The sequence below is a fragment of the Andrographis paniculata genome, unplaced genomic scaffold, assembly GCF_009805555.1.
Source record: "Andrographis paniculata isolate CXL003 unplaced genomic scaffold, ASM980555v1 Contig21END, whole genome shotgun sequence".
Classification (NCBI taxonomy): Eukaryota; Viridiplantae; Streptophyta; class Magnoliopsida; order Lamiales; family Acanthaceae; genus Andrographis; species Andrographis paniculata.
In genome coordinates, this window is record NW_026137502.1 from 727,461 (window position 1) to 798,154 (window position 70,694).

Genomic DNA, 70,694 nt, shown 5'->3' on the forward strand with positions numbered 1-70,694 from the left:
GTTTTTAGTTTGTCTTATTTAAAAATATTATTTTTTTTCTAATATTGTAAAAGTATTTTATATACAAATACCAAATTATTTTTATTTTTACATAAATTACAAAAATATTATTATTTATCTGTACTTTATAAGATAAAAAATATCAAATTATTTTACACACTTTCACTAACTAATAAAATATTACTTCATATTTCCCCGTTTAAGGATTATATTTATTTTTGTCTTATTATACTTAACATTAAATATATTTTTATATTTATATAATTATCGTTATATCAATATTACAAGATACTAATAGAAATATTTGTCATTTTTCTTTAATTTGTATTTATGTTTTGATATAATAATTAAATATTAAAAAATCAACACGTACAAAATAAATATGATATTTAATGCCGGAGGATGAGAGTATTATTTATTAATGAAGTGAGAAAGAGAGTATATATATTAAAAATTATATATATATATATATAATTCGTGCACAAACAAACACTTTATTTGATATTCTCTCAATTTTATAAAATTGTTCATATTATTATAGGCATGAGATTTCAGCAGAAGTATAATAATTGAATAAGTAAAAAATTTGTATTAATAAAAATAATTATTATATAACATAAATAATTAAATAATTTAATTAAAATTTAAAATATAATTAAAATATATAATTATTTATTTTAATTAAAAGAGAAGACATGAATTATATAGGACGAGAGAGAACTACGAAAATTGACATTTTACTTAGGATGAAGAAAATAAAATGATAACACACTTTTTTTTTAATTTATTTTATTTTATTTTATTAATTTTTTGGAAAAGCCATCGACTTCAACCCAACGACTGTTTTTAACTCTCACTGGATCATCACTGATCACTCTCACACATCACCATTCTGTCTTTCACTGTGCAAAAAGAAGTCAGTCATGTGACTGCAACAGCACCCCACTGTTCAGCCACGGATAGATACATATAGAGAGACGACCGGACGACAAAAAGGAAAGAAAGAAAGAGTATCACAAACACGAAACAAACATCCCAACTACAATCCTGAATAATCCAACAAATCCCAATCCCAATCCCACCCAGTTCTTGACAGAAACCCCCACCCAAAAATAAAAATATCATCTCTCACGTCATTCCATTGCACCACCTGTTCATGTTTTTTCCGAAATCGAACCGAATTAAGGGCCTGCTCTGCTCTGCTCTGCCTTGTCGGCAAACTATTTCAACACCATATGGCCGGTGAGTTCCACCAGCATCAACACCCTCTATTCTACCAATCAAGCGGCGATGGCCCCTCCGGAGGGTTTGGGAATTTCTACAACGCCGCCGCTGGAGGAACCCTTAATGAGGGGCCGGCTCAGATGTTGTCCTCCCCTTCCCAGTCCCAGGTTAAGATTTCTCCGGGGGGCCCTTCTTCCTCGACGCTCTTATTGGATTCGGTTCCCGGCCTGAAGCATGACACCGGTCTTGCAGTCGAATGGTCCGTGGAGGAACAGTATAAGCTCGAGGAAGGCCTTGCCAAGTAGGTGGTACTTTTTCCGAGCAACAAGTACCTTTTGTTTTTAGTTTATCTATGGCTGTGGATTGAATGTGTTATTTTGAGGGTACTACTTCTGCTGCATGAGGTGCAACCGATGCATTGTGAAAGGGCTTGTTGGTTTGGTTTATAGGAATTGAGTAGTTGTCTTGATTCAAATTTTGATTTTTAGTCCGCCATCGAATGTGATTTGGCCATTTCTACATCCCGGTTTTTTTACTGTGTTCCGCCAAACCAATTGTCATAAGATATTGGTGGTAGTGAAGCAAGAATCAAGAATCTAGACCTGCTCGTCTTTTTCCAGGAGGCCTCAAAGCATTTGCTAATGCATGGTTTCATGATAGTTTTTTCGTTCGAAATAGTGGCAATTGTATGTTTTTTAATGTAGATTTTACAATTTTAGAGGATTAGTATGGTGTGTTTGCATGATGTCTTTTCTTAAAGTGTGATTGGTTTGTGTATGTGTTTAATATGTAGTTGAATGTGATATTTTCGGAGATTAAATTGCTTGTCTTTACAGGGGGAGTTTTGCTATAGTAAAAAAATCTTAATAAGAGAACAGAGCCTTAGGGTACAAGTTTACCAGAGGTTTACTACTTTAGCTTCTTCTTAATGTATTGATCAGACGTATGCCATGCTAGTAGATGCAAAGACAAAATATCGGGGATTGTATACAAGTTTGTGCATTTTCTTCTTTTACTCGAGTTGAAATGAATACCAACATCCCTATACATCAGTAGTGAATGACAGGAGAACTTTGCCTCGTCTACTTTGTACTGGTAATGCTTCTTGATATATTTCTATTAGGTAGTTTGTCGTTCTGTGCTAGTGGTTTGCAGAAATCCCTTAATTCCAATGTACTGATTATCGAACAGGCATGTGTGGTATTTTAGTTTTTCCTTTTGTGTGTCATGTCTACATAACACATTTGTTTTTCTGAATGGGATTTGTGGAATGATCTGGACTGATGAATGTGGACTTTTATTTTGTTTCTATTTGCCTTTTGTTAGTTTCTAATGTACCATTCCTGATTTGGCTGGCCGATTCCTACTTTGATTTTTGCAGATTTGCGAGTGAACCCCAAATTATGCAGTATATAAAGATAGCAGCTTTGCTAAATGACAAAACCGTGCGTGATGTTGCTCTACGGTGTCAGTGGATGGCGGTAAGTTAAGTACTTATCAGTGATTGATAACTTCTGTTTTTCGAAATACTTCATAGTACTCTGTTTTTATTCATCATGCCTAATTCATGGTCTTTGATAGAGGAAGCGAAGGAAACAGGACGATCAAAGCATCAGAAAGAAATTCAAGGAACAGAAGGTAATACTTTCAGTATTGCATATTATTGGCTTCAAGACCTGCTATGGTGTTCTTTTCGGAATTCAGAACAATTTATTATTTTAGTCCATTTCACTTAATGATGATAGATTTAGGTGGGTTAGGAGTTAGAACCTTCTAGCGTCACAGTAAAGTGGAGAATTATTCAATCAAGAAACATATGGAACCTCTGTTACCTGCGCTTTAATTTAAGAATGATTGACATGAAAATAACATGTGATGGCACACCTCTCTGCTCAATCCACAATTAAATTCAGCAAGATAAGCTTTCAAAATTTTGGTTGTTTTTGTAGTGTTTTTTCTCATTAGCCAGAAAATGACGTAAATGAAGGATTTTAAGTCTGAGATACCCATGTAATCACTTCCACTGCTGATGTGAACGACATGAATAAATGGCAAAAGAAGAATGCCTATCGAAAAGTGGGGGACTTACACTTTTCAACTATTATCTGGGGACCCTCAAAGATTAGAAAAGTATTCCATGATGATTATTCAAATACCTACTCAATCCCTATTCTTGCAATCTTCTAGTCCTGATTATATTAAAGCATAATAGCCATTTCGATACCAACACTAAAGGGTAATCCTAAGTGGGATATGTTGTTTTGGGCTTATAATTGATGTTTGTTTTGAAATTCCATCTCTACTTCCAAACTAGAAATGAGTAGGGAATTATTTTTCCTAAGCTCTTGTCTCTTCTAAACGTCTTTTTTATAAAATGTGTCCCGTGCAGGCATATAACGTCTCTTTCCACTTTAAAATGATATTTGGACGACGATCCTTTGTATTTGTCTTATTCTCATGAGCACAAGAACATAATTTCTTTTTTCTGCTGAAAACAAATAAATATTTAAATGTTACCATTTTCAGGATAAATTGAAGGAAATGTCTTTGAAGAATAACATAACTGCACCTTCTTCAGTGAGTGTGCCATCGTATTTGTCAGCCACAAAGCTTCATAATCTGAGTGATTGCATGCATTCAGGAGGTAAGTCTCAATAGCTAATGTATTAGCCAAATCTATGTTCTTTAAGTATCATTTTTAATTGTTTGATTTAAATGGCTTATATTTGCCTTCTTTTCAACTAATTGTAATTCCACAAGATTTCGTCCCTTGTCAAATTTAATGATTTTATTGTGATCTAATTCCTATTCTTTGTTTCGGTGATGTGAAATTTTAGCACTGGCCTAGCATTGGATGCTGGTACGACAAAGTGTATATTACCATAAGGGTCTTCACTATTTATTGTAGATAAAGTTAAGAATTACAAAGATACGCACTAAAATAGTTTGTCTGCGATAACATAGGCAAAATGGAAACAAAGAAGGAAATTGTTGATGCATGACTGAAAAGTTGAAATGCAAAATCGGAAGCAGGTGTGAATAATTGACCGAAAGGCATTGCTGGCATAATAACCTCTTAAATGCCATCTAGTGTGTCAAAAAAAATAACATTAATATATCTCTAATAAATCATCCAACTCTATATTCGATAAATGAGTGATGGAAAAAGAAGAACGCCATTAAAAAGTTATGCAAATCCTATGATTTATTCATTAATGAATTACGATAACACATTCCTAGAAGCACCAATCTTGCTAAAGTGGAACACTAGGTAGGAGAGAGCTCTTGATTTGGCTATAGCTTTTAAGCATAGTGTTGCAATTTACTCTCATCCTTTTCGGGAAAGAACCAGAATGATCCTATGTACAGTTCTGCTCCTCGATAATTACAATAATGTGTTTTGTTGCTTCAAAAAGAATAACTCATCTTCAGAGGTGGCCTCCATTTATCCATGTAATGAGGTGGGATAATTAATGGTTAGGTTATTTTTTTAAGATGGATCTGCCAGATATGTTGGACAAATATGTGATAATGATATATTACATCTAAAAAGCTGTCGTTAGTTACTCAACTAATTCATGTGCTAAGCTTTGCAAAAGAGTAGTGTCTGTTTTCAAAGGTGAGAGAAACTAAGGTTTGTTTACATGTGATATTTGCCGAAAATCATTGCCATGTGCTTTTGATTGTTGATTGAAACTTTTGGATGCTTTCTTTCTAGTTTTGTTATTCTATTTTATTTTTTCAACTTTCAGTACTGAGTCACATGTTCAGACATCTCTTGGAAGAAAACAATCAAGCTTTTTTGCAAATATCTGCAAATCTTTCAACTCTCAAGGTAATAATACTTGAACCTTAAGGTCATACATAGGTTATTAGATTAATTTATTTGATTATTTATCATTGTACAAGCTGAAGGAGAACACTTGTGTTATTAAAGGAAGCATGAATAAATCCAGCAACAGGATTTCATTATATCTTTGGAAGTGACGAACATGGGATGACTCTACCATATTTTGTTATAGTTGCATGTTGGCCAGGTCGATTAGATATTTAGATGTGTTGCAGATCTGGGAGTGTTTTATTTGTGATTTCAACCTTGTTTTTGCACTATTCCTTCTTCACTAAAATATATTTTCCCCTTAAAAAGATCGTGTTCAAAACGTGTTTCCCATTCCAAAACACAACCGAGCATGCTAATTGTTTCCCTTAACCAAGAGCCATAAATAGAAAGAAACTTTGCTAATAAGTGTTGTTTTTGTTTGTATTTTTCTATGTCGTATCAACTGGTGATAAATCTCTTTAACAGTATGCATATGGTGTTTTTCTTTTCATGCCAATATTCCCCGAAATTATTTGGTTTATTTTGTACCTCTTCTAATTTTGACTTCCATGTATCAGTTGCAGGATAATATTGAGCTCTTTTCACGCACAAAGAACAATTTAACTACCATTTTGAATGAGTATGCTTTTTACTGGCCTGTCAACCTCGACTTCCATATATATTGCGTTAGTAGTAGTAAAATATTTTACCGAATTTTGGTTACAGCATGAGAAATATGCCTGGGGTTATGGGCCAAATGCCACCTCTTCCAGTGCTCTTAAATGAGGAACTTGCAAGTAGCATTTTTCCGAATTCATCTCAGGTATCCATGGCTGCCACTCTTGAATGATTAATTGGTGGATATATATATATATATGTATATATATCCGTTTCCAGAGAAATATAAGCATCATTCTGTTGAATAATTTTATCGGTAGAAGAAATATATTTAGATACATATGATTAGCCTGTCGAATAATCTTTGTTCAAAATCTAATTTTAGTGCATATTTCTCAACTATTTATTGCTTCCTATTACATTATTATATAAGTAGGTAGTTTCGATCTTTACTATAAGACGTAGATAATATTATAATTTGATCATTACATGGAGATAGGTGTAAATATAGTGACCAAATCAAATAAAAGTTGTCGCTCGTGCCAATTCTCCCTTAAATATTCCATTTCAATCCTCCTATGTTATGAAGGTTCTTGATGAAACTCCACAAAAGTTTTTGAATTCATCTGAACCTGTGTAGGTGACGAGAGAGAGAGAGAAAACAATTTTATACTCCCTCCGTCTCATATAAAGAGTAACGTTTGTTTTTTGCACGTAGATTTTTTAATATTAGTATTATATTGAGTTGTAGTAAAAAAGACGAAAATATCTTCATTAATATTGTATAATATAAAGGTGGTGGCATTTGTATAATATATTGTAAGTTGGAAGGGTATTTATTATGTTTGGTAGGTAATACAATTACTAAATTAGGAAATGGTACCCTTATTTTGGGATGGACGAAAATGGAAAATATAACCCTTCTTATGGGACCGGAGGGAGTATTTTTTTATTTTATTTTTAGTTATAGTTGAATACTTTTGAGGCACTGAGGATATCTTTTTTTTGGTACAAAGTTTACTCAGGAGGCTTCTCTATATATAATTCCGTTTATTACCCTGCCTGTTTATATGTTCAATTTTCCGAATTAAATTTTTGAATGGTTTTTGATCAGCAGGACTCATGTTTGCTAATGAACCATGAATCTTTGTCATTTTGAAATTTTCTGTTGTGAAATGCAATCCTCGAACCCCTTCAGCCCTGGTGTGTAATATAAAACACAAACCCGTTTGTTCAAATGTTTTCAGTTTAGCGTTCCAGGTCCGATACTTCTAAAGCCAGAGCCGGGATGCTGATCGATGTCGTGATCTCACAAGTTAGTGTTATGTAAGTAGGGATTTCTGGAACAAGCTTTTTGTACACAATGAGTGAGTCATGTGTTATTGTTGGGAATATGAAAATTGTCTGGTATATATATATATATATATATATTTATATATCGATTCCGGTATATGTTTTTTTTTATTGCTCAACTTTTGGTTCAATAGTTTATCATGGATAAATATATTTGATTGTGTTCATACCCTATTTTCGATCCATTTTCGGTGAAGTATTAACTGTTTTTCTTCCTTCAAAATCATTGTCTCAAATACCTTTAAAAATAAATAAATTAATAATCATTCAAAACATCAATTTGAAATTGCCTGTGCACCTGAAGCCTTTATTTTGCCGTTTGTAGTATGGCTTAGTTTATACGGTTACGTTTTTAATCATTTTGGCAATGGCAGGTACATGCATAACATCCAAAATTAAAATCTTACAAGAAAATTCATTAGCATTTGGACATACAGCTTGTCCATTTTCCAAAAACAAATAGAAAAATTATTGCAACATTGTTGAAGGAACAACGTAAACCTGCTGCAGGCTATTTTATGAATTAGTAGACGACAGCTTAGCTAAAATTAGTATTGTATTTGTGATGGAAATTGAAATAACATCTTTTGGTCCTAATTCATAATCTCATTTAATTTGTAAACTTCTGACATACTTACCTACCAACTACTTTAACTAGAACACAAGTTTTGATCAATATATGCTTATGAGAATGAATTGCAACTTATGAAAATGGTTAGGGTGATTGATCGAAGCTAATCAATATATATATATATATAGCACTAGTAATGATTAGCTCTAATCAACACGTACAAATAGAACATATATTAAATATATGTTGTATAAATTGTTAGTACCTAATTGTTATATTTTACAACGGATGATATAGGTGTTATTTCTCTCTTTAAACAATTCTTGCATGATAGATCCAAAATTAAGGATCTTGGTTTAGTTTAATACTTTCTAAGAATAGAGGCGATTGAGTGTAATATTGGCCTCGTGTTTAGTCAGAGAAAATACACCCTTGAATTGCTTGCAGAATATGGTGTTTTGGAGTGCAAATCAGCCCTTGTTCCAATGGAACAAAATTTGAAACTTCATAATACTGTGACTGAAAGTGATAATCTTCTGTTTGACCCCGCTGTGTATCAACAACTTGTTGAAAAATTGATATATCTCACTATGACTCGTCCTGACATAGCATTTTCTGTTCAAGTTTTAAGTCAATTCATGCATAAACCTAAACGATCCCACCTTGCTGCTGCTCTTAAAGTTCTAAAATACTTCAAGGTTCCCCATGTCAAGGTTTTTTTTTTTCAAATTCTAAAAATTGCATGTCTCTGTCTACTGGATTCTGATTGGGCTTCATGTCCCATTTCAAGAAAGTCTCTGACAGATTTATGCATATTCCTTGGAGATTCCTTGATTTCTTTCAAAAGCAAGAAGCAATCGACTGTAAGTCGCTCGTCAGCTAAAGCTAACTATCGTGTCATGGCTACTTGTTCTGAAATTGTTTGGATCCTTGGTATTGATACACCTACTGATTTATTTTGTGACAATACAGATGCACTCATGATTGTCACGGCGTCCTTTTGCGGCACGGCGCCAGGGGACCGCCGTACCGCCATGGCGATAAAATGGCAAACACGGCTATAAAATTAAATATATATAATTATAAATCTTTAAAAATTATACATTATCAACTTCTATTAATCTTCAAAACTTCATATGCCTTATATCATAAAAAGAAATATAATACCATAAAAAATATAATTTCAATCATCAAACAAAACAAAATACTATTCATAAATCTCTAAACCATTAATTTTATCATCTCAAATTTCAACAATCAAAGAGCTCAAGTCCACCACTACCACTAGGAATATTTTCCAAATCATCATCGTCAAGTCATCATCTAATGATACATCTTCATCGTCTAGTTCTTGCTTCATCAATGCCGAAGCTGACGCTTTCTTAGGACGTCTAGAGTATAATTGTATTGATGAACCCGATGTGTCGCCGATATTTCCCCTTCCAGGAATATTGTGCCCATAGCTTGATCAATATGACTCCATCTAAGATCCTCTCCCGAATGAACTACATCATTGGTGTCGAGAACCCACTCATTATCTCATTCAAATTCCTCCAACACCAAATGATTGAAGTTCTTTCCTTTCTCGCGCCTCTTTTGGAATCTATTCGCAATTTTTCGATTGTATTGAACGAAAACTAAATCGTTCAATCTCTTTTACTCCAATCTATTTCGTTTTTTCGTATGAATCTAAAAAAAAATTATAATATATTAGTATGACTACAATAGGAATAATGTTTAATATATTAATTATATAAGTAATTAAACACTCATAAATTCGAATGAGTTTCAATTGTGTTCGGACTCCGAGGACGAACAACAAAGACTAATTATACAGAAAGCAAGTGATTGGAGCTCGAAATGAAGGCCTCCAAAAGCATTCCACCAATCAACTAAAATTGTAAAACATTAAAAAAAATATATTTAGTTCGAACTTTAATGAAAATTGGAAAAATAAATAAATACATAAAATATTATAAAAATTAAGCACTTACGAGGAATTTTTGTCTTTTGTTGCTTAATGGCCAATTGTTTTCCAAAGCTTCCCCGCATATTATCATAATCATCGACTTGATCACAAATCTTTGTTTGCAATTCATCATCTGTGATCATTTTTTCAAGAACATCATTAAACATAGCTCGTGCCTTACGAGCATATGCATTATCATTCACCTTGAGATCAAAGTACTTGGAAGGATTAAGAAATAATGCAGCCTCATACAGCTCCACTTCCATTTGATCCTCCCACCGACAATCGATAATATGCATAACTTCTTTCAAAAAATTTGGTTTTTTCTCAAAATCTTCCTTGATTTTCCTTTTAGCTTCATTCATCACCACTGCAAGCTCAGGCATCATTGGCTTCTCATCCCCGTCAACGATCCTCAAAACAATTAGAAGTGGATGCGATGCTTTTATACAATACTACACGTCAGTCCAAAAAATGAGAAGACAATACCGTGTTTGCTACTAATCTCCCGGCATTTGTATTAACCAATTTCGATGTAGTCCAAAGCATCCCTATGCTTATATAAGCTCTGCAAAGTAAAAAATGAAGTAGCAAACCGGGTAGGCCCAGGCCTCACAAGATCACTCTCGTATGTCTTCTCCCGCATCGCATTAAGAAGTTTTATGTGCTTATAGATATAGGTAGTAACTCTTCTTGCATTGTCAATCTTTGCCTGGAAAACTGACAATTTCCCGATATCTTCCAACATAAGATCAAGACAATGAGCTGCACAATGAGTCTAATATAAAGTGGGTATGCGCTACTCCAATATTTAACCCGTTGCCTTGAAATTAGCACCATTGTCCATTACTACCTGAACCACATATTCCTTTCCAATTTCTTCAATTTTCGCCTGAAGTAAATCCGCCAATAATGATGCAACTTGAGATTGACTTGATGCATCAATCGACTCTAAAAAAAATGTACCTTCTGGGCTATTGACGAAAAAATTAATCAAATGTCGCCCTTTTTTATCCGTCCACCCGTCAGCCATAAGTAAACAACCGTATTGCTTCCAAGCAATATTATGTCTTTCCTTCAGTGTTAGTGTCTTTTTCACCGTCTCCTCCAAAAGTAGAACTCGTAATTCATGATAACTTGGACCTTTTACACCCAGTCCCATCTGCCCCGCCGACTCAATCATTATTTCAAAACTTCGAGACTTTGCCACATTGAATGGTATGTCATTTTCACAAAAAAAATCGGCAATATGTCCATGAAATGTTTCGATCTCCTCTTTGCTCTTTGTACTTCTAGTACTCGTTTTGCTATGCCTTTCCTCAATGACTTCTTTTCCTAAGCATTGAGGCAACTGACTTGCTCTCTTTTCCACCTTGTGACGGCACTGATGGAAAATTTAAGATAGATTGCGAACGTTTCCTCTTGCTCAAAATACCTGAACTAGGATAAGAAACATAGTCGTGCAATACCCCCTGCCCTACTTCTTGAACATTCACATCAACATCGTCGTCAACGTCGTTGTCGTCATCTAACTCAACACGATTGGGCTGTTTTCCTATCGTCTTTTTCTTTAGGAACTCTCGCATCTCATTTCGGATTTCTTCAGTAGTCTTTAGACACTTCTCCGCGTCTCCAGAATTTCCAAGCAAGTGTTGTTTCAATCGTTTTATTCTCGATCGTACTTGCTTGTGGCAGAGCGAACATTCTACCAAATCTCTATTTCTCAACTCCGGCCAAAAAGCATATTTCCAACCCGGATCATTTGACTTAGCTTTTCTTTTGGGATCCTTCGATGAGTCTATCGTTGATGCTTCACTTTCGGCCATAGAAAATTAAATCCTATAAATATTTTTATATCAATATGTTAAAATAATACAAAAAAACAACAAAATTTGCTCAATAAAATGAAAAAATATAAAAAATATGATACAAAATAAAATAAATAATATTAAAAAAATAAAATATATATATATAAATAATATAATAGTAATATAATGTATACAACAGGTAATGATAGAATAATAATATAAAAAATAAATAGAAAATAAAGCATATATTTCACACCGCACGCACGCACTTCATTTTCAATCTGTGATCAAGATTCAAACTCCCAAAAAACTCACCCAACTATAATGGCGGATTGGAGCGTGATCCAAGGCGGACTGGAGTGAAGAACTGGCGGATTGAGGCGGACTGGAGCGGGCAAGCATAGAGATTAAAAAGTAGCAGCAACAGGGGACAAAAACTACTGGAATAACGATTGGAATGGTTTTAAGAAGGGTTTTAGATCTAGACCGTTCAAGTCCGATTCAGAGATTTAGAGCGGTTTAAATCCGATCCAGGCTTTGATTCAGGTTAGGGCTTGATTGGGATGACGCGCCGCAGCGTCACCGTGGCGTCGCCACGGCGGGCGCCATGACGTTGCCGCACCGCCTTATGCCACAAGGCGGGGCAATCAAGCCTGGCGCTCATCTACAATGTTTGTTCCTTCTGGGAATCAACGTGCGGATATGTTAACTAAGAGTTTAGGAAGTCATTCTATTACTCACCTATGCAAACTTAACAATCTATTTGACTTGTTTCAGGTGGCTAAGGATGACCCTTCAAGTGAAGGAGGGTGTTAAAAATTGGTAATTGGGCCGTTAACTTTTTGGGCCTTGTGTGTGTTAGTTTTTGGGCCCGTCCATTGTGAGAATATATATATATGCTTAGCCCCTTAAGGCATATACATATATCATCTCCTTCATTCTCACTTCACACCGTTGCATCCGCTGCTTTCTTCATTCATACACTGCTGCACAGTGCACTCGTTGCCGACGCCATCATCCTCTTCCATACACTCGCCATCACACACAGAGCACCTTACATCCATAGCTCTTCACTTCTAATCCATACACTGTCTTCACATGTGCACAATCTACACGCTATTACTCGAATCACTTTAATATGCATCCATCTCTCGTTCATACTCTAATCGATCTCCGCATCGATCTTCCTTCACTTCATTTTTGCTAATACATCATCAATGCATATTATTGTTATTTTTTCTATCACTTCTCTTCCCTTCGCAGGTTACTAATCTGGTTCAGTGAGTTCATGTGGTGTACTTTGAAGTTCTGGTGTAGAAGGCTTATGGAAAGCAATTGATGTGATCTATATCTCTGATTCACTACAGCTCTGGTTATCGTTCCTTATTTATTTGATTTTCGTTGGTTTATGACTGATTGTGAACTATTGAAGGTGTTCCTGTGAGAAGACGTTGTTTTTCTTGTTGATTCGTGTATTGATTTGCTTAGTTTGTGGTCATTTGAGACCTTAGCGATTACTCTTTCATTATCGTTGCCTATGTAAAATGATGTGTTTTTCTCTAATATAATAGAGATTGAAGTGTACGTGTTCCTCACTCTTGTTGAGAGATATCTGTTAAATTGTTTTATAATTTGTTAACAGTGTTATTATAAAAATTAGTAGGAGTTTTGTTGGGCAGTACCATAACCGTTAATTTTTATCTTGTGCCGTTACACAGTTGCATGTCTAACAGCAAAAAAAAAAAAATAATAAATCAATAAATATTTATATTGTAAGTTATAGTGTAGATAAATGATACTCCCTTATGCTTTCCATCCCTTCCATCAAATTTGGTTTATATTTCTTTTTTATATTGTGGTACAAAGTTAGTTTGCTTTTTTAATATAATAATAATTAATTAATAATCATTTAAATTAAAATTTAAGTTATATTTAATTAAATTACTAATATTTATATATTTATTGTTTATTTGATTGTAAATTTGAAAATTAGACTATAATTTTGAACAATAAAAATTAAAATAAATATTTAATTTAATATAAATAAATATTTAGGTAATGTAAAATTTTAATTTAATTTTAATATTTAATTTGATACTTTATGATTAAAAAAATTAGTTAATAGTAAAATTTGATTTTGAAATTTTTTTTCTTATTAAAAAAAATAAAAAATACATTTATCACATACAATTATAAAATTACGTTGTATAATTTGAGCGTAAAATATTATATTTAGATATCGTATATGCAATAATAATACAATATTTTTCTAATATACGTGTCTAAAAAAAATAAAGACCAATTTCATAAAACGGAGTAGATTAATTGAAAGGCAAAAAAAAATCATTAGTAATAAGTATCTGGTATAAAAATTAAATAAAAGAATAATATATGTACAAAGAAACAAATTAGACCCAATTTTCTTGCGCATGGAAGGCAGAGGGAAGCATTCAGCAATTGTGACATGGCGGGGCAATGGCAATGGCAATGGCAATGGCAATGGCGTGTGCACACCATCGTATGATCTGGCTAGAATACGCCGTTCGATGCAAACCTACACCTCCACGGACGCACTGAACGCCACCGCCTTCCTGCATTTCTCCGCAACCAAGAAAGGAATCTCTCTCCCACGTTTCGGTACCTTCAACTGGGATCACTACCTTTAATTTCAACAATTCGGGCGATCTCAATTCGTACCGATCCGTCATGGACAAGGACAAGGAAAAGGACAAGGACAAGGACAAGGAAAAGGAAAGCGCGGACAAGTCGCCGAAAGCCGGGAACCTGTGGCTGATCAAGTCCATTTTCTCCAAGGGCAGTGGTGGCCGGGATGGGGAAGGGGATGGGGAGGCTAACAACGCCAATCCGCCTATTGCCTTCCTTTCTACTTTCGCTAACTCCGTCGTCTCTCGCTGCTCCAAGTAATTTATTTCAACTTCACTCCTCACCGCAGTTGCAGTTCCTTTTGATAAGTTATAGGTTTTTGTTTTATTTCCGTGGAATTAGTGTTATTAATTTTTGCTCATTTTTTAGTCTCTGCTTAAGAGCTTTCTTTCTGTCATTTTGGGAAGTTTTTATTTATTTTTCCTTGTTTTATCTGATACAGTTTGAATGTATTTTGATTGGGGAAAATGCTACTGTTCTTCTTAGGGATTGAATCCAAAAATGTTGGGAGAGCATATATAAGCCTTGTTCGTGTATGGTTGGAAATTGGAATCATTTGGGTAGGATAAAATGAGTGATTATGATGATTCCAGTTTTGCCAACACTCTACTGTTAAGGCGAAATGTTGCATAGAGTAAGACTAGCAAATAATCTCTGAATAATTGTAGGTGTTGAATTAGGAGATGCATAGAATTAATTACCTTGAAAACTTCTTGTTTTGTTTATTCATATTGAGTTTGTGGGAAAAGTAATTGTGTGCTTTCGTTGGAAAAAAAAAAAAAACATAAGTGCATCTCCTGATGGCCAGACGCACTTAATTGTTAATCTTGTTGCCTTTTTTAGTAGCATATGTTTCCCTGCATTTTTATGATACCACATTTCTTTATATCTAATTCTCACTATGTGAAATCAATATTTGATTGCATACATGTGAATGGTTAAGGGTTTTGGTTGTTTTTTCCTAGAATATTTTAGCAACATTGAATTTACTAGTGAAGTTATCAGACCTTGAAGATTGAAGTTGTGAAGCAGTACGAGGTTTTGTTCATTTTCTGAACTAAAATATCAAATTGACTGGTCTCATTCTTTTTTGCTTGTAGAATATTATGTTTTGCTACAAATAGAACTTCTATCATAGTGAACTTTGGTTTCTAAGCTTGCACCAAACATTTTGTAGGATACTTGGCGTTTCAACGAAAGAGTTACAGGAGCAATTTGATACAGAGCTGCCCAATGATGTCAAGCAATGTTCATCCCATGCTAGGAACTTCCTGGAATTCTGCTCCTTTAAAGCGCTTCAAGTGGCCATTTCTCGACCTAAATATTTGAGTGACAAGGAATTTCGTCGCTTGACATTTGACATGATGGTTGCATGGGAGATCCCTGGTGTTGACAGTTGTCTAGTGGATAAAGTAAGATGCAACTATGTTTTTCTGTTTTTCAATATTGTTGTGGAAAATGTGGTTAACATGTGTTCTCAAAACAATGAGTAAAGAAAATAAGATATTTTGTGCTACTAGCTGCATTATTAAGTCTTTACAAGGATTAAGTCACCAGCCAAATGTCTGCCATTTAAATATTCTTTCTTGTTTCAGAAGATTGAGGCATCTTCAATGTTGTACCACTGCAGGATAGTTCTCCTAACAGCAAACGGGATGTGTTGGGTGAGGATGTTGGGTCATTGTTCTATTCCAATTCGACCAGAATGGCAGTTCAGGTGGTTTTATCATAGAAATATATTTCTGATTTCATTAAGTGGTGCAGTCCAGCAAGTGTCAGTTTCCTGTAGAGCTGTTGGTTTATCGAATCTGCTATTACTTAATTCCAAGTGTCATTTATATCTGTGTTTATCTTGTCAAAAACAAAAAAGGTTGATGATGAAAAAACTGTTGGACCAGAGGCTTTTGCTCGGATGGCTCCTGCTTGTCCTGTTATTGCGGATATAACCACAGTGCACAATCTTTTTGATGTCCTGACTTGTTCTTCTGGCTCCAGGCTTCATTTTCTGTTATACGACAAGTACCTACGTGGTCTTGAAAAGTATGTTTAACTTCTTTTCACTAATATTATATGTGAAATGTCCTTTTAGGCAGTCTTGTTTACTTAATTTGAAACAACATTCTAGTTTGTCTATTTGCGCATGTCACCCCTGCGCTCGTAGCTGTTCTCTTTGAAGTAGGAATTCAAAATGTCAAATTTGGGGTATAAAAGGCCACAAATGTACATTATTTCTTTGTTTCCATTTGTTTCCACTACAATCAACATTTTTAAGGTCTACATTGAATTGAAACAATAATTAAAACATCTGAACATTTCTGGCATGAATTAATTTCATCCCCTCAATTGCTTAATACATTATGGTTCCCTGTTTTGCTTTTGTTTTCAATAGCACACCTGCACAGGTTTTTAATATCAGTTTGAAGTGAATATATTATATATATATCAACAAAAAATTTTGAAAAATTAAAATAAAACAATAAACAGGTTTATTTTTCATTAAATTGATTCTACAATATGTGAATTGATCTTGTATTGTATATGACAGTTAAATGGCATAAGGAGATTTGAAATTCGCACTAGTTTATTCTGCATGTATAATTCAACTTTTATTTATCAAAGATGTTAAACTTGAAAGATTATACGCATGTTCGTGAACAACCTATATGCTTCTTGAGTGCAGGGTCACAAAATTTGTACAAAATGCAGGGGGGCCACAAGCCAGTTCAAATCTTTCACTTGCCGAGGAGGAAATTATTGTAGATATTGATGGAACTGTTCCCACACAACCAGTTTTGCAGCATGTTGGGATGTCAGCATGGCCAGGTAATTGGCAGTTTCCCCTTCTGGAGCAAGCTTGGTATGTCAAAGCTGACAAATTGTTTTGGCAGCTACAAAATAATCTCGAGTTTGAATAACTTGAAAGATTGGACCACCGCAGGCAGTCAAATTATTAGCCTGCTATTGTCACCAGATTTATGTAATATTCACCATGCATGTTTTAACTTGTTATGATCATCTTAATGTTTACCATGCTGCCACTACCATTTCAGGGCGGCTGACATTGACGAATTATGCCCTTTACTTTGAGTCGGGGGTTGGACTATATGACAAAGCTGTAAAATATGATCTAGCAACAGAAGTGAAGCAAGTCATAAAGCCTGAATTAACAGGGCCCCTTGGTGCTCGTATCTTTGATAAAGCTGTGATGTACAAGTCTACATTAATGTACGTTCTCTTAATAACTTGGAAAATCTTTCATAAATAATATCATTAGCATCTCTTGACTTTTAGTTTTTGTGTAGAGAAGAGCCTGTTTATTTGGAATTTCCAGAATTCAAAGGTTGCTCAAGGAGGGACTATTGGTTGGATATCTGTCTTGAGATTCTTCGAGTTCACAAGTTCACTAGGAAATACAATTTAAAAGGGAATCAGAAATCAGAAGCACTTGCTCGGGCAATTCTTGGAATTTTTCGGTTCCGTGCAGTTAGAGAATCCTTCAGGATCTCTTCATCCAATTACAAAACTCTTTTGTGTTTTAACTTGGCTGAGAGTGTTCCTGGGGGAGATATGATAATGGAAACCCTATCTAGTCACTTGGCATTGATAAGTCCGAAGTTTGGACAACCTGATACTCTAGGCTCTCCAAATTCACAAAGACGGCCTGTCTTACCTGCTGCACTTATGACACTTATTAGATTCAAGATTGTTTCTTCTGATGATGTGAAATTGGACGAGGAACCAACACGCCAATATGGCAGCATATGTGTTGGTGAATTGAATCCTTTAGAAGATGTGGTGAAGCAGCTGAAACAGAATACTGGAATGGCTGAAGCTGCTCAAGCAACGGTTGATCAAGTGAAAGTTGAAGGAATTGATGCTAATTTGGCTGTGATGAAGGTTGCTTGTTGCACGATTTCTAATTATTGTGACCCCATTATTTTCTGCTCCATCCTTGTTCTGGCATTTAATGAAACTTCAATCGTCCAACTCGTATTAATAGGCTCTGTAGATGAAGATGAACATGTGATGATAACTGTATATGTTTTGCCTGTAGAATCGAAAGCCGGTAAAAGTATATTATCAGCCTTATCTCTACATGGTGGAGAATTCTGGATGCTATACTGCTTATTTTTCAGTTTCTGACTTTAGAATTCTGGATGCTATCATTTTAGTTTCCTGACTTTCTTTAGAAGATGGGCTTAGCAGACAGTAATTTTACAATGCCATTTGCGACTAATATCTCATTGTTTTAATCATTTTTAATATATATGACGATTAATCTACTGTTTTATCCCGGCATTTTTCTTGTTAAATTATTTCCTTCTTTGTTTGTAGGAATTGCTTTTGCCAATTATCAAAACGCACGACTGCCTTCAGCGCTTGGCTACCTGGGATGAACCTTTCAAGTCACTTATGTTTGTGTTATTCTCCGGCTATTTGATACTTAGGTATGAGCACAGTAATATTTAATTTTTTATATTCTGAGGCTCTTAACCTCTTTCATTTAGGTGTTCACACTATTTAAAAACCTAGACAACATATTGAATTTAGCAACAGAAGGTATTCAGAGATATATATAATGATGATTCAGAAATATTTATGTACATTTTTATGCAGAGTTCATGTATATTGATTATGAACATTTTATTGTATACTACAACTTGGTGATCATTGGTGTTAATTTTAGGCTCTATCGGTTGACAGCTTTGTTGATATACACATTTTAATATCAACTTCATAATTATCCAATGTATCTTATAGCTTAGCTAATTTCTGTACCACTTCACTTTATTCAAACTATTAACTCTGCAGTAAATCAATCTAGACTAGACAAGACAAAAATATATCTAACTGAAAAATAATTGTTGATAATTGGTTTCAGGGATTGGACCAAGTTCGTGCTGCCTGTGTTTCTCATACTGTTGGCGACGGTCATGCTATGGCGCAGGTATATTTGGCGAAGAAGACAACTGGAAGCAATGAAAATCACAGCACCCCCAAACAAGAATCCAGTGGAGCAGCTGCTAATATTACAAGAAGCAGTGACTCAAGTTGAATCCCTCATCCAAAACGGCAACGTTGTTCTGTTAAAAATTCGAGCGCTTGCTTTTGCTGTTGCGCCACAGGTTTGGCATTTCTCAGAAGTTTTAGATGAACAAAATCTGAAATGATGACATAAAATTACATTGCATTGCATTACAGGCTACTGAGAAGCTGGCTATGTTGATGGTTTTAGCGGGAGTAGGAGTGATGATTTTACCGGGTAAGTACATGATGCTGTTGGGGTGGATGGAGTGGTGCACGAGGAACTCCCCCCTCAGACGGGAAAGCAGCGAAAGAGGACTCAGACGATTGAAGGAGTGGTGGACAAGAATACCCGCAGCTCCCGTTCATCTTGTCAAGCCTGATCATAATGATAAAAAGAGGAAATGAAATCGAATTCAGTGTCGTCTTTTAACATAATAATAATAATAATAATACCTTCATTTTGCTGCTTGTTATAATTATGGTTACATCCCCACGTTTAATTAAGTTATGTTTCTCATATTATTATTTTCAGATGCACATTCTTCTTTCCAGGTAGACTTGGCCTTTTGTTTTGGTTTTGGAGCCAAGTTACCCAAAAAAGGAAAGGATTATTATGGTTGGTGTGGTGTGTTTGTCCTGTCTCTTAAGTAGAGCTGCTAAAGAAACCGAGTCGTTCGTGAACTTGATTCGGCTAGGTTAAAATTCGTTCGTGAATATTAACGAGCCAAGTCGAACAATATAAATAAACTCGTTTGATTAACAAACGAGTCCGAATTTTGTCGTTTAAATAATATATTATTATAAATATTATATATATATAATTATTTTAAATTTTCTTTTTAATTTATATATAAAAAAAAAACAAACGAGCTCGAACAAACTTAATCGAGCCGAACACAAACTCAAACAACAAAAATTTTTAACGAACACAAAAGCTTAACGAACAAACACAAGCCTTGTTCGCGAACATTAACGAACACTTAAATATGAGTCGACTCATTAACAACTCTACTCTTAAGGTAACAATGCTGTTAAAGGTAGCCATTTAGTTAGGTTGAAATAATATGAATTGTATCAAATACTCCTGGTTTGGTTTTTAAGGATATGATCTTTCGATGTCAGTCACGACCATGCACTGTAATTATTAATGTAATTGCATTCTATTGGACCTCACTATAGTATAATTAATACCTCAAAAATATTGTCTAAAAGAACAGACTGTACAATGCACAAAACATACACATAATTGAAATAAAAAATAAAAGAAAGAAAACGCAGAGACAAACACATGTAAACAAATGCGCTCAATGTTGATTAAAAAGCCAAACATTATAATATATGCTTCTGCTACAGCACCTTTCACAAGTAATTTTTATTGTTTATACTACATTAAAATAATAAGACCACCCTATTCTCATTCCAAACTCACAAACTTGACAACCAATATATAAAACAAGCAACAAACTTCACAAGTACATCAGCCTTTTAAAAATGATAATAACATCACAGAACAAGAATACAACATTTAATAATAGCTTTATTAAATAAACATAAATTAATTTTATAAAGAATTAAGTAAAACACTTCCAGACATGCCAACAAGAAATTCCTGAGTTGCTTTACCCGAAAACAGATTGGTGATGCAAGCAATTCATCAAAATAACAATATTAGAGAAAAACTTCAAATCATAAAGAATGTAAGTATAACAACGGCAAAAATATTCATTCCAACACAAAATGAAAGATACTCTAACGACATGAAACGAAAAAGTCTGTAATAAAACACAAAAAAGTGAGACACACAAGGAAAGCAGCAATGGACTGATACTAATAATTTATTCTTCCTCAGCAATTGCTCCCTTCTCGCTAACATAAATACCATCAAGGAATTTCCTTATATCCTTGTTCTTGACATGGCATTTCTGCAAAACACCAACATAATAATAACATTAGCTTCAATGGGTGGTGCCCAATTCAGTCAAAATACAAATACACAACTAAAAGAATCTATCAAGACACAACAAGATGTGTGATGCAGAATTACTTCAAAGATATTGTTATGTTACCTGGTTAATCAGAGCAGCAGATCGAGAAACAAGCTCAATGTCATTTCCATCTAAAATCAGTTCATCCTTCACCTTCTCCGACCGCACAATGGAAACCCCTTCAAGCATGTCGACCTTCCTCACCTGGGGTATCGTGGACCAAACAAAACATAATTATAAGCTCCAAGTCAAAAAAAAAAAGGAAAGAAAATATAAACCAATCAAACTACACTTGACAAGAGATTATACAAATACTACTAGAGGCAAAAACACAGCAAATGGTTATGAAGAATCAGACACAGGCCAATTAATCATTGATACTTGTTCACATTCACAAGTTTTAATTGAAGAAATCATGCAGATGTTTCATACACACTTCAAAGAAATAGCAGCATAGAAGTAAATAGAGGACAATTCATTAACACAGTTAAACGATGAAGTTGGTTTTCCTTGTTCAGTGCACATGTAAGCATTCATTGCAAAACAAATATAACAAATTCAAGCCACAGGCGGCAAATCACATCAATAATACCAAACTTGCATCGGTTTATGCTTACGCAAAAAAAAGGACGAGATATTCATTAAGAATGAAGTGTAAAACAAAATACTCCAACAATTGCACGTCTTATAAGTCAAACGCATATAAATTAAAAATCATGACAAAAATTGCAGCTGAAAATTGCAACAATAAAAAGGTAGTGTGTTTTTAATAAATATATGGAGGCAAAACCAAACGTCCGAACACATCTGCGAAAACAAAATTTCGAAATAGAAACAGAGAAATGAAATAAACAGGAAAAGATAACTAGCAAATACAAAGGCACATGGTATATAATGCATAGTAAATAATTTTAAAAAAATTAAAAAAAAATCGAGAAATAATTATTCACATACCCTTTTCTCTCCAAGGAAGTTGCGAATCTCGATAGCGGTGCCGCTGTTGGTGATGGAGGCATTAATCGGAAAATGGGCATACACAAAACGCATCTTATAACGGTAACCCTTGGTAACACCTTTAATCAAATTCGAGACATGGCTGAGGGCAGTGCGAATAGCTGCGGTGGTTTTCCGGCTGCCAAACCAGGCGTCAACCTTGAGCTTCTTCTTTCCGGTTTCCTCGTCGGTAATCAACTGAAAATCAAGATTCAGGTGCTTGAAATTGCGGGAGAGTTTCCCCCTGGGACCTTCAACCTCGATCAACTTGGCCTTGATCTTGATCTTCACTTCATCTGGAATGTCCATGGAATCGGAGGATAGAATCGTCTTCATCTTCCCCTTCTTCAACCTGTCTGCGCCGGTAGAGGGAAGGAATGGAGGAGCGACTGCAGCAGAGAAAACGGAGTGGCAGAGAAACCCTAGAAGCAGTTTATATAGTGTTAGCAAGAAACCCTAATTTTGTCTTCTGAGAAAATTTATGCACTATGTCACCTAAGCCCTAATTACTGGGCTTCTGCGATTAGGCCTTATTCTCGGCCCACTTATATAATACAATAATACTCCTATTAGATATATATCACACTGTGTCGGATGTAGAAATATATTTTTTGATTGGATAAGAGTTTTAATTAGTATAATTTTTATTTTTGTAATAAAAAATATTTAAAAAATAATAAAAATATTATACCTTTTTACTTAAAAAAATGAACATACTTTTTATAACAGACAAATAAGGAAAGTAAGTAGATTTAAATATATTGTTAAATCAATTTTTTTAAAAAAAAATCTCTCTAATGATTTACTTATTTATTTATTTGAACTTTGAAGCTTTTAGATAAATATTTTAGTATTAAAAATAAAAATAAAAAATGATCATTTTAATAATAAAAATAAGAGGAAAAAATACAAATAAACAACAGAGGTAAATGAATTAATGTATGGTAGATGAGGTGAAACTTTATTCAATCATGGGCTGGACAAAGAAAGAGTAATCCTTTTGAAGAAAAAATTAACATTATTATGTTTGTTTGGTAAAAAAACAATTAAAAAATTAATATATTATACACTTACTCCAGCTTCTAAATGTCACATTTACTTTAATTTTTTTGTAATTTTTTCTTAATTTTTACTAAATTTTGATATAATAATTAATATTTCATGTAGTATTATTTTTATATTAATTATATGATTTTTTATATTTTACATGAAAATAACCCCATCAAACTATTTCATAAAATAAACAAACCATTGCCTTCCTATCAAAGGTCATAGATAGTCCCTAAAGGATGACTAACAGTGTTGCGTGGGTTTGTTACTAGTTATGAGTTTAAACTCTTCACGCCTCTAGGTCATGTCTGTCAACCATAGTTTATTCACTGTGATCTTGTCGGACCTATTTTGCAGACCAAAGATTCGATTGTTGATTTACCGAAATTTACCCGAACACACTCATCCAAAAACATATATATCTGTAAATAATGATACTATTGAGTGATTATTAAGATGAAGTGTTTTAGAATAGTAGAAGACTAATATTGTTACTGCATTCCATGTAATTTGGTCTGCCACATGACTCACTGTCCATGCATAACAACAAAATGATCAAATTACAAAGACTGGTTTGAGCACAAACATCTTGCAACCATGGGGCTCTACTGTTGCACTCAAATTCCCTACGAGCGTCTGCTTCAAAGTCTTGTGCTGCATTATTATTCAAATTTCAATTCAGATTCAAATTCAAATTCAAATTCAACGTTAGTTAATCTATTAAGTTGGAATAAGGATAAGATAGGAGTTTGAAGACCTGCCAGAGGTCTCTGGCTTGAGCCGGAGTGGAGGGAGGCATCCCTATGTCATTCCAGTGAGCCACAATGTCCGCAACCCACCATCCCCGGTTTACCAGCAATACTATTATACGATTTCCGGACACGGCCCCTGCCCAAACCTACCAACATAGTCGTACTACCTCAGTTATTCACATTTATGCTCATTTTTCTTTTGGATTGTCATAAAAAAAGTATTATGGTTTCCTTTTAAAGTAAAAATTATTACAATTTTGTACTTTTTTTTTACTATAAAAAGAAAAAAAGTAATAATTATTACTCACTTTTATTAAAACTCATGTCCGTGTCCGGTCAAATGAGCACGCATTTGCATGATGGATAGAATACTATATTAACATTAATTAATTATAAATACTACCCAAGATATCTAATCATCCATCAAATCAATTACCTCCAAGTCACCTTCCATCCTCACTTTTTTACCTTGAACACCCACTTTATCTGCGTATTTTATTATATCATATCATATCATATCATGGAATATTATTATTTGCGACTACTAACTAACATACATATAGAATACCATTACATACCTTGGTTAACGGCGATGACCTCCTTATTCGCTAGAATTTGCATCGTTTCGTTGCTCATCTTTCTTACATCACAACCGATAAGTAGAGGAGCCTATTGTCGATCCACCAACATAAATACATACATACATTACACACAACACCATTTTTGTATATGGCAGCAATGGAGAGCTAAAGAGGGACAGACCTTAGAAATTGCCCATATACTGAAGTGAATAATGTACTCATCTCTTGTCATCCCTCCATTTCCAATCTGTAGCATATCTGGATCTGTATACAGTATAGATACATATTGTAGATTGATAGCTAGATGGATAGCGACGGGAAGAAAGCTACAAGAAATACCATTCCAGCCACCGGGTCGAGCGTATTCTGCATAAACTTCATTCTGATCTGCTCGAGACACCATGCTGCAAGCATAGCATTCCATTCCACGCATCAAAGGTAGGAACAACTCAATGTTCATCTATCGATAAGCATACCTCTCCCACGTATCAGATATATCATTTGTGGTTCTCCAGCTGTTTCCTACAGCATATCCCCAGAGGGCTGGGTGCATATCTCCCCTGCATCAAATGCATTCACACAAACAGTCCTTCAAGCTTCAGCATATATGAATCGTATCGACATAGGAAAGGGACAGTAACAGTTACCATTCACATAGGGAAAAGAAGATTGGCCTCCCAGTTTTCATAAGTGCACGGGTCATCACCGGATATCTTCATTAACAAATTACAACAGACAAGATGCTCAATATGCATATATACGATGGAGGCTCAACAAAGGCCCTTATGTGAGTAGGAATGTTATGTATTACCGAAGAGTAGGGCTTGTATGGTCGTTGTGACAGTTATCGTACTTCAAATAATCGATACCCTGTAAGAAAAACCAAGTTTCAACAATGTTTGTCGAGTATCTTGAGAATCTAATATTCTACACAGTGTTACCAAACAAACTAACATATATAAATGCATCGTTGCGTACCCATGAGGCGAAGGTTTGGGCATCTTGCTCTTCATGGCCAAGTGAACCAGGCATTGTTTTGCTGCAAGTGTAAAACCTGCAAGCAAATTCATGATATAGATTAGCAGGGCATGATGGCGATGGCGAAACTTTGTTCATCAAGATATAATACCCGGCATCAGAGTATATTCCTAGCTTAAGCCCCTTGCTATGAACATAATCAGCCAGAGCCTTAATACCAGATGGAAATGTGGATTTCTTTGGCACTAGATTACCCTGAAATTCATTTTTAAGTGATAGCTAACAAAGAATGTGGCAAACAGAAATGCAGCCAACAGTTTCACCGAGCATAAATTGAACCTTAGAGTCACGAGAACCTTCAGCCCAGCAATCATCTGATTAAGAGACATGTGAACAGATATGTTACACTTTTTGGACACATCAAATGCTCTGTAATGCTTATTAAAGAAGGGAGAAAATAGCATCCGCGAATACTGTACCTATGTTAACAAACTTGTATCCAAGCTTAGCAAGACCGGTTGAGACCAGAGTATCGGCTGCGACACCAGAGGCAATAAGAAAATTATGACTATAACTGAATATGTGTTGCAGTCGCTTTTCACTTTATTGAAAACAAGCGTGTGATCGTCTTTTTGCTTTGTTAAGAAGATCAAAATATATCAGATTAAAACAATGTCACACCTGTTTCTTTGATGATTTTTTCATCAATGTTGCAGAGAAAATGATTCCAGCTATTCCACCTGAGGCAAACGATGTACACAAGAAAATCAATGATGGTTCTTGCATTTTCATATACCCGAGTATTCAATGTTTTCTTTGAGGATTTGGTTTTACAACCTAGATCAGCTAGCTAAGATCATTTTCAAATTACCATTATACGTAAAGGCACCATGAAAACCTTAGATTGGCGAATGAACTCAGTTCGTATATATATATACATGTATATATAGTTAAGCAGAAAGTCAAGAATATAAACAGAACCAGAAGTGACGAAAGCACAACTTTCTTAGTGAAATGGAAATCAAACCAATTGCAATTTGCAAGGCATCTTAGCACCAATCGATGGTTAACTTTACGTGGTGCAACTCCTACGAACGATTTAGATTTCGGATCTCAACCAAACAAACGACTAATATGTCGCAATGCAAACCAGGGAGGGAAGGCACGAAGGAAAAACTCGCAGAGAATTGGGCAAATAACTTACAGAAATAATTAATTCACATTCACAAAAAAAAAAAAAAAAAAAATAAAATTGCCAATCATAAAGGAGGAACGAAATGGCGATGCATGTTTGCATACCCCATTGGAGGAGTAGAGGCCAAGCCATTGCCGAGCAGATGGCGCCGAATTAATAAGCTTCTAGAATCGTCGCGAGAAGAAACGGACACAGCGCCAATGAGCAGCAGCAAGCAGGCGAGCAATGAAAGTATTGGCGACTCCATACCAAGTTACCGATGCGATGGCAGGCAGGCAGGCAGACACCCGACTCGATTGAATTGAATGTATTGATGAGGCGCTGCTGCAGACATTCATACATGCGTAGATATATTGTAGAGCAATCCATCGGGGATAACGACGTCGGACAAATGGCAAGATGGATGAGGAGGCAGAAGGAATCCATGGATCCTTGTTTGGCAGGTGCAGTGGTGTGCTCAGAGCTCAGACTGAAAGTGTTTGTGTTTGTCGTCGATGGCGGATTTTCTGCAGCTCGCCTTGGCTTTACACTGCTTTACATATCTGCTTTTGCTTTTGATGGTATTTCATATATTATTACTATGTATATATATATAAAGGTGTTATATAATAATTATATAATATAATATTATTAATATTATTAAGTATATTATATTGAATATTATAAGGCAATGTGTGTATATATATATAATATAATAATATATGCAAATGTTGTAAAGCAAAGGTGAGGAAATTGAATGCGAAATTGTGTGTTCATTAAATATTAAATCGTCGTATTTATAGGCAGAAAATTTCGATATGAAGGAAAAGCAGACATATGCTACGTAGTTACTTCGTGTAGCTACGCATGTATTTTGTAATACTCCCCCTTTGTAATACTCCCCCTTGAATGCTTTTATATAAAGAATGTGCTTCGTTAAAACCTTAATATGAAAAAACCCTGTGGGAAAAAAAATCATAGGGAAGGAAAAAGAGTACATCATTCTTGTATTAATGCGTTCCCTATGTTTTGGACTTTATTTGATGTCTTTCATCCGACGCATTCCAATTCCTTGCACCAGTTTGTTGAATATTGCAGTCGGTAGCGCCTTCGTAAATAAATCTGCAAAATTTTCAGACGATCGAATTTGTTGCACATCAATTTCACCATTTTTTTTAAGATCATGAGTGAAAAAGAACTTCGGAGATATGTGCTTTGTTCGATCGCCTTTAATATATCCTCCCTTTAATTGAGCTATACAAGCTGCATTATCTTCATATAATATTGTATGAGGTAATATATCATCGGTAATCAAGCCACATTTTTTCTGAATATGGTGAGTCATGGACCTCAACCAAACGCATTCACGACTGACTTCGTGAATTGCTAAAACCTCAGCATGGTTTGAAGAAGTAGCTGTTATTGTCTATTTAGCAGATCTCCAAGAGATTGCGGTTCCACCACATGTAAATAAATAGCCAGTTTGAGATTTTGCTTTGTGTGGATCAGACAAATAACCAGCATCAGCATAACCAGTTAATTCATTTCGAGATTCACTCGAATAAAATAATCCGAGGTCATGAGTCCCCTGAAGATAACGGAAAATGTGTTTGATACCATTCCAATGGCGCTTTGTGGGGGATGCGCTGAACCTGGCCAGTAAATTTACTGGAAAAGATATATCTGGCCTGGTACAATTTGCGAGGTACATTAATGCGCCAATAGCGCTGAGATATGGTACCTCGGGGCCAAGTATTTCTTCATTTTCTTCTCTTGGCCTAAATGGATCTTTACTGGGATCAAGTGATCTGACCACCGTTGGTGTACTCAGAGAGTGAGATTTATCCATGTAAAATTGTTTTAATACCTTTTGGGTATATGTGGATTGATGGATAAATATTCCGTTGTTCACATGATCCACTTGTAATCCTAGACAATATTTTGTCTTTCCAAAATCTTTGATCTCAAATTCTTTCTTAGATATTCAACTGCAGTTTGGATCTCTTCAGGAGTTCCAATTAAATTGAGATCATCAACATATATTGCAATAATGACAAAATTTGATCCATTTTTCTTTATAAAGACGCATGGGCATATTGGATCATTAGTATAACCTTCTTTCATTAAACATTTGCTCAGACGGTTATACCACATTCGCCCTGATTATTTAAGTCCATACAATGATTTTTTCAATTTGATGGAATATGATTCCCTTGGGTTTAATTTTTATGCTTCAGGCATATTGAATCCCTCAGGAACTTTTATATAAATATCAGTATCCAATGAGCCATAAAGATATGCAGTAACTACGTCCAAAAGGCGCATATCGAGTTTTTCTCGCACTGCTAGGCTCACAAGGTATCTAAATGTTATTCCATCAACAACTAGAGAGTACGTTTCATCAAAATCTACTCCAGGCCTTTGTGAGAATCCCTGAGCTACAAGACGGGCTTTATATCTCACAATTTCATTATGCTCGTTTCTTTTTCGTACAAATACCCATTTGTATCCAACTGGTTTTATACCATCTGGTGTTTGAACAATTGGTCCGAAAACCTCTCTTTTTTTTAATGAATCAAGCTCTGATTGAATCTCCCATTTTGGCTAGTCATTTCTTTGCCGACATTCATGAACCGATTTTGGCTCTGGATCTTCGTTTTCTTCCATTATATCAAGTGCTAAATTGTATGCGAAGGCATTATCAATAATTGCCTCTTTACGGTTCCAACATTTTCTTGAAGTAACATAGTTAATTGAGTTTTCAATAATCTCATCATGTTCTTCAAGATCGTGCTCTTCTGGAGCAATTATTTCAGGGTTGACTTCCTCGTTGGATTGAGGTTTATCAATGTCATTCCTGATATTTTCATGATTTTCATCATTAATTCCTCTTTTCTTTCGAGGGTGTTTATCTTGGGAACCGAGCGGTCTACCACGCTTTAAGCATGTCGTTGATTCATTAGCACTTCCAATTTGTCCGTCAAGGACAATTATTTTAGCCGGAGCATTAGCAGCTTGGATATATGATCGAGTGACTTTGCTCGAGTCATTGAATGCATCCGGTAACTGATTTGCAATGTTTTGCAAATGTATGATGCGTTGAACTTCTAGTTCACACTACTTTGTACGAAGATCACAAAAATTCAATGGGATTTTCCAATTAATATCCCTTTTCGGTTCGTTTTTGTCTCCCCCTAATGTCGGAAAATATGATTCGTCAAAATGACAATCTGCAAATCTTGCAGTGAATAAATCAACCGTCATAGGCTCAAGATATTTTATAATTGACGGCGATTCATATCCGACATAAATGCCCAATCTACGTTGAGGACCCATTTTTGTACGTTTGGGGGGTGGAATAGGAACATAAACAGCACACCCAAAAATACGTAGATGAGATATATTTGGTTCGTGACCAAATACTAATTGCATCGGGGAGTAGCTATGATAGCTTGTCAGCCTCATTCTTATGAGTGTTCCTGCGTGTAAGATTGCATGCCCCCAAGCTGAAACGGGCAACATAAACCTCATCAGTAATGGTCTAAAAATCAATTGCAATCTTTTAATAAGTGATTCTGCCAGGCCATTTTGTGTATGAACATGAGCAACTGGGTGCTCTACATTAATTCCAATCGACGTGCAATAATCATCAAATGCATTTGATGTATATTCACCAGAATTATCCAGACGTATAGTCTTAATTGGATTATCGGGGAATTGTGCCCGTAATTTAATAATTTGGGCAAGCAATCTCGCAAATGCCATATTGCGAGTAGATAATAAACATACATGGGACCATCTCGTAGATGCATCAATAAGCACCATAAAATATTTAAATGGCCCACATGGTGGGTCAATTGGTCCACATATATCCCCGTGTATTCTTTCCAAAAATGTAGGTGATTCAATACCTACTTTAGCTGGCGATGGCCTGGTTATCAATTTTCCCTGAGTGCAGGCAAAACATGTTAACTCATTTGAGTTTAACACTTTTTGATCTTTTAATGAATGACCATGCGAATTCTCAATTATTCGCCTCATCATTATACTGCCAGGATGCCCAAGGCGATCATGCCATATTTGAAAATCGGTAGTCCTTTGATCTACCATGAGGTGTGTTTCAACACCACCTAATCTGGCATAATATAAGCCAGTAGAGAGTGATGGTAATCTCTCAATGATGCATTTCCCTTTATCAATGATATTGGTGATCAATAAAAATTCACCATCGGTATCACTCATAGTTTCAATGTGATAACCATTTTTCCGAATGTCATGAAAGCTCAGTAGATTTCTTCGACTTTAGTGGCCAACAGTGCATACTGTATCACAATTTTCGTCCCCGCGGGGAGAAATATAATGGCTTCTCCAGAGCCTTCAATTAATTTCGCACTGTCACTTATTGTATTGACATTCATTTTGTTCCTTTTCAAATAGGAGAAATATTTTTCGTGTTTCAATATAGTATGTGTCGTTGCACTGTCAATGAAACACATATTTGTATCATTTTGATTGGCATCCATTTAACGAAAAATAAAATAGGCAAAAGCTTTCGTACTGATAACGTGTTATATAATAATTATATAATATAATATTATTAAGTATATATATATCGAATATTATAAGGCAATGTGTGTGTATATATATAATATAATAATATATGCAAATGTTGTAAAGCAAAGGTGAGGAAATTGAATGCGAAATTGTGTGTTCATTAAATATTACATCGTCGTATTTATAGGTAGAAAACTTCGATATGAAGGAAAAGCAGACATATGCTACATAGTTACTTCGTGTAGCTACGTATGTATTTCGTAACAAAAGGATAATTTTTAGGCTTTATTTTATTATTCTCGGTTGAATTTAAAAAATAAAGAAAAAGAAAAAAAATTGTGTATCTTTACATTTGGTTTTTAAAATTTTTATTTGAATTTAGTATTGAAATCATGTTTATAAAATATTTTGTAAGGTAAATTATCTAGTATATATATATATATATTTTTGGATGACGTGGAAATCCGTCGTCGCTATCCGAATATGCGCACGGGGTAAATCTCTGGCCAAACTTAATACCCTGCAAACTAAGCTCGACGGAAAAATCATACTAAGCTAACCATGTGTGGCAGGTGACTTGAGGCATCGAGGATTTGAACCATGACATCACGGTCATGTTTATAAAATATTTTGTAAAGAAAATTATCTAGTATATTTTTTTATAGAATACAAATAATAGAAGTTGAAAGATTGATAAATTATTATTATTATCATTACTATTGCTATTGGAAACTTGTGCTGTTAATATTAAATATTCGCAAGATTTTAATTTATTATTTAACATTTATATACTGATAGATATATGTATTTAATATTTTTAGTATTTTTTAATTATTTTTCAACAATAATATTTTTTTTGTTTGAAACAAAGACATAAAAGAAAATCCATATTGTATTTTGATTTTTATCCTTTTTAAATTTAAGTGAAAATTAAGTGAGACTTTTAATTATAAAATTAAATCTATTTTTTTTTATAAAAAATTATACTTCTTTCGTCCCAAATTAAACGGCCTTTTGTAATTTTGTAATAAATTAAGAAATAATAAAATTTGGAACCTTTTTTAATTTTGTAGTAAATTAAAAAATCATAATATTTTACTAGTTATGAAAATGTATAAGAGTTTTGACATTTTTGTCATTTGATTTATGTATAAAGTATTGTATATATAATGGTATGGTTGTAATTCAAGTAATAATTAAAGGGTATTTTGATATTAGTGCGTGATATTTTTTTTCTAATTAGGAAAGAGATTTTGAAATTGGACGAATGAAAATAGTAAAAAATGATAGTTTGAATTGGGAGGAAAAAGTAAAACTTATTTTGAAAAATAATAAATAGATATCAAATCACCTTTTACCTAAATAAATAAAATACTTGTGTCAGAATTTATATAACGATTAAAACATACATAAATATAAATTTTAAAAAAATACTACTCTCTCCGGTCACGCCACAAATGACATCTCTTCCTTTTTGGCCGTCGAGATTTTATTTTTTGCAATAATTAACCATCTTAAATATAATAAATAAATTTAATTAGCTTTCAATTAATAGTACTATTGTACTACATTTTTATTATATTTAAAAATAAAAATACTCAAAATTAATTAAAGAAAAAAGAAATAAAAAAGAAAACAACAAATAAAAAGAACAACTTCTCAAATTTCTTTAAACCTTACAGTATCGATTCTCAAATCACTTTGTTTCTTCATCGATGAATCCTAACTTCTCCTCCAATTCAACCGATGAATCGATTGAGTAGGAAAATACTCATGTGCTTTTTTCTCTGGTTTTATGTGATTTGGGAGTAAATCCATTTATTAAATCACTCAATGTTGATGTTGAAACGTACGTGTCTGAAACACCTTTGTCGCTCTCCTTAAAGACTCAGACCTCATAATCGTTCCCTTCAGAGACTCACGTAGATGAGACTCCAGGGATGGGTAACATAAAGGAGGAATTCAACCAAAGCTACCGATCGATTTTTCTCCCAGAATCAAACGTTCGCTTCCAACGACCCGTTACACTTGTTGAGGAATTTCTACTCCTCTCCATCTCCTTTCCTATTTCTCGATGTAAGGAAGTTCCTAACCTTTTGCCTTGTTAAATATGCATTTTTATTTTTTATTTTTTGCTTTTTTACTATGTAAAATTTGTCCATTTGATAATTTGTGTAATTGTTCAAATAATTTAAATTTGAATCTGAATAAATAGCATTATTAAACTTTGTCAAATTGATGTCAGATTTCTGTAATATGTGAATGGCCTGCAATTTGAGGAGCAGTTTGAATCTCAATCTGAAATTCTTTTATCATTCTTGAACTTGTTCAACTTGTTCTCAAATTTGTATAATTCATGAAATGACCAAACAAATTGAGGGCAATACTAAGCGCAAATGCAATGAGGGCACTCTTGACGGCTTCTTCACCTGCAATCAAGCTTTTTGGGTGAGGCGGAGAAATCAAATCACACAACAAGAAAGAGATGGAAGCCATTTTGTACCTGCCTTTTCAACCTGGCCTGGAGCTATGGATGCCATGCCCAAGGTGATTTTCTCTTTCCTCTTTCTCTTTTCTCCCCCACACTGTTTTTCCCTAAAAAAACATTCAGTTTGTATCTTCATCAACACAAACCCTCACTGTTGTTGCCATAATCATCATCATCGGATCAATGTTACAGCCAATTATCTTTGTCGTCGCTAGGCCGGGCCTTTCTTCGTCGCCGTTGGTTGAAGTTAAGAAGAATTGGTATGTTTTTTACCTTTCAAGAAATCAAAAATTAGGTTAAGGAAAAAGAGAAAAGTGAGAAAAAAATAGAAAAGTGAGTAAAAATAAGCCATTTATCTTACCGAAATTCAGAATTTGACCAGTTTAATTGGCGAGGCCCTTGTTTTCCAGTGTTCGGATCTCCGTGAGAAGTATTGCACTTGGTTTCTCAAATGGAAATAAGAAACCTACTATGCAAATTTTTTTTTTCTTTCATTCCCAGTACACGTCGACATGTGGGTTAGATATGATGTTTACAGGCTTTTTTAGCTATTTATTATTGTGTTTGCTCTAATATGTTTTTAGAATGTTTTTTCTTTTTTTTGGTATGTTCTTAAATTAGATCATAATTGTAATATGTGATATATATATACAAGAATATGATCTAGGGTGTACAAAAAATAGCCTAGATCACATTTCTAACCATAACATATGTGCATAGCAACAATTGTTTTACAAAATGTAGCTTAAATTACATCTTTAACCATGTAGCATGTGTGCATAGCAACAACTCTTTCACAAAATAACCTCAACACATGGTTAATCATATAATATGTGTACATCACTAGTCTAATCCTTACTACTTTTAATTAGATCACAAAAATAAACATATAAGAAGTGATTCATCCTAGTATCATTTTTGAGAAATGAAAAATTATTGCATCTTGAACTTGTACGCCTAATGCAATTGACAGTAGCCGTGCATACACTTCTTTTCCTTGATCCATAAGGTATGTCAAGCACTTTGTGACTAGTTTGGCATCAACAATAAGCTAGTTTGGTAGTATTCCCTGTCTGATGAGTGTATCATTCTTCATATGTGGAATTTTATAACTATTATGTCCTTTACCCTTCATGATCTCCATCATACAACTTTGCAGGGTAAGAAAAACCCTATTTGGTGTATTAGCTATAACTTTTCAAACGAATTCTCAACTGCATTCACTAGTTCATCCATTGTGTAGCATGCCGATTCTGTTTTGAATACTTTGAATTACTTTAAACCATCCAAGATCATTCATATTTAGGTCTGGAGAATTTGAGGGTTGTTGAACTAGACATATGTCAAAGCCATCACTAGAAACTGCTGCTCTGAAATCCGAATCTCCATTGTTTATATGAGGCTTTGCATTATCTTATTGAGTGAAAATCTTTCTATTCTTTTCGACAGGCCATTTCTGTTTAATTGTTGGAAAAATCTAAAAGTTTTTCTTTTTTTTTTTTTACATAAATCAGTCATCATCTCAAATTATATTAATGAATGCATAAATAAAATAAAATGAGTTACATTATGCTAGTGTGAATAAAAATTAGTGCAATGTAACTGCATTGATTCTAATATTTTGAAAGTTTAACATTCAACTACATACCTGCTTGATTAGACATGTTTTTATTACTTCTTTGGTGATAGATTGAATAGGCTTCATCATGAGGGTTCCTACCTTACGCTTCTTACTTGATCTTTTAGTAGCTTTTTTGTAAGTGAATGGAAACATTCCAATCTTCCCATCAAAGATCACTAAACGATCCTCTGCAAATATAGGCCTACACACAGCACACATAAACATAACCTTGGTTATAAAATTCTTATTTTGACATATTCTATGTGGCTCGGCCTCTTTCGAGGTTAAGTAAATCCGGTGTGATCCTTTAGTTATAAAAAACTACACCTCATCAATGTGTACCACATTTTTCATGCATTTAAATTGAATTGAATTTGAGGTAGAATCATATAGAAGTTGTTCCAACGAGAACGGAAGCCTTTACAACTTGTTTAGAGCCGTCAAATCCGGTTTTATTGCACTTGTATGAGCTCGTAGCAATGCACTAGTAATCCACCTTCCAACAATGCTTTTAAAACATTGTATTGAGGCTGCCAACCTACGATCGTACATCGTTTTTTAATAGAAACACTTTCAATCAATTGCATATTCAACAATTTCTTTTGATGCTTGTATGGTGTTTTTCTCTTACTACAAATATGGATCAATTCACCTTTTTCCATTTGCCTTTTTTTTTTCCCTCCAAAATCTTCCAATTGTGTTTTTTGATAATGAAAATTTACATTGTACTTCGAACTATTTCTCATGCGCAAACTTTCCATTCTTAGGACCACTTTATTGCGATCTTTATCACTCAACTCCTTTTTTCCTGTTATTACAGACCTGAAGTGAAGAGAATGTTTATGTTTGAATGAATATGATGATTTAAGACCTAAATGAAAAAAAAAAAACAAAAAGTTAGGAGATAAATTTACTTTGCTTGTATGTAAGTTATCTTTTTAATGTAAATCTATTTTATAATATCTAAAATGAAAGAAAATGCCAACAAAGATTACGTTTTGAAATTGGATGCAAATCTGATTATGTCTGTCTTGTAGGGTGGAATTTAATCAGGGTAGTATATAATTTCCTAAATTATTGTAATCTTTTATTTATGTAATCACGTAATTTGTGGGATTTTTATTGTATAACATTATATAAGATCAATGCCAATCTTAGTCATCCAACAATTTTTGGGTGATTATTTTCTACATCGTTTCATGGTATCAGAGCAACACATCGGTTTGACTCTTTCTCCTTTTCCAATATGCTGTCTTCCTCTCATATTCTATCGTGTCTCCATTTTCTACCCAATGGTGTCATCGTTCTTTCTTCTACCGATTCCCTGCCGATTACCACAATGATTCACATGCTTACGATCAAGCTCTCCTCCAATTTTATGCTATGGATACGACAAGTGTTGCCGATGTTCACTAGCTTTGATCTTGTTGGGTTTGTGGATGGATCGTCCAAACCCCTTGTGGCCACCATTATCATTGGCGGCAATGAGTCCCCTAATGCCGTTTTCTTCGAATGGTATACAAAGGATCATAAAATATTGGGAGTTCTCTTGGCCTCTATCTCAGAAGAAGCGATGGCTGAGGTTGTTGACTGTACAACATTTCGGGATACTTGGTTTGCCCTCGAATGTGCTTTTGCTCATCCTTCTGCCGCTCTCGCAAATCAGTTACACGAGGAACTTCTGTCGCTCCGTCGTGGTGCTCTCTCTGTTCAGGAATATGGATGAAAATTCAAGGCCATCTGCGACCAGTTGTCGGCTATTGGTCGCTCAGTTGATGAGTCCAACAAGAGTCATTTCTTTTTTTGCGGACTTGGTGCCCAGTTTGCTAATTTTGCAGATGCGCATATGGCACTTGAACCAGTACCTAGATTCACAACACTTCTGCACCAAGCCGTGCAGTTCGACCTCATGTCGAAGGCTATGGATACGTCACAGTTACAGTCCCAGGTCGCCTTCACTGTTGATGCTCTCTGTTACTAGAGCTCCTTTCGGTAGTCTGGCTTTCGTCATAATGGACATCCGCAAAACCAGTATGCTGGGTATCACGGAAATCACTCCGGACAGCAGTCCGGCGGCCGCGGCCGTGACTATTCGCGCCGTCCTCCGCGATATCAGTTATGTAATGGTGAGCATTACACCAATCAGTGCCATATTTTCCTTAATAGGAATGCTTCTCCTCCAGTTGCTTATCGGGCTCCATAAACTACTGACTTGGCCCAAGCCTTCCACGCCAAGTGTACCTTCTCGTCTCAATCTAAAAATGCTACACTTGATTGGTTTGTTGATTCCGGGGCTTCGGTTTATATCACTGCTTAGCCTACGTCTCTTGATTCCGTCGAGTCCCATACCGGCCATCAATCTATTGTTGGCAACGATACATCTCTTTCCATATCTCATATTGGCTTTTGTTCCTTATCTAATGGTGTTAAATTACTTGATGTTCTTGTGGTGCCTCATATCACGAAAAGTCTACTGTCCATAAGAAAATTAGCTGCTAATTATCCCGTTGATGTGGTTTTCTCTGATAAATTTTTTACTATTCAGCACCAAATCAGCAAGGTTGTACTAGCTCAGGGCCGATGTGAGTAGATTTGCATCCAATTTCACTATTTTGTTTGATGCATTTGCAATTGCAGTCCACATCATTAATCGGCTTTATACGTCTGTCCTTGGAATAATTCTCCCTTTGAGGTTCTTTTTGGTAGACCGCCAAGCTATACGAATTTTCTCTGTTTCGGTTGTCGAGTGTTTCCAAATCTTCGTGATTATTCTCCACATAAATTGGCTCTCAGAAGTCGCCCTTGCATCTTTCTTGGCTACAACAACATGTACAAAGGGTTCTGATGCTACGATCCTTCTACGGGCGGGGTATTTTTTTCTCGTCCTGCGCACTTTGCCGAGACTATATTTTATTTTTCTAAACAGGGGTCTTCTTCTACTGCTGCTGATCTTGATATCACAACCTATGAGGACTATTTCCATCCTCCGCCTCCCATTTCTTCATGCACATCCTCTATTTCGCCACCATGTCGGCCCTATTCCTCTATGCCTATCTCAACTCCACTGGTTTCTCTTTCTATTGCTCCAACACCTACCTCTCCTCGGCCGGAATCTCCAACATCTTCTTTGGTTACTCCCAACAGCCTTTCTTCATCAGAATATCTGCCAACAGCCGTTGCTCAAGTCTCTCGGCACCCTATGATAACTCGTGCCAAAGTTGGCTTCTTCAAGCCTAAATATATCTTATTGACTTGGCTACTACTGCTTTTTTTACAACTTTATCCACTACATCCGAGCCCTGTAGTTTTAAATATGCTATGAAGTTCCCATATTAGCTTGCCGCCATGTGTGAAGAAATTGACGCTTTGCATTCTAATCACACCTGGGATTTAGTGTATCCACCAGTCGGTGTTAATATCGTTGGGTCAAAATGGGTATTTCGGACAAAATACCATTCTGATGGCTCTATTGAATGTTATAAGGCCCGTCTTGTTGCTCAGGGGTTTACACAGGTTCCGAGCGCTGATTTTCAACACACTTTTAGCCCCGTCGTCAAGGCTGCTACCGTTCATGTTATTTTGGCTCTTGCTATTCACCACAAATGGGAGCTCCATCAACTGGATGTAAAAACTGCTTTCCTCAATTGCATTCTCACTACGCCCGTGTATATGGCCCAGCCTCCAAGCTTCATCGACTCTCGTTATCCATCTCATGTTTTTCCGTTTCAACAAGGCACTTTACGGTCTATGACAGGCTCCTTTGGCATGGTTTCAACGCTTCAGCACCTTTCTCACTACCTTAGAGTTCCGACAGAGCCGATCAGATCATTCTCTCTTTTCTTTGCATATTGGTGCTTCTGTGATCTTTCTTCTGTTGTATGTTGATGACATTATCATCACAGGAAGTTCTTTTGCTTTAATTCAGAAGCTCATATGTCGCATGAATATGGAATTTGCAGTCAAAGATCTTGGAAATCCAAACTATTTCTTGGGCTTGGAAATCTCTTTCACTTTGTAGGGCCTTTTCGTTGGCCAAGCTAAGTATGCTCATGATATCCTAGAGAGAGCTCAGTTGGTGGATTCTAAGCTGTTCACCACACCTCTTGCCGCATGATGCTCATTTACTACCGATGGCCTACTATTTAATGACCCTACTCTCTATCGATCCATTGTTGGTGCATTGCAGTATCTCACCATCACTCGTCCTGATCTTTCATATGCCGTCAGTCAAGTTAGTCAGTTCCTGCATACACCTTTGGTTGCTCACTATAATGTTGTTAAGCGAATACTTCGATATGTCAAAGGTATGCTGCACTTTGACCTTTCCTTCACTGCCCAACCTGAACTGTCTATCCTAGCATATTCGGATGCAGATTGGGCACTTTGCCCCGAGACCCAACATTCCACGTACGACTACTCTATATTTCTCGGTGGTAACCTTGTTTCTTGGAGTGCAAAGAAGCAACCTACTGTCGCCCGCTCGAGCTGTGAGTCGGAGTATCGAGCTTTGGGTAATACAAATTCGGAGGTTCAATGGTTAGTCAACCTGTTATCTGAGCTTCGCATTTCTATACCACGGCCCACTCTTCTTTGCGACAACAAGAGTGCTATTTTCTCAGCCGAAATCCTGTGCTCATAAACGGGCGAAACATATTGACATTGATTGCCACTTTGTTTGGGAATTAGTGTCGTCTGGTCAGTTGTATACTTAACATGTACCATATGTTCTCCAGTTGGCCGACATCTTCACAAAGAGTCTTCCTCGCCCTGCTTTCGAGTTGTTGCGTTCCAAGCTCTGTGTTTTGCCTCACCCCGCGCCTCGCTTGACGGGGGGTAATAAGGGTAGTATATAATTTCCTAAATTATTGTAATCTTTTATTTATGTAATCACGTAATTTGTGGGATTTTATTGTATAACATTATATAAGATCAATGCCAATCTCAATCATCAAGCAATTTTTGGGTGATTATTTTCTACATCATTTCAATTTTAGCTGGCATTAATGGAAGGAGGATAGCTTCTCTGCTTGGAAATTTTGTTTTTGCAATTATCTGTGGAGGATAGCTTCACTGATTGGATATTTTGTTTTTGTAATTATCTGTGGATTTTGCAGCATTAGGAATGAAAATTAAATGACAATATATGAAATACTTGTATTCACTGCATATGCAATTATTTGAAGGGAAAAAATGGTGGGAAAATGATCCGAGCTAGTTATGAGATGGACAATCTAACGGTATGGTTATTATTGGCCTTCAATGAGAGAGGATTGCATTAAGTATGCTTAAGGATGTGAAATATGTTAGCGGTATGACCCTTTAATCCGTATTCCAGCGGAAGAAATGTATGCAGTATTAAAACCATGGCCATTCTGAGGATGAGCGATGGATATCATTGGAGAGATTCATCCGTCATCTTCCAGAAGACATTCATTCATATTGGTGGCCACCAATTATTTCACAAAATGGATTGAAGCCGTACCATTGGCCAACGTGATATATCAAGAAGTGATTAAGTTCATCAAGGAACATATTATTCACCGGTATGGAATCCCTCAAACGATTACGGCCGATCAAGGTACTGTTTTCACTCGTGACAAAGTAGCCGGTTTTCCCGCACAGTTTGGGATCAGTCTTTTGCATCCATCCCGTATTATGCGCAGGCAAACGAGCATGTTAAACTAGCCAATAAAGTCTTAATCGGAGTAATTAAAAAATCTGTAAAGGATAATCCGAGAAAGTGGCACGAAGTGTTGGGGAAAGCTTTATGGGCCTGCAGACAATACCGAAACAAAGCTACCGACTGCACTCCATTCTAGCTGGTCTACGGGCAAGAAACGGTATTACTGTTGGAAATAACAGTGTTGTCTTTGTGAGTCCTAAAGCATAATTTGCTCAGCCCTGAGCAATACGATACTACTATGCTACAAAGGTTGGATGACGTGCATGAAGATCGGATAATGGCCTTGGAGAATATCCAATCAAACAAAGTGAAAGTGGCATGTGCCTACAACAGAAAAGTACACCGACGAGTTTTCCACGAAAGGGATTTGGTGTGGAGGGCAGTTTTACCCGAAGGCTTCAAAGATAACACATTCGGTAAATGGTCTCCTACGTGGGAGGTCCATATCAAGTAACTAAGGTGTTACCAAATGGTGCTTATAGGCTGATGAATATTTACGGGGAATTAACATAGAAATATTATTAATGCTAGACACCTTAAGGGGTATATGTCGCCTCTTGAGTTATAGTGAAAAAACGAAGTAGATAAATGAAATGAGGTCTTTTCTAGACCGCTAAGTTAAGAACAAAATGAAAGCAGGTCTTTTTCAGACCGCTAAGTTCAAAATCAAATGGAAGCTATGGCCGGAAAAAATAAATACAATCCGAAAGTCCGATCCGAGCACGACAAGAAAAACTGTGCTTGGGCCTCCAAAAGTAGGCTCAAAAATTTTCGGGCCGTGAAAAAACACATAACTCACACACGTACAAGAAAAACAACTCGAATATTTTCTTACTTTCCTCTTGTCTTAGAATTGTTTTTTTATTCGTTTATATATTTTAGTTTGAATTGAGTATTTTCTGCAACTCGTTTTATCTGCTTTCCGTAAATCATTTTGGTTCATCTTGATCGATTACGTGAGATCTTAGTGACCTGACAACGGATAGATTCTTTGGAGTACTTCCAGAATCAACACCGACAAATCGGCGAATGATTTTAAAGTATCCGAATTATAGGATCCAACAAGTACATAGAAAGAAAATGTGTTTAATGTCGATACATTTAGTATTAAAAAGATAAGTTAATATGTAAAATTGTAAGTAAAAGATTTGTTAGCTTACTTCAATATTCATTCTACTCGTATATTTTAAATATTGTTATATTCTAATTTGAATGGGATTGATATTTGTTTTTCTTGTTTTTGGTGTTATTTCTTTAATATATTATTGTCTATTGATCAAAATTATTTTAAAATTCGGTATATTATTATTTTGTATGGTTCGGTGTGAAACGGTATGTATCAAGTATAATGTGCAATATACGAATATCGTTTAAATTTTGGTATTTCGGTATAATACGATATATGCCAATATCGTTTAAATTTTTGTTTTTTTTATATAATACGGTATATATTGATACGTTTAAATTTTTATATTTCGGTATAATACGATATATATTAATATCATTTAAGTTTCGATATTTCAAAATAATACGGTATATATCTATACCATATTTCGGTATAATACGATATATATTGATAATGTACGGATAATTCGGTATACCGAATAATCGGTACGGTATAATATAAAATAATATCATACATAATTTTCGATATACCAATTTCTCGATTCAATAATGGTATGGTAAATTACCATACCTAGTATTTCGGTACGATATGCGATATATGGTATAAATTTCGGTATACCGTACCGTACCGATCCATCACAATTAAAAAAACATTTGAGGATGGACATCAATAGTATTTATTGATTTAATTTGAGCTGCTAACATGTATAATTGAGACCATGCCCAAATTTAGAATAAATAAAATATTCAAACAAAAAAAATATTATTATTGAAAAAAATTGAGATGCAAATAATTTATAAAAATATATATATAACAATGTGAGGGCCACTAAGAATTTTTTTTTTTTTTTTGCTACAATAATTGGTAAACAAAGATTGTGATGTAGATAGTAGTCCGTAAGCAAGTTGTCTTGCCCCAACTATCCATTTCAAACAGGTCACTATTTTTTTTTTGGCATGACAAGTAAATAACTTTGACTCTACTACAATATGAATTTGGAGATATGCTTCACATAATAATTATTAGCATAAATTTACTTGCCCAATATTCTACTTTTTTTTTTCCATAACTGTCATTCTCGAACTAAAACTCTTCTTCAAATAATCTTTTAAAGTAGACTGTAAAACTCACCGTCCGTGATTAAAATATTCTGGATTAAGAAAAAATTGTACAAATCATACAAATCTTTAAAGATTGATTTATAGATGTGACATCATTGACAATTGGACAACTGATATATCATAACAGTAAACATCTAAAAAAGTATATATGCATATTATTTTGGGCCACATTAGATATAAATATATAATACATATAAAATAAATTTCAGGATCCTATCTGGAGCGTCATTTTGGCGTTATAAAACATCAAATTGAAATATTTTTTAAACACAATAATTTTAAAACTTAATCAGAAGCCTAAGTAGAATATATGTATATATATATATATATATATATATTAGTCCAAATAAGTCGTCAAAAGAAAATAAAGGAGAATCCCAAAAACTTACAAAACAACGTTAGCAGAAAAAGCACCAAGCAAGTCGAACATGTTAACTTCCAAGTAACTATCTATCTAACAAGCCGATTCAACAAGAGTCTGTCTGCAACTTATGTTATTCAGCATATATTTATATAAGAACATACGTACCATCATCATTTGACCATGCAGATCTTGATCACCGATGCAGATCCGATCCGGTGAAGGGCAACAACGGCGTCGCCGGGCGTGCAAAGCCCCCTATTAGTAGCGTACTTCAGGGCGCCCTCCAAAATGACCTCCGTCGATTCAGTATCCGTAGCTTTTGCTGATCCTTCGGCCAGAACGGGAATCAGGCCACGGTACACCAGACTCTGCTTCGCCGGGGCTTCATCGCTGATCGACCAGTCGAAGGAGTCAGTCGTTACGACTGGGACCACTACGGATAGAATCGGGACTGCCGGCCTGTACTTGGCAACCAACTTGGCGGTTGTCCCACCGCGCGTCATCACTACGATGAGCTTCGCTCTAGCCTTGTTTGCGGTGCGCACGGCGGAGGAGGCGAGCGACTCGAGTGGGCTCATGGGGAGCGGGGTGGACTTGATCATTCCTTTGAAGATAGCCGCGTAATCGAGGGAAGACTCCGCCTCGATACATATCCTAGCCATGATTTTTACGGCAAGTTCGGGATAGGCTCCAGCAGCACTCTCCCCGGAGAGCATCACGCAATCGGTGCCATCCAGGACCGCATTAGCCACATCCGTAGCCTCGGCGCGTGTTGGCCTCGGAGACTTGATCATGGACTCCAGCATCTGTGTGGCAGTCACGACAGGCTTTCCGGCAAGGTTACACTTGTAAATCATCATTTTCTGAGCTAGGAATATCTTCTCGACTGGGATTTCCATTCCCAAATCACCGCGCGCAACCATGAATGAGTCGGTCTCACGGAGAATTTCGTCAAAGTTGATAACTCCCTCTTGGTTTTCAACCTTGGATAGAACACATATGAAAAGCATTATGCGATGATTAATGAGGGAGTCGAACACTAACAAAAAGATGTAAGACCAGCATACCTTCGACATCAGCTGTATACTCTTGGCATGAGGACCAAGAACCTTTCGGACATTAACTAGATCGGATCCTTTGCGCACAAATGAGAGAGCAATCATATCGATATTATTTGGAACACCCCACCCAAGAATATCTTCCTTGTCCTTCTCAGTAAGTGTAGGGAGATCCACAACAACACCAGGTAAATTGACATTTTTTCGCTCACCTAACATAGCAGTGTTCTGACAGCGGCATCTCACAGTTCCGGCAGCAGGGTCACACGATAAAACATTGAGTGTTATGGTACCATCAGCACAGAGAATAGTATTTCCAGGTTTCAAGTCAACTGCCAATTTTTGGTAACTCATCGAAATCATTTCTTCGTCTCCTTTAATGGAGTAATCAGTGGTTACAGTGATTTCCTGGCCTTCCTTAAGCTGAATGGGCTTTCCATCCTTCAGAAAACCAGTTCGAATCTCCGGACCCTGAAATATGCACGCTCGTAATAACAACTTTAAGTACCAAGACTTCATTTTGCAAGTATAAAGCTCCAAAAACGTTATGAAAACCTAAATCCAAGTGAGTAAAATTCACCACCACCACGGGTAACCCGAATATATTACATTCTGAATTACAGAAAATATTAGGTGGGAGAACACAAAAATATCCAATCAGACAAACTTGACACCACTATCCGAAGGAGTGATGGTTATACAAACTTTTGCAAGGAAATTCAATTGGAAACCTATTAGAAACTTCAAACATATATATTCAACGCCAAATGAATACCAAAAGCAAGCCACAATGTATCATGAGTCCTTAGTACTTTAAGTACATATCTATAAAGAAAAATGGATCTTTCAATTCAAATGTTAAGGTCTTATTTCGTAATGAATCTTTAGCATCATGATAAGCATATGACGAAATAAAACTTATGATGAAATGGATTATCAACTATAAGAATCAATAATTAAGCTTCTTATATTATCTCAGTTCATAATTCATTCCTCGAAATTTCCTTTTATTCATTCCAGGTAACTGCCAAGACAAGAAAGGATAAAATCCCGAACCCAACCATGTTTTTGGAATGTGAATGCAAGATTGCAATCTTACACAATTCTTCAGGCTTTATATTAAAAAGAGTCCCCTAATTAGCCGAAATATGGAGGCTATGAAACAAGCAGCAAACTATAGGGAATCAAATAGCAGAAATTTCAGCAAATCCAACGAACCTTGGTATCAAGCATGACAGCACAAAGGATCTGAGTGTTGTGCATAGCAATCTTGAGATTGTCGAGAGTCTCCTGATGGTATTCATGAGTACCGTGCGAGAAGTTGAACCGAGCAACATTCATTCCAGCCCTAAGCAGCTTCTCCAGCATCGGCACCGACCTCGAAGCCGGCCCCAAAGTGCATACAATCTTCGTCTTGGGGATCTGTCCACCGTACGGCTGCTCCTTCAGGATTCCGTCAATGTCTATGGTCGCCATATCTGACTGTATCCGGATTCTCCTTATATACCTACAAACAAAAAACACACACAAGATCAACAACTGACCTACAAAGAAATCAATAATCCGACCACTCTCGAAAACCGTAAAACGAGCAGATCCGAACAGGAGACAGAAGATCAAGCAACACAAACACGGTTACTATTATTGTTAGTTAGAGAAACACAAAACCTAACTCACTCTCAACCAAAAATCGAACAAAAGCGCATGAAACGCCAATTAACAGTGTCACTTTCAAAGCGCACCGACTGCCTGCGGACCACTCAGCCGCCTAAACCGAATCGTAATAAAACCACGTTCCACCTCTTATCAAATTGAAATTAACAACAACAAAGATGTTGAGGCAGCGATAGAGAAGCGTAGCTCGTGAGAAGACGTTACCTACTTACTTACCCAGCTGACCTGAGGTTGGTTGAGCAATTTGAAAAGGCAACGACGCAGATGGGTCGGCTTCTACTCTCTGTCTTTGTCTCTGTATTTATCTGTACCAGGGCGTTTTTAAAACTTTTAAATTATTATAAATATAGTATTTTTAGAACGGATCACTAAAATCCCAAACCCTATTTTTATGTTTGAGTTCAGTCCCATCAATGATTTTTACACACTGCACTCCTTACTTTCTAATAAATATTACTACTAACTCCCCACACTAATCTTAATGATATTAATGCCCTTCTCTCTCAAATATCTATTTATCATTTCTGATATAGTGTGTTTCTCGTTAAGTTATTTTCGCGCGAAGAAGTTCTGTTCAACCTTCTGTTTCATTTGCGCGTGGTCGATAGGAATGGTGATATCAAATCAAAATCACAATTCTTAGGTTTATTTCGCACAAAGAAAACACGGGTAAGAGGAAGCACATCTTTCGAATATTTTTTGTTGTAATAATTTTGTTGATTGACTACAATGGCGTTGTTAGGGCTCACAATCGATTCTACCCACGTTCCATTGAAGACGATATCGGAACTTAGGTATGATCGATCTATCTTCACTATTATTTGATATTAGAAGTAACCGCGATCGATGAAATGATTTGTGTGATCGATCCACGTTGTCGTCTGGTTCTTGGAGATAATTTTCATTTTATGGTAGGTATCGATAAAATATGAAGTTTTCTATCAGTATAAAACAATAAGTTTAAATTTTGAAAAAAAAAATACTTTTTAGGTTTAACTTTTCAGTATAAATATTTATTGTTGATCTGTGCTGATTAATATAGTTATATATTAAATTTTGATGATTGTAATTTGTATTTATTGATTTTGTAATACCATTGGAGAGAAATGAAGAATTATATTTTGTATTTGGTGAATTAACAACATTCAATGGATAGAGAGGAGTGTAATCCCAAATTGTTAATCATGTGTACATATGGAGGGGAGCTTTGATAACAGAAAAATGTACATTTGTTATTGTATATTAATTCGCAGGGAATTTTATTCGAAAATCAATGAGTAGAGTTTTTATAGAAGAATGGTCAGATATAGCAATTATGTGGTTGTAGACCCTGGATAGTTATCACAATTATTTATACTCTTTTTACTGGTGAGTTTCCAGGTCGAACACAGGGATTTAAAGTCATGAATTTCAATATTAAAAATCTTGGAGAAGCGACGAAGAAACAAAAGGGGAGCCCGCTTCGAGCGGAGAACCTTCAACTACTGAAAGCAGTAAATAAAGCAGTAAACATGAACGGGGGTGAGCGAAGCGAAAGTGATAGGATTGGGATGCGAGCGAGCGGCCTGATATATGTATATGTACATGAGCGAAGTAGAGTGAAAGAGAAGCGTTGTGTCTGAGCTGTGCGTTACTAAATGGATAGAATTCCATGGATGCAGCGAGCGAATGATGAAATTGTGTTATCGGAAGCATATATGTATTTTACGAAAATGATGACAGAAAGATGTTGTAATTATATAAACTCGATTATAAAGAACTCATCACACTGGTATTTTGGCCTGGGGGGGATTTACAACAAGACTTCAATGACACCCAGAATTAAGACATTATAAGAAAGAAATCCTACTGTCACTAGGAATTTCTGCGACCTAATAGACCCCCGTCTATGTCCCGTTAATTTTCCCAATTTCTGCCTCATTAGTGGCTTTACCCCCTGATGTTGGTACTCTTTTATCAGAATCAAATTTAGCACAGTAATTAAGTAGGTCGACAAGGCTCCCGCGTACTTAACTACGTTGAACTATCTTGAGACCGCTTTTGGCGCATCACAAGGCTTAATTAATTAATTCATCTCTCGCTCTATACCAGTGATATGAAATTCTCTAAATTGATTTATATAAGTATGGGAAATTGTGGAAGGATTTAAATTGAAGAAGAGAATGATATTTCTTTATATACTATGAAAACTGCAAAAAGGATTAGACTACAAAGCTGTAAATGAAAGCAGTAAGCTAGTCTAAGAAAGCATTAAAGACGTGGCCAAGGGAGGGGAATACGCCCACTCCCTTGGCCTTTCCTGTGGAGAACTCCCTTACAGGGTTGGAGCTCTCGGAAACAGGAAGACAATGAACGCTGTGTATATTCTGAAAATCGTCCAAGAATTCGATTATCTCTACATACAGATATCTGGCCCTATTTATAGCAGGTGTAACGAGACGGTTGCAAGAAGCTGTTGGGCAGTTCCAACCGCTGGGCAGTTAGGCGGTTGCAGGTGGTTATTCTGTTGAAGCGGTTGCTGGCCATAACTCCCAGGGTGTCCGCTTCGCTTGCGTTGATGGCACAGATCTTCCTCGCTTGCTGGAGAACAGGAGGGCATCAGCGTAGCACGGCTCGCTTGAGCTAGCTGGAATTGGAATGGCTGTACCGCTGCATTTGAAGTACTTAGTTGAAATCTGGTGATAGTCTGCAGCGGCGGGTATCTGGACTGTCGCTTGCAAGCGGGAGAGGCTATCGCTTGCGGCTATAAAGGTGGCCGCTTGCCTCTCATGCCTTAGTGTTTTCAAGGTGTGTTTTGGGCGCTTGCGAGCGAAGGCGGCTGTCGCTTGCGGCGTCTGCCTTAGCTTTTCTGGCTCCAGAATACCGCTTAAGAGGGCAAAAATCGTTAATAATCTCAACAATGAATTCTGGGTCATGCCTGGTGATATAAATCAATATTGTATGCCGATTACGAATTATTTTGATGGTTCTTATGCAAAAATTCAAGTAACACACATTTTTGTCAAGCTAAGAATATGCTCATATTTGGAGTCATCAAACCTCCTCACACTAAACCTTTGTTCGTCCTCGAACAAACTGCATTAAAGGATCAAGAGGTTATTCCGTTCACGGCAATCAAGAAGTGCTAATAACCAGTGCCATGATTGGGAGTAGAGTGAATCTCAAATAGTAACAAGTGAAACACAAGTATTCAGCATGTCATTTGATTTAACGAGATTGGAGTTGTCCAGGTATTGTCAACTTTGTTCGCTCAGCAGAGATTCTTTTTTTGATCTAGGAAACCTTCAGCCGAAGGGCGTGGAGAATATATGTATATTTTTTTTTTTTTGGATCGTGAGTTTCAAACAAACATTGTGTCTGCTCATGATCTTATTAGGTTCTCGCACGCCTAGGCCTTTTCAGTTCCTTTGTAATGATAGGTCCTCCCTGCTTTGCTTGCATCGTATCTTAAACCAAATTTAAGGACTTCTCTTTTCAAGTTATGCCTTATGAGCAATGTTGAAAAACCTGGTCACTTGCCTTACTGAGTATGGAAAGTTGAAACGAAGGGGGCACTAGTTTTTCACAAGTCTCTTTCGCTGTTACTTAGTCTAACACTAGTGTTCGAGTTATGGTGAAGTTCGAAGGACAAGTACTTAGTCTGATGTGCTTAGGTTGTCTAACTCTACTCTAGAACATATCACAAAGTTAACCAAGCAGAATATCACAGGAATTTCACATAAGAGCACATACTTCAGGTTATGTTAGGCATACAATAAAGAAAAATTGTCACGAGTTACCAAAAATTGTTGTCTCCTTGATTGATGTTATGTACAGCCCTTGTTATTCTCAATTTTACATGGGTGAGGACCTTTCTTTATTTCTTCTTTTCGCTTGCTGGTCCTCGCCCTTGAGGAAGGTTGCGTGATATCTGCCGCACTAGGCCTTCCAATCGGAGGAGATTCCTGGCTGTGTCAAGCTGTTGTTCCATTAGGATGGCGTTTTGTTGGGTAAGAGCTGCGAGAGCTTTCATAATTTCATGCAGCGTCGTACCCATGCTTGCAGCCAGGGTCTCTAGCGCTTCCACTCGCTCTTCTAGCGCGGCAGTCGCTTTCTTTCCAGTAGTCAGTTCATTACCCAGACTCCTAGCGTATGTGTCTATTAATGTCTGAGTCATCATGTATTGGGTGAGAATGGCTGAGTCGAGTTCATCCAATCTTCTTTCAATATTTTCCAGTGATGCGCGGGGGGCTGATGGTCCAGCACCCGCCGCTTCTGGTGATTGTCGCTCGCTCTCAGCTGAACTGATCTCCACTGGCTCTTCCTCGTTTTGGGAATCGGGTGCTGGCTCAGGGGAGACATCCCTGAGGAATACTAGCTGCCTCGCTGCCTCGTACTCCTGCTGTTCTGCTTTCTTCTTTTGTAAATATCTTCTGAATCGCAGCTGGAGTTGAGTCAGCGGTTTCCAGTATTTCAGCAGCTTGACCAGCACCTTCATTTTCCTTTTTCTTTCTCGCTCGAGCTGCTGCATTCGTTCGATTCTTTGTACTGCGGCAAGCAGCTGAGCTTTCTGTTCTTGGAACTTCCTGTCCTGTTCCTCCTCCTCCTCTTCTATAAGTGTTTTATCAGATTTGGTTGAGGCAGGAGTCAGAATTTCTGCGGGTGTCCCGATCATGGTATGCGTTCCTGGGCTGCTTGGGGATACCTGCAAGACAGGAAGATTTAGAATCACTGCCTCCACCTTTTCGGCTTCATTGGCAGCTTCAGCGGTTGTGGCAGCGGGGACCTCGGCGGGATATTCTTTGTATGATTCAATGGTGACATCGATCCCGCCAATAGTTTCTTCGGTGAATATGGTCTCCCGCTCCTCCTCTGCTCCAGCAGCAGTAGGCTCCACCGCTCCCGGCTGGTTAACGGGTGTGGTTTCTTTGCCTATTCCAACAGCAGTTGGCTCACCTGCCCCCTGTTGGTCGAAGGGAACAGGTTCATCGCCAGATGGGCTTGGCAATATCTCCTCTAATGCTGGCCGTGCCGGCGAAGGTCTCTCGGGTTGGGCGGTGGGTTCTCTGATGACGATCCCCTTCCGTAGTCTGGAGAGGGGAATCGTGTCCTCGCTTGACTCTACATCCACCGCTTTCCCTTCCCTTTCTCCTGCCTTGTCGCTCGCCGAGGGGGTGTTGGATTTTTTCGCAGTGCTTCTTTCACCCTCGGCTTTTTGACAGGCGGCGGAGCAGGGTCTTCTTGTTTCTTTGACCTCTTTTCGCCCACGGCCGCTTGCGGCGCCTTTCCTTCCTTATTACTCCTAGTTGTTTTAGCCCCAAATAGATTTTCCTCAATCTCCCGAGCGAAGCGGAGGGTTTCCTCTTCCTCATCGCTGGGAGCTTCATTGGAAACTGTTCTCTCAGAGTCTGGCTCGGTGTGGGGTGTCACATCTTCTCTTATGATTTCCCCCCCCCACAAATTTCATCTTTCTTTTTGGTGGAGGGGGCGCTGCCGCTTGTGCTTTCCTCTTTTTCTGCTTGGGGATGAGAGTAAACCCCTTGGACTCCAGCCAATTTTTGTGGAAGGCCGCTGGGAACAGTGGCTTCATTTGGAGTTCTGGGGCTGGAGTGGGCAAATCGACGCCCGCGCGACGGCAAAGTTCTGTGATCAGGGTCCCGTGACCCAATGTTCTGTCTCCACTTCTTCGATCCCAGATGTCTAAGCCGATGATCGCGCCCAAATCCACATCGTTCGATTCCTCCAAGATTGAGCGAAGGGCTATGAGGTAGTCAGGACGAATGTCAGTGGTGTGAGCAGTGATCATTATTCTGCTCAACGACCACTTCACCCATTCCTTTTTCTCTTCGTCCACCGACCCAAACTTCAGGTTTCTTTTCTCATATGCAGGGGTGGTGGCGAAGGTCCTGTATAGCGACTGCAGTTCAAGTGAACTGCAGACCTCCGTAGCCTTCAGCTTGTCTTGCATCTCTTGGCCGGGGTAGTGGTGTTCCCAACCCAAGAGTCGGTTGATCTTTCTGGCTGAGCAGTCTACCCATTTTCCCCGAACGTAGACATGCTTAAGACTCTCAGCCTGGTTCAGATTAGCGTAAAACTCCCTCACCAGTGATACATCCACTGGTTCATTGGGGTTTCTGATCAACCAAGACAGACCCCGCTCCTCCAGCCAGTCAGAGAGCGGGCCTGTGATCTTCTCGGGGTCAAATCCTCTCTCGTAGAGGATCCCCATTGCCTTCATCCGCTCGTACGCCGCCGCTGCGTCAATGTTGGAAAAGTGCAGTTTGTCATACTGCTTTGATCTCAATACGTCCTTTGCAGCGTCGGCAGCATTCTTCTTGGAGATATTGCTCCGGAATGCCTTCATTTTCCTTGGCGGTGCTTCTAGGCAGGCAAATTTGTTTTTAAGCTCCTTCAGCTGGTACTCCTTCAGCTGTTCGTATTCCGATTCTTCTAATTCCAGCCACCAGTCGCTCACCGGATACCTCTGCTCTGTTTCCTCAGTGTATTCGAATCTAAGGTATTCCTCCGGGAACTCTGGGATGAATTTTCGGAATGGCAGTGACTTAAGCTGCCTGAGCTTCCCCCAGTCTTCTGTTAGCTCCAATACTCTCCTCCTCTTGTAGTATGCCTCAGGTGGCGCTGGCTCTACTAATTCTGCCCCTGAGGTTGTTGTCACCACCTTACGTCCGTCCGTGGATTTGATCCTTTGGACTCTTCGTTCGATCCTCTCCTCAACTTTCTCAAACTCCTTCTTCAACGTTTCTTGCTTTGCTGGATCTATTTTGCTAAGCTTGTCCTGAAACTAGGGTTTCCAGAATTATTGTTTGTCATACGAACATTATGAATCCTGCCTCATTATCTTTAAATGTAAATAACATCCATATAAGGCAATCACATTCAAAGTTCAGGTGATTTTAACCCTAAATTCTCCCCCTCACAACGAAACAGAACACTACTGTAACCGTTACGTTGTGAAAAAGGGAGAAAATCACAAAACAAAACCTAACCTACAGATTAGAGTGAAATTCATCCGTAGAGAGCAAGTATATTAGTTATTGTATCTAAATCTAGCATATGACAGACTTAGATTCACAGAAATCGAACAGACAAACATTTTCGCAAAAATGAAGAACAGTGAAATATCGTGAAAATAATTTGCGATTCTGTGTTTTTAAACGTTAAATCGGCGAGAATCAACCGTAATATAGAGTTTATGTACTAAGGTTAACCTAGATCTTACCTTAGATGAAGCTAATATTGGTTGAAATGGTGAGATTTTGAAAAATTTTCGCTCTGAGAGTGGCGGTTACTAAAGCTTCGGGAGGAAGTTACTGTAGGGCAAAAGTGGAAAAATGACTGTGGACTGGGGTATTTATAGATTTTCTCAAGACTCTCTGGAGGACAAGCGGAGCGATGCCAAGTCCACTGTAAATACTTATAAAGGTATAGGGGAGGGTATTTCAGGGCGGGCGAGCGGTTAAAGCAACACTTCTATACACCTAAGACTGACACAAAAGCGGAGATGAAAGCGGTGCTGGGTGAGCGATACTGCTCCCCCAGTAAATATCAGGGTGAAACAAGCGGAGCGGTGGTTGACTTGGGTCAGGCTTAGGTTGGAAGTTAAAATGCTAACACTAAACTATTCCTATAAAGCGATAATCCTATTCTAATGAAAGCGATAAAATTATGAAATCTATTTATGAAAGCGGTAAAGGAAAGCTTGTAAATTTTAACTATGAAAGCGATAAGTTTTAACTAGAAAAGCAATAAAAGAAAGCTGTAAATTGGCGGATATAAGATTGGGCTTCTGGATTCTTTTCACGAAATTCTATCATCGCTTGAGCTTCTGAACCTCAATCAGCTTAATCTCTGCATTGGCCTGTTGCAACACAGGCCCTTCAATATACGGTTTCAGCCTCGCTCCATTCACCAAGAAGGAATCTTTCTCTCCGGGGGTCTCCACATTGTTAATCCTTATGGCTCCACTTGGCAGCACTTGTCTGACAATATACGGCCCAGTCCACCGTGACTTCAATTTCCTGGGAATAAGTGGAGCCTAGTGTCATATAAAAGAACTTTGGATCCCACCGCAAACTCTTTCTTTTTCAACTTCTTGTCATGATAGAATTTCATCCTTTCCTTATAGATTTTTGCGCTTTCATATGCAAGGTATCGGAACTCGGTCAGATCGAGCAATCTTTTCGTGCGTCTCTCCTGCGCTGGGAGAAGATCAAAATTGAGATACTTGATAGCCCAGTACGCACGATGCTCTAGTTCCAGTGGTAGGTGGCAGGCTTTTCCATATACAAGCCGATAAGGGGACATTCCAATTGGGTCTTGAAGGCTGTTCTATAGGCCCACAGCGCATCATCCAATTTTTCTGCCCAATTCTTGCGACTCTTATTTACTGTGGTCTGGAGGATGTGTTTGATCTCTCTATTTGAAACTTCCACTTGACCGCTCGCTTGTGGATGATAGGGGGTAGTTAAATGTTGACGAACACCATATTGTTGAAGGCAAGATTGCAGCGCCTTATTCACAAAATGGGTGCCTCCGTCGCTTATTATTGTTCTAGGGACCCCAAACCTTGGAAATATGGTATATTTTAGGAAGCGGATCACTGATCGAGCATCGTTTGTGGTGAGCGCTTGCGCTTCAACCCACTTACTCACGTAATCCACCGCCACCAGAATGTATTGTTTCCCATTAGAAGGTGGAAAGGGACCCATAAAATCTATCCCCCATACATCAAATATATCCACAAACAAGACTCCAGTTTGGGGCATCTCATCTTTCTTCGAAATGGACCCCAGTCTTTGACATTTGTCGCAAGATTTGGCAAAGGCATCTGCATCTTTTTGTAGGGTAGGCCAAAAGAAACCTGACTGCAAAACTTTGGCCGCTGTGCGCATGCCAGCGAAATGCCCTCCTACATGGGACCCGTGACATTCGTTCAAGATCAGCGGGATCTCAGACTCCGCTACACAGCGACGGATTATCCCATCTGAGCCGATGTTGAACAAATAAGGTTCATCCAAAAATAATCCTTTGCCAAACTGAGCAATCTCTTCTTTTCCCTTTGTACAGTGTGTGCTGGAAACTGTCCTGTAGTTAAAAAGTTGGCCAGGTCAGCGAACCATGGCTCTTTCGCTTGCACCAGGAACAGCTTCTCATCTGGGAATTGTTCATTGATTCCAGGAGATTTGTCCTCCTCTTGTTGCAACCTACTGAGGTGATCTGCCACATGATTTTCCTTTCCCTTCTTATCCTTGATTTCTATATCGAATTCCTGGAGCAACAAAACCCATCTAATCAAGCGGGCTTTTGTCTCCTTTTTCTCCATCAAATATTTAATAGCTGCATGGTCAGTGTGAACAATAGTCTTGCTTCCAATAAGATACTGCCTGAATTTCTCAAAAGCGAAGACAATAGCTAGCAGCTCTTTCTCGGTGGTAGTGTAATTCTTCTGAGCAGAGTCCAGTGCTTTACTTGCATAGTAAATGACGTTAAGTTTAGACTCCACCCTTTGTCCTAGTACAGCGCCGACGGCATAATCACTTGCATCCGTCATTAACTCGAATGGCTCACTCCACACTGGTGCTGAAATTATAGGAGCAGAGGTCAGCTTATCCTTCAGTATTTGAAAAGCCTCCTCACACTCGCTTGACCAGCGGAATTGAGTATCCTTGCACAGCAGTGACGTGAGTGGTTGTGTGATTTGACTGAAACCTCTGATAAAACGACGGTAAAATCCCGCGTGACCCAGAAAGCTTCGCACTCCTTTCTCATTCGAGGGCGCTGGCATTTTTTCGATTACACTAATTTTTGATCTATCTACCTCTATACCGGCAGACGAGATCTTATGGCCCAAGACAATTCCTTCATTCACCATAAGGTGACATTTTTCCCAGTTCAGCACGAGATCAGTCTCTATGCATCGGAGGAGTACTTTTTCCAAATTATTCAGGCATCTGGAAAATGTCTTGCCATACACCGAGAAATCATCCATAAAGACTTCAATACAGGAGTCCAGGAGATCACTGAAAATATGGTACATGCATCGCTGGAAGGTGGCCGGAGCGTTGCACAGCCCGAACGGCATCCTCCTATAAGCGAAAGTCCCATATGGACAAGTGAATGTGGTCTTCTCACAGTCCTCCGGTTTGATGGGAATTTGATGATAGCCTGAGTAGCCATCGAGGAAACAGTAGTATTCGTGACCTGCGAGCTTCTCAAGGCATTGATCAAGGAAGGGAAGTGGGAAATGATCCTTCTTTGTGGCTGAATTCAGTTTTCTGTAGTCGATGCAAACCCTCCATCCAGTGACAGGTCTTGTCATGAAGACCTCCCCATCGTCGCTTGTCTGTTCAACGAATCCTCCTTTCTTGGGAACCACCTGGGTTGGGCTAACCCACTGGCTGTCACTGATAGGGTATATGATTCCTGCATCGAACAATTTGATCACCTCTTTCTTGACTACTTCTTGCATATTTTCGTTCAGACGCCGCTGAGGCTGTCTACATGGTTTTGCATCAGCGTCCAGCCTTATATGGTGCATACACACCGCTGGGCTGATTCCTTTAATGTCTGAGATTTTCCATGCAAACGCCGCTTGATTTCTTTTGAGAAGTGAGATGAGCTGAGCCTCTTGGTCCGGCAGTAATAAGGCGGAGATTATCAGCGGGTAACTCTCCTCCGGCCCAAGGAATATATATTTGAGGTGCTCAGGTAATTTCTTCAGCTCATCCTTATTGTTGGTCTCGCTCGCTGGTTCCCTATTCGCTTGTTCAATGGATTCAGTGGGCGCTTGAATGTCGTCGCTTGCCTCAGCTGAATTCTTTTTATCTTCCAGTTCGAGCGATCCATTACCTGAAATTCCTTCCAGGCTATCAAGTGTAACATGGTTCTCAAAAGTTATTATTTCATTTAACTCATTGATAAAATCACAATTTTCTTCCTGGGGTTGGCGCAGTGCTGAGTTCATGGAAAATGTGACTTTATCACCACCAAAACTCAAGGATATTTTTCCTTCAGCAACATTTATTGTAGCTTGAGCGGTGGCTAGGAAAGGTCTCCCTAATATAATTGGAATGTCGCGGTCTTCGCTCATTTCCATAATAATGAAATCTGCAGGGAAAATAAATTTGTTTACTTGCACGAGTACATCACGAATGATTCCTTTAGGCAATCTTATTGATTTATCGGCAAGCTGAATTACAGTTCTGCATGCTTCTAATTCATAAAGCCCTAATTTAGAGAAAAGCGAGAAGGGCATAAGATTGATACTTGCACCTAAATCACATAATGCCCTAATCGGCTCTAAATTTCCTATTATACAACTAATGATAAAACTCCCAGGATCGCTGAGTTTCTTCGGGAGGTCCTCCTTAAATACGGCACTGCACACACTTTCCAGCTGCACCGCTGCCACTTCATCAGGAAATGCCCGCTTCCGATTGATTATATCCTTGATAAACTTAGCGTAATGTGGCATCTGAGACAAAGCATCAGCAAACGGTATAGTAATTTGAAGACTACGGAAAGTATGTACAAACTTATCAAACTCCTTGGAGTTGTCCTTCTTCCCAAATCGTGCGGGAAAGGGAGCTCGAACCAAAGGCTGAGCAATATCCTTTTCCTTCGGGTCAGACTCCTGAGCGGCTGGTATCGCTCGAGGTTGGGATGGACCTTGCTCCTTAGATGGAATCTGTGTAATTTCATCCTGCACAGGCATATTAGCAACAATAGGGGAAGACGATTGATTTATACCTCTGTCTGGCAGTGGTGGCGATTGCGTCCTTTTTCCTCCTCTAGTTTCGATGGCCTTTGCTTGGTTCGGGACAGTCTCGACTGTCCCAGGCAACGTTCCTTTCTGCTTCAGCTTCAGCGCTTCAGCAATCTGCCCGACTTGTACTTCCAGCATTTTGATCGAAGCAGATGTGTTTCTTTGGAACTCCTGATTCGCTCGCTCTGTGTTCCTCCAGAGTTCCTCCAGACTCAACGGGACTTGTGCCGCTGTGGGAGGTTGAGCGAATGCATGTGCCTGCTGCGGGAAATGGGGGGTTTGATTGTATTGTTGATGATGTGGATTATATCCCCCTTGGATATATTGTTGTGCAGCGAACTATTGTGGCCTCTGAAATTGTTGCTGAGGACGCGGTCCAGCGGGGCCTTGAACTTGCCCTTTTTGGAACTGCTGGAATTGAGGGGCATTTCTGCCAGCCATATAGAAGACCTCCGCCGGGTTCTGAGCTTCCTCATTTGAATACTCAGCAACCTGCGGACATTTTTGGTCTTCATAAGCTTTTTCCTCGCATTCCGCGGCCTCATGTAATGCTTGTTTTCCTTTAGTACGCAGGTCCTGCTTCATAAGCTTAGACAGCTCCTTCACTTGGATTGACAAACTGTCGATCCTTGCATCGTGAGATACGGAAGTAGGGACCTGGTACAGACCCCTCGATGGCTCGGGCCTGTTGGACTCTGGCCAACTTGACTGATTGGCCGCCATCTTCTCAATCAAAGCCCTCGCTTCAGAGGCACAACGCCCCATAAGCGAGCTTCCTGCCGCTGCATCTAAGGACATTCTGAGTTCAGGAGTAATTCCTGAGTAGAAAATCTGAAGTTCCATGAAGTCCGGTATTTCGTGATGAGGGCAGTTGCGGAGTAGTTGTTTGAATCGGCTCCAGGCTTTTGGAAGGGTCTCATCACTCGCCATCTTGAAAGTAAGTATTTCATTCCTCTGGCGAATGGTCTTTGATACAGGATGGTATTTGCTCACGAAGGCCTGCGCTGCTTCCTTGAATGAGCCAGGGATCGGATAAAGGTTATCAAACCATTTCCTGGCCTCTCCTGTTAAAGAAAATGGAAACAGAATCAGTTTGGCAGCGTCCTCCGTGATGCCGTGCGATTTGGAGGTGGCAGCGATCCTATTAAAGTTCTGTAAGTGTTCGTAAGGGCTTTCATTGAGTAGCCCATGAAATTGGCTCTGGCTCGCCAGGCTGACGAGCGCTGGTTTCACCTCATAATGGCCAGAGCCTCTGGGCGCAGAACTTGTAATCAAAGTGTGATCCAGAAGGGTCTGGTAGTGAACATCCATGGGGACTTCAGCAAGTGGGCGATCAGCAGCCCTATGACCCTCAGCCCTCTGGTAAGGCTCAGCAGTAGGTGGTGGGGGAATGATGGTTGTGGGTATCGCAGCGGTGGTGGCAGCTTGTGCCGCTTGGGAAGCAATAAATGCTCCCTGCGCAGCTTGAGTTTGTTTCACCTGAGCGAGGTGCGCTTGCAGCCCCGCCATTCCTTGTTGAATGCTACTGAGGGCTCTCAATAGCTGCTCCTCAGTCTGTGGAAGTGCAGGGGGAATGACAGTAGGGACCACAGAGGGGACGTGGAGCGGCACCTCCTGCGAAGATGCAGATGTGGCGGAGTTTGAAGATGTCCCAGCGGCAGTCTGGAAAGCTGGGATGACAGTAGGAGGAGCGGTGGCATTTCCTTGATTCGCCATGAGTTGTTCTCGCACTTGCTCTCGGAACAGACGTCTCTGTGATCGAGCGGAGGGAGTAGGACTCGTGGGACGCTGAAAACGCTTCGGACCCCTACAAAATGGCAGCCACATACAAAAATTTAAAGTTAGAAGAATTTTAATTGAATACAAAAAGCATGATTACAACGAATTAAAAGTAAATTATGGCGCTTCAAAAGATTTCCAACAGATACTTTTCATGAGTTTCAAATCCCCGGCAACGGCGCCAAATTATGATAACAGAAAAATGTACATTTGTTATTGTATATTAATTCGCAGGGAATTTTATTCGAAAATCAATGAGTAGAGTTTTTATAGAAGAATGGTCAGATATAGCAATTATGTGGTTGTAGACCCTGGATAGTTATCACAATTATTTATACTCTTTTTACTGGTGAGTTTCCAGGTCGAACACAGGGATTTAAAGTCATGAATTTCAATATTAAAAATCTTGGAGAAGCGACGAAGAAACAAAAGGGGAGCCCGCTTCGAGCGGAGAACCTTCAACTACTGAAAGCAGTAAATAAAGCAGTAAACATGAACGGGGGTGAGCGAAGCGAAAGTGATAGGATTGGGATGCGAGCGAGCGGCCTGATATATGTATATGTACATGAGCGAAGTAGAGTGAAAGAGAAGCGTTGTGTCTGAGCTGTGTGTTACTAAATGGATAGAATTCCATGGATGCAGCGAGCGAATGATGAAATTGTGTTATCGGAAGCATATATGTATTTTACGAAAATGATGACAGAAAGATGTTGTAATTATATAAACTCGATTATAAAGAACTCATCACACTGGTATTTTGGCCTGGGGGGGATTTACAACAAGACTTCAATGACACCCAGAATTAAGACATTATAAGAAAAAAACCCTACTGTCACTAGGAATTTCTGCGACCTAATAGACCCCCGTCTATGTCCCGTTAATTTTCCCAATTTCTGCCTCATTAGTGGCTTTACCCCCTGATGTTGGTACTCTTTTATCAGAATCAAATTTAGCACAGTAATTAAGTAGGTCGACAAGGCTCCCGCGTACTTAACTACGTTGAACTATCTTGAGACCGCTTTTGGCGCATCACAAGGCTTAATTAATTAATTCATCTCTCGCTCTATACCAGTGATATGAAATTCTCTAAATTGATTTATATAAGTATGGGAAATTGTGGAAGGATTTAAATTGAAGAAGAGAATGATATTTCTTTATATACTATGAAAACTGCAAAAAGGATTAGACTACAAAGCTGTAAATGAAAGCAGTAAGCTAGTCTAAGAAAGCATTAAAGACGTGGCCAAGGGAGGGGAATACGCCCACTCCCTTGGCCTTTCCTGTGGAGAACTCCCTTACAGGGTTGGAGCTCTCGGAAACAGGAAGACAATGAACGCTGTGTATATTCTGAAAATCGTCCAAGAATTCGATTCTCTCTACATACAGATATCTGGCCCTATTTATAGCAGGTGTAACGAGACGGTTGCAAGAAGCTGTTGGGCAGTTCCAACCGCTGGGCAGTTAGGCGGTTGCAGGTGGTTATTCTGTTGAAGCGGTTGCTGGCCATAACTCCCAGGGTGTCCGCTTCGCTTGCGTTGATGGCACAGATCTTCCTCGCTTGCTGGAGAACAGGAGGGCATCAGCGTAGCACGGCTCGCTTGAGCTAGCTGGAATTGGAATGGCTGTACCGCTGCATTTGAAGTACTTAGTTGAAATCTGGTGATAGTCTGCAGCGGCGGGTATCTGGACTGTCGCTTGCAAGCGGGAGAGGCTATCGCTTGCGGCTATAAAGGTGGCCGCTTGCCTCTCATGCCTTAGTGTTTTCAAGGTGTGTTTTGGGCGCTTGCGAGCGAAGGCGGCTGTCGCTTGCGGCGTCTGCCTTAGCTTTTCTGGCTCCAGAATACCGCTTAAGAGGGCAAAAATCGTTAATAATCTCAACAATGAATTCTGGGTCATGCCTGGTGATATAAATCAATATTGTATGCCGATTACGAATTATTTTGATGGTTCTTATGCAAAAATTCAAGTAACACACATTTTTGTCAAGCTAAGAATATGCTCATATTTGGAGTCATCAAGCTTCATGTGGTTGCTCTATAAGAGAATACATATCTCGCAGATCTTTATGTTAATTTATCGAAACGATGGATCACAGTTACCATTGAAGCTGTAAAACTTCAATATATAGCACCAATTCAAAAGAACTACGTGACATTGTTGTGTAACAATGATGTGTCAAATATGTGGAGAATGCATATTTTGTTAAAAGTTATGTTTGTGGACATGGTTGTACATTCAAGAAGTGAGCACCAGAACTTGCCGCCTCAATGCAGCATTGGACGCAGGTACGTATTGTTGTATTTGGTTTGAAGGAATTTTATTGTAGATTGTAATCAAAGATGTACCACTCCAAGAATGTAATCAAAGATGTTACATGCCCAATATACCGACAAAGTAAGTATTACCTATACAAACTTTAAGGTGATATGATGCATGTATTCATTATTTTCGATATATATGGTTGGTAATATATTACCTCCATATTTATTGATTGTGCTGACAACATTCTTGCGTGGCCATGACATACGAAAGTGTCTTTTTGTTTTTTGTTTTGGTTTTTTGAAGTTGATTGTAGGTAGTCATTAGCTGCGCATTTTTGTTAATGGTTGCGCGGGACTGTACAAACCCATGGAGGTATTGTAAAAACATTTAGTGGGGAAGTAACATCGAAGGTATTGTGTAGACGGTTACTTCCGCACTATACGCCATTGACACTATCCATCGGTCTGAAATAGGTAGGTGGAATGTTACAAATAACATCAATATCTGTAGCTTGAGATATTACACTGTAATTTGTAACTAGCCATGGTTAATAGATCCAGCTGCACCTTAAATACCCTGGATGCCATGGTAATTAACCGTGCACGGTCTATACATACCCGGTAAAGAAAGGTGGGTACCTATCCTTTTAGCTAGGAAAAACTCCGATTCATAATATTTTTTGTGTTCTGTAGGGGTGAAGCTGAGGGTATATTATTCGATGAAGATGAAATGACCGGTGTTATGGCTGTTGATGAAAGCATGGACCGTATTTCAATGCAAAGATGCATTATCGGGGAAGGTCAAACGTTCAAGGACGCGCTTGAGTTTAGAAGGATGCTGAAGAATTACTGCATTGCGACACAAAAAGCATTTAAGTACCATAAGAATGACTCGAAGAAAATTATAGCCGCATGCATCGATAGTAGTTGTGGCTGGCGGGTTTATGCCTCATACCATGTTGCAGAGTGCACATTGGTATTCGTACTTGCAACTTGCAACATACCTGCGAGTTGAGCTTCTTGCAGTCTCGGGATCATCCACATGTAGATGCAAATTGGATATCGGATGTTTATAGAAATAAGCTACGTACTATGCCATCATATAAGGCATCCGACATCCAGATGCATATTCAAACCGATTATGGGATTAATGTCAAATATCATAGAGCGTGGCGAGGCAAGGAAAATGCGATGAGGTCTATCAATGGAGGGGGTAGAGACAGTTACGGGAATCTCTCCTGGTATTGTCATGCGTTGCGTGAGTGTAATCCCGGCAGTATAGTGGATTGTGAAATGGAAGCAGAAACACGACGTTTCCAACGCCTATTTGTATGCTTCAATGCTTGCAAAATTGGTTTTCTTAGAGGTTGCAGACTCTTAATTTTTCTATATGGGACACATTTGAAGAACAAATACAAAGGATGTCTACTCAGCGCAGTAGCAATGGATGGCAACGATGGGATGTTCACTTTAGCCTTTTCCGGTACGTATATTTACTAATTTATTGGTGAATATGCCCAATTTGAGATTATTTGTGCAATGGTTGGTAATTATTTACATTGATGAGGATCTCTTGTATGAGACGATATGTATATGAAGAAAGCTTTGTGAGGCTGTTGCGATTTCGCAATAGTATGCGTGGGCATTTTCACATAAATTTTTTTTTTGGTGGAGTATACCTATATTTATTAATCTTATACTCATATTGACTGATATTATATGCTTTATATGTTTGAAGATACTCTGGTTTGGTTGATATGTACTACGATTACTCATTACTGAACCCTGCTAAATTTTTCATGTGCTTGTGGTTTGGATGTTCATAAAATCTTGTTGCTATGCAGCGGTATCAGCCGAAAATGATGAAAATTGGGAATGGTTTTGCTGGAGGCTAAGGTCTGCTCTTCATGTTGATGGTCGTTATAATTGGAAAGAATATACTTTTTTTTTGGGATAGACACTCGGGACTTCTAAAATCTATCCCTGTTGTATTTCTCGGACCCCATCACGCATATTGTCTTCGGCACTTAGTAGACAACTTCCGCACACAGGTATGTGTTGAATATATTTTAAAAAGCTTTATATAATGTGAACACGGTAATTATATTTTGTTTAGGTAATGCGGAGATATCCGATGCACCACAAGAAACGATGGACATCTGTTTTCAACAAAGCCGCTTATGCACCCCTACGGAAAGATTTTGAGCAGCATATAACGTCTGTGGTGGAGGCTATGCCACTTGCCCGAAACTTTATTGCACAATCGCAGCCCCAGTGTTGAGCGAATTCTCTATTCCAAGGGACTCGTTGGGGGATAATAAATAACAATATAGCCGAGTCATGGAATAGTTGGGTGCGTTCAGCAAGGTCATTGCCTTTTGTTGGGATGCTTGATTCCATCCGACAACAGGTAATGTCTATGATGAATGAGCGTCTGGAGAAATCCGAGAAGATAGGAAGTAAATTGGCGTTGTCGTACATGGCCTCAAGGAGGCTACAGTGTAACCAATCATCAGTATCGACGTTTGAGGTGCTTGATCGTAATGATAGGTATGCGGTCGATTTGGAAAATCGAAAATGCACTTGTCAGGAATGGCAAATATTTCGGCTTCCGTGCAAGCATGCATGTGCATATATTGAAAAGTGTCATATGTCTATATATGACTTTTGCGATGAATATTACAGCGTTGAACGCTACTAGAAAACTTATGAAGAACCCATTAACCCAGTGCCGACTCATGATATGAATGTGGTGCAGAATAACCCGCAGACAGAGATAATTCCTCCTACAACATCGGTCCAACCAGGCCGGCCAAAGAAAAGATGGTTTGAATCACAACAGGTGAAACAATCTAAAAAATGTGGTCGTTGCGGTCACCTAGGACATAATCGACGAAGTTGCAAGGAGGCTTTACCTTAGGTATTTCTAGTTATGGTTGGAATCTCTTTTTGTTTTTGAAAGATTGTAAATTGAACGATGATCTACGTACGTGACCACTGTTGGTGGATTTTGAAATTGGATGGTATTCCCCTTGTATTCCTTGTTGTACACAGCTAATGTATCGGGGTATGTATCATTTTAAATTAATTCAGACCAATCCGTTCCAGGAGTACGTGAACGCATATTGAAAGTACCTACAATATTATTATATTTTTATAAAATATGCCAAAGACAATAGTTACTAACAGTGAATCGTCAGTAGGTATTAAATATATTTGACGGAGCATTTACAATGGCTATACGAGTATTTTGTGTCATTTTGGAAGTATATCCATTAATATAGGGGGTATACATAGTAGTAGTAATTGGATGCATATTTGCCAATGGAAGTATTCATATTCGTTTGCAAGTATTATTAATGTGAACATGGGTATTCAAGTTACATGGCCATAATTTGTCAACGATTGTTATTGGATCAAACAATTATGAGTGGATTACGTCATACCCACTTTTTGGACAGTGAGTATGTAACAGGGAATACTTTCGAGATGATATATGATAACACAGATGAATAGTTATTTATTGTAGGTTGTATACCAATTCGCAGGGAATTTTATTCGAAAATCAATGAGTATAGTTTTTATAGAAGAACGATCAGATATAGCAATTATGTGGTTGTAGACCCTGGATAGTTATCACAATTATTTATACTCTTTTTTACTGGTGAGTTTCCAGGTCGAACACAATGATTTAAAGTCATGAATTTCAATGGTAAAAATCTTGGAGAAGCGACGAAGAAACGAAAAGGGCCCGCTTGGAGCGGGCTTGAATCTTCTACTATTGAAAGCGGTAAATAAAGCAGTAAAAATGAACGGAGACGAGCGAAGCGAAAGCGAGAGGCAGAGTTCCAATGGTAAACAAATGATCGTGGTGTGGATGAATCGCGGTTACCAGAGGATTGGGGTGTGAGTGAGCGGCATATTATATGTATATGTATATGAGCGAATGAGAGTGAATGAGAGGTGTTGTGTCTGAACTGTGCGTTACGAAATGGATAGATTTCCCTGGATGCAGCAAGCGAATGACGTAAATGTGTTATCGGAAGCATATATGTATATTACGAAATGATGATAGAAAGATGTTGTAATTACATAAATTCGATTATAAAGAACTCATCACACTGGTATTTTGGCCTGGGGGGGATTTACAACAAGACTTCAATGACACCCAGAATTAAGACATTATAAGAAAGAAACCCTACTGTCACTAGGAATTTCTGCGACCTAATAGACCCCCGTCTATGTCCCGTTAATTTTCCCAATTTCTGCCTCATTAGTGGCTTTACCCCCTGATGTTGGTATTATTTTATCAGAATCAAATTTAGCACAGTAGTTAAGTAGGTCGACAAGGCTCCCGCGTACTTAACTACGTTGAACTACCTTGAGACCGCTTTTGGCGCATCACAAGGCTTAATTAATCAATTCGTCTCTCGCTCTATACCAGTGATATGAAATTCTCTAAAATTGATTTATATAAGTATGGAAATTTGTGAAAGAATTTAATTTGAAGAAGTGAATGATATTTCTTTATATACTACGAAAACGCGAAAAGAATTAGACTACAAGGCTGTAAATGAAAGCAGTAATCTAATATAAGAAAGCATTAAAGACGTGGCCAAGGGAGAGGGAAGACGCCCACTCCCTTGGCCTTTCCTGTGGAGAACTCCCTTACAGGGTTGGAGCTCTCGGAAATAGGAAGACGACGAGCGCTGTGTATATTCTGAAATTGTCCAAGAATTCGATCTTTTTTACATAAAGATATCTGGCCCTATTTATAGCAGGTGTAAAGAGACGGTTGCAAGAAGTTGTTAGGCAGTTCCAACCGTTGGGCAGTTAGGCGGTTGCTGGTGGTTATTCTGTTAAAGCAGTTGCTGGCCATAACTCCCAGGGTGCCCGCTTCGCTTGCGTTGAGGGCACAGATCTTCCTCGCTTGCTGGAGAGCAGGAGGGCATCAGCGTAGCTCGGCTCGCTTGTGCTAGCTGGAATTGGAATGGCTGTACCGCTGCATTTGAAGTACTTAGTTGAAATCTGGTGATAGTCTGCAGCGGCGGGTATCTGGACTGTAGCTTGCAAGCGGGAGAGGCTATCGCTTGCGGCTATGCAGGTGGCCGCTTGCCTCTCATGCCTTAGTGTCTTCAAGGTGTGTCTTGGGCGCTTGCGAGCGAAGGCGGCTGTCGCTTGCGGTGTCTGCCTTAGCTTTTCTGGCTCCAGAATACCGCTTAAGAGGGCAAAAATCGTTAATAGTCTCAACAACGAATTCTGGATCATGCCTAGTGATATAAATCAATATTGTATGCCGATTACGAATTATTTTGATGGATCTTATGCAGAAATTCAAGTAATACACATTTTTGTCAACCTAAGAATATGCTCATATTTGGAGTCATCAATATACGAAAAAAACCTATCTATATATGCAATGGTGGAAGAATGTCACTTATGAAATAATATAAGTTAAGGTGACTTATGGTAAGGATCTAAATGAAGTCGGTGCATAACTAATGATCTAAAATATTCTTTATATTGTGAATGTTCGTTCTAGCATATCTAAGAGTAAGAAGAAACACCCGACAAAAGCAAATAGAGTATGAGGGATAGAAAATATTAGTCTTAAGATATATAGGACTTCCCCACGTTGTAGGAAATGTATTGGTCATCTATGGTTTATGTCATCGGTCCAACGACGCTTTCAGAATAATTTGATGAGTACACCGGTGCTTTCAGAAAATTTTGATGAGTACAACACTTCTCAACATACGTCATTTACATTTAAACGTAGTTAGCGAACATATTCCTTTGTACGAGTACATTCTATTAGTTCAGAGGTATATAAATTACTAATATGAAGTTACAAATATCATCACTGAGGGTATATGGTTTGGTTCTAGAGGTATGTCGACACCTAATCATGGGTGTGTGAGTTACAAAACCTGGTATATATTAAGACGTTTGGATCATATATCATGTATACAGACGTATATCGGACCAAAATACAAGTACATATAAGCAACCTCTTAAAATAACATGCGTTAGATTAAACTGGTTTGTTTTGCTTAAACAGTCTACGTCAAAATATAACATTAACGCTTACTTCCCCTGATTGGCCATAAATCTAAGCTATCCATCAATCCGACCATTACAATTCACACCCCAATAATTCAATAAGTACTAAACAGGTCCTCCAGGCCCCCTGATAAAATGCTTGCAGCAATTTTTGCTCTATAGGCCTTAACATCGTCGAATTCGGCTGCCCAGCCACCCAGTGGATAATGGTTGGTATCATTTAGAGCATAGCTCTCAGCATACATGCATACCATGGGGCCACAGTCGAGACTTTCACCTTGGTCTCGACTAAAAATGACCTCCAGGGTATCATCCGCCATTGGCCACAAATGAATTTCATTCAAGTACAGGTACATGAATCGAGTCTGCATAAGAATAACCCAAGGTGAATTAATATGTCATGATAGATATAAGGCACATACTATAATTCTTACCAGACGTTTTGCGTTTCCTCTTGTGAAGGGAGATCTCTTTGAATTGTACTATGTCATCTTACGTGAAGCCGTATCCAAAATGCACAAATGCCAATGAAATTTTGTGTGGACCAAAAAAAATACATACCGACAACCATCCCTAATTTGCTCCATTACTTTAGCCACTTCAAGCTGCACGACCTCTTGTAGAGATAAATAAAACTCCTTGATGTTTTTGCTCACAAGATTTTTGTTTTAATTAATCGGCCGCTTTTTCAAGTTTGATGTTGTCTCAATGATTGTCGTCTGTAGTACGTTCAGAATTACATAAAAAAACTATTAACTGTAACATACGATGAACTAAATAGTATAAATATTAATATAAATTAACACCATACAACGACAAATGAATGAACGAAACCACATCGCGCTATCACCCCATGTTGGTGCCTAAATTCTTGACTGCAGAGCCATTGTAAGTACGCATCAACAATCTCACAACGGATAGCATCGTTAAATAACAGATCAATCACTGATTCGGACGTTACGTATACTAGTCCATGGTTCCAAACAGTCGCCCTACAAACACCAACCTGTTAGAGTGTTTCACATATTTGAAAATTATACATATAGAGCACAAGCTAGTATTTACCGTATATCAAAATTTGCAAGAAAGTTGTCTATCATTTTGGTTTCCTCTTTGGAAATGCATCTACTCCCACAGTAATTAGTAGACCCTCGGTAAAATTCCCACTTCGAACGATCGGCAACAAAGGTCTGTTTGTGGCCCGTTTCACCATCATCAACCTACAGTTACACAAGTTGCCAATCGAAGCACACACATTGTATATCCAGGCATATAATTTGTTCCGATAAAAATTACCAGCTACAAACTAAGGTACATGAAAAAATAATAGACATGCAAAATATGTTAACTAAAGCACACAAAATATTAACGTATGAATGTTTCACCAACCTTGATTGTTTGATCATCGTTTTCGCTTTTATCCTCTCTTTGTCTTGTTGCTCTCCCTTTCTTTTGTTTTAATTGTGGAGAAGAAGTGAATTCCAGGTCTTTTTTTCTTTTTCGGTCACGTCGCGCAATAACACCACGCACAATTGACGAGTCCTTTGGGAATTTTGCCCCAACTTTATTGCCACATTCTTCCACCGATGTAGTCTGTTTTATCAAAACGGTAAATACCCTCCATGGTACATACTCAAACCAATACAATAACGGAAAAAAAAAAAACTTGGAACAAACTTGTTTTGCTGTTACTACATCATAGACTTCCAGAGCAGTCTCCCCGGGAGGGTCAGAGGTATCATTCATCTGCCCCTGTGCCTCGGAAGCTCCAACCATATCTTCGGCATCTTTTTCTTCGTCGTCTTTATCCGCATTAACATTCACCCCATGCTCTTCCTCCTTTTCGTTCTCACTACCAGTCTCCCCAACCTCTTCCTCATCTTCATTGTCTTCACTATCATTCGGAGCATTACTTTATGTCTCAAGTTTCCTTGTCAACTGTTGGATGATGTAATCTTTTTTCCTGATTTCTACCTTCAACGATGCGATCTCATCCGCCGCATTCTACATCAAAAAATTTACTAAAATGATCAATACTAACTTTACTATATTTAATAAATAGACCATTAATAAATAGTGGTACCTCCTACACGTGACTTATAGCCTGGACAAACTTCTCTTCAGTTCGGCATCTGAAAAACTCCTCAACATCACTCATCTTCAGTGATAGTAGTTCTGAAGTTGCCAAAGCTCTAGAGATTGGTCCTTTGCTATCAAGCCATCTGAAGCAACGGGGCACTGTTGGTAGTCTCCTTGCTTTGTTGAGTCTCGGAATGCGCTCGTAAATCCAGGCCTGCGATGAAAAAGACTAATAATTTCAATTATCATAGACTATCTCAAAATTTTCTCACCTAAATACATAGATTAAATACGTACCAGCAAACCCATCGTGCATCCAGCCAAGTAAGACTTCCCAGATTTGAAGTCCCTCATAAACTTCAATAGGTACCGATAACATGCGGTCCCCCAAGCGTAGTCCCCTAATGACTTCAAGTCATCGACATAGCCCAGTAAAAACATTGTAACCCGATAGTTTATGGTTGTAAACAAAATGTTGGCAAAGACAAACA

The 70,694-nt window shown here is 37.9% G+C and overlaps 6 protein-coding genes and 1 long non-coding RNA gene across 13 annotated transcripts; 4 read left to right on the top strand and 3 right to left on the bottom strand.

The window, feature by feature from the left end:
* Positions 1 to 887: 887 nt before the first annotated feature.
* On the top strand, positions 888 to 7,095 carry LOC127244952 (uncharacterized). Of its 4 annotated transcripts, none has more exons than XM_051265564.1 (8): positions 888 to 1,525; positions 2,606 to 2,705; positions 2,806 to 2,862; positions 3,751 to 3,868; positions 4,977 to 5,059; positions 5,623 to 5,684; positions 5,771 to 5,867; positions 6,915 to 7,095. In XM_051265564.1, exons 1-8 carry the CDS (start codon positions 1,236 to 1,238, stop codon positions 6,990 to 6,992), a joined length of 885 nt encoding a protein of 294 aa, XP_051121521.1. In that variant the 5' UTR covers positions 888 to 1,235; the 3' UTR covers positions 6,993 to 7,095. The 4 variants fall into 4 exon arrangements, with proteins under 4 accessions (XP_051121521.1, XP_051121523.1, XP_051121522.1 ...); XM_051265566.1 differs by having other exon boundaries at positions 889 to 1,525; positions 6,923 to 7,095; XM_051265565.1 differs by having other exon boundaries at positions 890 to 1,525; positions 6,910 to 7,095.
* A 6,687-nt stretch (positions 7,096 to 13,782) lies between these two features.
* Positions 13,783 to 19,648, top strand: LOC127244950 (uncharacterized). The gene is made up of 10 exons (XM_051265560.1): positions 13,783 to 14,284; positions 15,205 to 15,439; positions 15,658 to 15,744; positions 15,898 to 16,067; positions 16,708 to 16,850; positions 17,078 to 17,252; positions 17,330 to 17,924; positions 18,363 to 18,475; positions 18,910 to 19,153; positions 19,230 to 19,648. The coding sequence occupies exons 1-10, from the start codon at positions 14,070 to 14,072 to the stop codon at positions 19,458 to 19,460; spliced, it is 2,208 nt and encodes a 735-aa protein (XP_051121517.1). The 5' UTR covers positions 13,783 to 14,069; the 3' UTR covers positions 19,461 to 19,648.
* A 1,075-nt stretch (positions 19,649 to 20,723) lies between these two features.
* LOC127244954 (60S ribosomal protein L9-1-like) lies at positions 20,724 to 22,453 on the bottom strand. Its single transcript, XM_051265568.1, has 3 exons — positions 21,995 to 22,453; positions 21,122 to 21,244; positions 20,724 to 20,977 (listed from the first exon to the last, which is right to left on the bottom strand). Exons 1-3 carry the CDS (start codon positions 22,367 to 22,369, stop codon positions 20,891 to 20,893), a joined length of 585 nt encoding a protein of 194 aa, XP_051121525.1. The 5' UTR covers positions 22,370 to 22,453; the 3' UTR covers positions 20,724 to 20,890.
* A 1,185-nt stretch (positions 22,454 to 23,638) lies between these two features.
* On the bottom strand, positions 23,639 to 26,836 carry LOC127245017 (alpha-galactosidase 1-like). Its single transcript, XM_051265661.1, has 15 exons — positions 26,694 to 26,836; positions 26,076 to 26,134; positions 25,874 to 25,930; positions 25,734 to 25,768; positions 25,546 to 25,649; positions 25,395 to 25,470; positions 25,228 to 25,286; positions 25,064 to 25,129; positions 24,893 to 24,976; positions 24,756 to 24,820; positions 24,598 to 24,680; positions 24,414 to 24,504; positions 24,272 to 24,321; positions 23,841 to 23,981; positions 23,639 to 23,737 (listed from the first exon to the last, which is right to left on the bottom strand). Exons 1-15 carry the CDS (start codon positions 26,834 to 26,836, stop codon positions 23,639 to 23,641), a joined length of 1,212 nt encoding a protein of 403 aa, XP_051121618.1.
* Positions 26,837 to 43,459: 16,623 nt separating this feature from the next.
* On the bottom strand, positions 43,460 to 46,582 carry LOC127244951 (pyruvate kinase, cytosolic isozyme). 3 transcript variants are annotated; one of them, XM_051265561.1, is made up of 4 exons: positions 46,474 to 46,582; positions 45,802 to 46,090; positions 44,593 to 45,054; positions 43,460 to 44,508 (listed from the first exon to the last, which is right to left on the bottom strand). In XM_051265561.1, the coding sequence occupies exons 2-4, from the start codon at positions 46,057 to 46,059 to the stop codon at positions 43,696 to 43,698; spliced, it is 1,533 nt and encodes a 510-aa protein (XP_051121518.1). In that variant the 5' UTR covers positions 46,060 to 46,090; positions 46,474 to 46,582; the 3' UTR covers positions 43,460 to 43,695. The 3 variants fall into 3 exon arrangements, with proteins under 3 accessions (XP_051121518.1, XP_051121520.1, XP_051121519.1); XM_051265563.1 differs by having other exon boundaries at positions 46,462 to 46,571; XM_051265562.1 differs by lacking the exon at positions 46,474 to 46,582 and adding an exon at positions 46,261 to 46,418.
* Positions 46,473 to 60,497, top strand: LOC127244955 (uncharacterized). Of its 2 annotated transcripts, none has more exons than XR_007837354.1 (3): positions 46,473 to 46,926; positions 47,000 to 47,051; positions 60,162 to 60,497. It is a non-coding gene; the product is annotated as an uncharacterized LOC127244955 (long non-coding RNA). The 2 variants fall into 2 exon arrangements; XR_007837353.1 differs by lacking the exon at positions 60,162 to 60,497 and adding an exon at positions 47,638 to 48,031.
* A 1,526-nt stretch (positions 60,498 to 62,023) lies between these two features.
* LOC127245018 (uncharacterized) lies at positions 62,024 to 64,762 on the top strand. The gene is made up of 8 exons (XM_051265662.1): positions 62,024 to 62,085; positions 62,755 to 62,937; positions 63,027 to 63,544; positions 63,906 to 63,957; positions 64,019 to 64,112; positions 64,178 to 64,285; positions 64,472 to 64,611; positions 64,747 to 64,762. The coding sequence occupies exons 1-8, from the start codon at positions 62,024 to 62,026 to the stop codon at positions 64,760 to 64,762; spliced, it is 1,173 nt and encodes a 390-aa protein (XP_051121619.1).
* The last annotated feature ends 5,932 nt before the right edge of the window (positions 64,763 to 70,694 follow it).

Coding starts and splice junctions, on each gene's coding strand:
- LOC127244951 (XM_051265561.1), bottom strand. CDS start 46,059: ATGGCGACCATAGACATTGACGGAATCCTGAAGGAGCAGCCGTACGGT. Junction 45,055..45,801: donor CTGTCATGCTTGATACCAAG/GTTCGTTGGATT, acceptor TGCATATTTCAG/GGTCCGGAGATTCGAACTGG. Junction 44,509..44,592: donor GTATACAGCTGATGTCGAAG/GTATGCTGGTCT, acceptor GTTCTATCCAAG/GTTGAAAACCAAGAGGGAGT.
- LOC127244950 (XM_051265560.1), top strand. CDS start 14,070: ATGGACAAGGACAAGGAAAAGGACAAGGACAAGGACAAGGAAAAGGAA. Junction 15,745..15,897: donor CGACCAGAATGGCAGTTCAG/GTGGTTTTATCA, acceptor AAAACAAAAAAG/GTTGATGATGAAAAAACTGT. Junction 17,925..18,362: donor CTAATTTGGCTGTGATGAAG/GTTGCTTGTTGC, acceptor CTTTGTTTGTAG/GAATTGCTTTTGCCAATTAT.
- LOC127245018 (XM_051265662.1), top strand. CDS start 62,024: ATGGTTGTACATTCAAGAAGTGAGCACCAGAACTTGCCGCCTCAATGC. Junction 63,545..63,905: donor GTTCACTTTAGCCTTTTCCG/GTACGTATATTT, acceptor GTTGCTATGCAG/CGGTATCAGCCGAAAATGAT. Junction 64,286..64,471: donor AGCAGCATATAACGTCTGTG/GTGGAGGCTATG, acceptor ATCCGACAACAG/GTAATGTCTATGATGAATGA.
- LOC127245017 (XM_051265661.1), bottom strand. CDS start 26,836: ATGGAGTCGCCAATACTTTCATTGCTCGCCTGCTTGCTGCTGCTCATT. Junction 26,135..26,693: donor GCCTCTACTCCTCCAATGGG/GTATGCAAACAT, acceptor CGTTTGCCTCAG/GTGGAATAGCTGGAATCATT. Junction 25,471..25,545: donor GGAATATACTCTGATGCCGG/GTATTATATCTT, acceptor ATTTGCTTGCAG/GTTTTACACTTGCAGCAAAA.
- LOC127244954 (XM_051265568.1), bottom strand. CDS start 22,369: ATGAAGACGATTCTATCCTCCGATTCCATGGACATTCCAGATGAAGTG. Junction 21,245..21,994: donor ACTTCCTTGGAGAGAAAAGG/GTATGTGAATAA, acceptor ACGATACCCCAG/GTGAGGAAGGTCGACATGCT. Junction 20,978..21,121: donor CTGCTGCTCTGATTAACCAG/GTAACATAACAA, acceptor GGTGTTTTGCAG/AAATGCCATGTCAAGAACAA.
- LOC127244952 (XM_051265564.1), top strand. CDS start 1,236: ATGGCCGGTGAGTTCCACCAGCATCAACACCCTCTATTCTACCAATCA. Junction 2,863..3,750: donor AGAAATTCAAGGAACAGAAG/GTAATACTTTCA, acceptor TACCATTTTCAG/GATAAATTGAAGGAAATGTC. Junction 3,869..4,976: donor TGATTGCATGCATTCAGGAG/GTAAGTCTCAAT, acceptor TTCAACTTTCAG/TACTGAGTCACATGTTCAGA.